The sequence below is a fragment of the Quercus suber genome, unplaced genomic scaffold, assembly GCF_002906115.3.
Source record: "Quercus suber isolate HL8 unplaced genomic scaffold, Cork oak 2.0 scaffold_574, whole genome shotgun sequence".
NCBI lineage: Eukaryota > Viridiplantae > Streptophyta > Magnoliopsida > Fagales > Fagaceae > Quercus > Quercus suber.
This window is the reverse complement of record NW_027070019.1, coordinates 86,956-159,044: the sequence shown is the minus strand read 5'-3', so window position 1 is coordinate 159,044 and position 72,089 is coordinate 86,956. Positions and strand designations below refer to the sequence as shown.

At 32.8% G+C, this 72,089-nt stretch overlaps 6 protein-coding genes across 9 annotated transcripts; 2 read left to right on the top strand and 4 right to left on the bottom strand.

The window, feature by feature from the left end:
* Positions 1-11,061: 11,061 nt before the first annotated feature.
* On the top strand, positions 11,062-13,457 carry LOC112027979 (pentatricopeptide repeat-containing protein At1g08070, chloroplastic). Its single transcript, XM_024060612.2, is given in 3 exon segments — positions 11,062-12,702; positions 12,705-12,857; positions 12,860-13,457. Coding segments are annotated over 3 exon segments (2,223 nt in total). The 5' UTR covers positions 11,062-11,150; the 3' UTR covers positions 13,378-13,457.
* On the bottom strand, positions 13,421-14,954 carry LOC112027987 (early nodulin-93). The gene is made up of 4 exons (XM_024060619.2): positions 14,756-14,954; positions 14,106-14,167; positions 13,806-13,881; positions 13,421-13,703 (listed from the first exon to the last, which is right to left on the bottom strand). The coding sequence occupies exons 1-4, from the start codon at positions 14,844-14,846 to the stop codon at positions 13,609-13,611; spliced, it is 324 nt and encodes a 107-aa protein (XP_023916387.1). The 5' UTR covers positions 14,847-14,954; the 3' UTR covers positions 13,421-13,608.
* Positions 14,955-37,296: 22,342 nt separating this feature from the next.
* On the bottom strand, positions 37,297-39,489 carry LOC112027986 (protein kinase PINOID 2). The gene is made up of 2 exons (XM_024060618.2): positions 38,765-39,489; positions 37,297-38,264 (listed from the first exon to the last, which is right to left on the bottom strand). The coding sequence occupies exons 1-2, from the start codon at positions 39,331-39,333 to the stop codon at positions 37,415-37,417; spliced, it is 1,419 nt and encodes a 472-aa protein (XP_023916386.1). The 5' UTR covers positions 39,334-39,489; the 3' UTR covers positions 37,297-37,414.
* An 11,304-nt stretch (positions 39,490-50,793) lies between these two features.
* LOC112027996 (G-type lectin S-receptor-like serine/threonine-protein kinase At1g11330) lies at positions 50,794-55,068 on the bottom strand. Of its 3 annotated transcripts, none has more exons than XM_065764652.1 (7): positions 53,508-55,068; positions 52,998-53,114; positions 52,684-52,907; positions 52,075-52,282; positions 51,759-51,996; positions 51,466-51,616; positions 50,794-51,332 (listed from the first exon to the last, which is right to left on the bottom strand). In XM_065764652.1, the coding sequence occupies exons 1-7, from the start codon at positions 54,679-54,681 to the stop codon at positions 51,039-51,041; spliced, it is 2,406 nt and encodes an 801-aa protein (XP_065620724.1). In that variant the 5' UTR covers positions 54,682-55,068; the 3' UTR covers positions 50,794-51,038. The 3 variants fall into 3 exon arrangements, with proteins under 3 accessions (XP_065620724.1, XP_065620725.1, XP_065620726.1); XM_065764653.1 differs by having other exon boundaries at positions 53,007-53,114; XM_065764654.1 differs by lacking the exon at positions 52,998-53,114.
* A 1,597-nt stretch (positions 55,069-56,665) lies between these two features.
* Positions 56,666-60,233, bottom strand: LOC112027978 (G-type lectin S-receptor-like serine/threonine-protein kinase CES101). Its single transcript, XM_065764651.1, is given in 8 exon segments — positions 56,666-57,169; positions 57,261-57,411; positions 57,529-57,766; positions 57,853-58,060; positions 58,379-58,590; positions 58,622-58,780; positions 59,073-60,044; positions 60,047-60,233. Coding segments are annotated over 8 exon segments (2,409 nt in total). The 5' UTR covers positions 60,222-60,233; the 3' UTR covers positions 56,666-56,875.
* A 4,571-nt stretch (positions 60,234-64,804) lies between these two features.
* LOC112019933 (protein BUNDLE SHEATH DEFECTIVE 2, chloroplastic-like) lies at positions 64,805-69,605 on the top strand. Of its 2 annotated transcripts, none has more exons than XM_065764650.1 (4): positions 64,805-65,096; positions 65,215-65,363; positions 65,825-65,898; positions 66,369-69,142. In XM_065764650.1, exons 1-3 carry the CDS (start codon positions 64,971-64,973, stop codon positions 65,865-65,867), a joined length of 318 nt encoding a protein of 105 aa, XP_065620722.1. In that variant the 5' UTR covers positions 64,805-64,970; the 3' UTR covers positions 65,868-65,898; positions 66,369-69,142. The 2 variants fall into 2 exon arrangements, with proteins under 2 accessions (XP_065620722.1, XP_065620721.1); XM_065764649.1 differs by lacking the exon at positions 66,369-69,142 and adding an exon at positions 69,150-69,605 and having other exon boundaries at positions 64,806-65,096.
* The last annotated feature ends 2,484 nt before the right edge of the window (positions 69,606-72,089 follow it).

Genomic DNA, 72,089 nt, shown 5'->3' with positions numbered 1-72,089 from the left:
TATTTATTCTCATATAATTTCAATTTTGCCAAGCGTTTCAATTTCCTTTGCTCTTTATGTAAAAGGATCAACTTTTCTATTTGATAGACTTTATTTCCTTTTTTTAGGGGTAGGGTAGGGTGGGGGGGGGGGGGGGGGGGGGGATTAGGCAAATGGATTTTTTCATTATTTTCAACCAAGTAAATTCTATAGGATTAACAAATAAATAAGAAAAGTAAATTCTATAGAGATCCTATGTAAAACATCTTATTTATATCCTCAATTAAAATACTGGCAAATCTACATATCAGACATAATTTTAATATTAAAAAAACCTATTTATTGTCGGACATTATCAAATTCTATGTTTACCAAAAAAAAAAAAAACCCAAATTTTTTATTACCTTAATTTCCATTTCCAAAACTAAATCAACACCATGACAAAGCCACTTCAATTAAGGTTTCTTCCAAGCTAGGATGCTGGATGCCTCACAAGCAACGCAAAGGTCGGTGCACTTTTCCTTCACATTTGACAAACCAATCATAGTGAACTACGCTATTTTAATGAATAGTAATATTAAAATTCAAGGTTCAAGAGATAGCTTAATGATAATGATATTTTTGTAGTACCACATTCTGTAGTTCAAATCATACCTTTCCCCCCTACTTTCCACCTATATCTAAAAAGAAATTCTAATTCTGTTGTTTTTATTGGAGGCAGGGGTGAGAACGAGAGGGGGTTTATAAATATTTATTCTCATATAATTTCGATTTTGCCAAGCGTTTCAATTTCCTTTGCTCTTTATGTAAAAGGATTAACTTTTCTATTTGATAGACTTTATTTCCTTTTTTTTAGGGGGGGGGGGTGGTGCGGGGGGGGGATTAGTTGGCAAATAGATTTTTTCATTATTTTCAACCAAGTAAATTCTACATGGTTAACAAATAAATAAGAAAAGTAAATTCTATAGAGATCCTGTGTAAAACATCTTATTTATACCCTCAATTAAAATATTGGCAAATCATACTATCAGACATAATTTTAATATTAAAAAACCTATTTACTATCAGACATGATCAAATTCTATGTTTACCTAAAAAATAACCCAAGTTTTTATTACCTTAATTTCCATTTCCAAAACTAAATCAACACCATGACAGAGCATTGAGGCACTTCTACGAAGGTTTCTTCCAAGCTAGGATGCTGGATGCCTCACAAGCAACACGAAGTTTGGTGCAATTTTCCTTCACATTTGACAAACCAATCATGGTGAACTATGCTATTTTAATGAATAGTAATATTAAAATTCGAGGTTCAAGAGATAGTTTAATGATAATGGCATTTTTTGTGGTACCAAATGCCTATAGTTGAATCATACCTTCCCTCTACTTTCCACCTATATCTCAAAAAGAAATTCTAATTCTATTGGTTTTTATTGGGGGCAGGGGGTGAAAAGAGAGGGGGTTTATAATATATTTATTCTCATATAATTTCAATTTTGCCAAGCATTTCAATTTCCTTTGCTCTTTATGTAAAAGGATCAACTTTTCTATTTGATAGACTTTATTTCCTTTTTTTAGGGGGTGAGCGGTAGGGGGGGGGGGGATGGGAGGATTTATTCTCACATAATTTCAATTTTGCATAGTGTTTCTATATATATCCTTTACTCTTTATGTAAAAGGTTTAGATTTTTTGTTTGATAGACAAACTTTTTTCTTTCCTCTTTATGTTAAAGATTCGGAAAGAGTTTTGTAATTTAACTAGTTGACATCTCTTGAAGTTTTCAACAAAAGCATCCAGGAATCAAATTTCGTCACTCCAACTATCAAATTAACAAAAGAAAAAAAATTGAGTTTTTTGTTTGATAGACTATAATGACTTCAATATATATATAAATATATATTATTCGAACTTTTAATAATGAGTAAACTTGTGCACTTATAGTATCATCTTGCGTAATTTATACGATGTTTCTTAAACCCAACAAGCTTATTCTAACCCAAGTAGCATTATTTAATTTATAAATAGTAGCATACGTGGGGAGCTTAATTAGGGAGAAATTATTCAATATGCTTGGTGGATTACACCTTCCTCTCACATAAATATGGGTCTCATGCATGAGATTCATATATGAGGTTTACCATTATGTGAGAGGTGGATGTAATACACTGGGTATACCGAATAATTACACGAGCTTAGGGGCTATCAAATGTGCTTATTTCATGTGGGTGTCTTTGTTTTGTTTTGTTTTTTAATCTAGAATTTGATAATTATAATAATGATTTTTTAAAATAATTTAATTTAATTTAATTTTTATTTTTATATTTGGAAAAATATAATGTTTCAATATATTATTAGAGGTATANTGTATATATATATATATATTAGCAAAGTAAATTTATAACTGGAATAAAAATCACGGGGGACCGATGCTGGGCAGGAGATCAACCTGGTGGTGGTGGGCTAGGTGTTTATGTGAAAAGGCCTTACTTGGATTGCAACGTGTGATAAACTAGTTTCATATGCAAGAGTTGTATTTCCTTTAACTTAGTTATAAATGGGATTAGCATTAACTCTTGATCATGAAAATCATGAAATAGCTTTTAGTCTTTTCCAAGATATCTGGTAAAATGGGAATGATATAAAGGGGATTAACTTGACCCAATTGAATAAACACAAATCAAAGTTAGCTCGCTTCCCATAAAATATTAAAGTTATTACAAATTTTACAACAAAATATTCATAAATTAATATGAAAATTAATTTGATAGGTGGATTTCAAAAACATATGTTAAATTTATGTTTTTTTGTGTGTGACAAGTGTTCATTTGTAAGCCTTAATTATGTAATAAAATTTGTAATATTTCTAACATCACTCTATTAGATATATATTAAGAATATCAATATATATATATATTGATGTAAGAAATACTGCTTTTTTTTTTTGGATAAACGTACAAAATATTTGTTGATCATTCCACTAGATTTTGACACCACAATTGACTGAATTACATCAAATATGAAAAAGCATACTAATATTGAATTATTATTAGTACAATAATAATTAAATATTTAAGGTTCAAATCTTCCTTTCCATTGTTATAACTAATTATAAAATAAAAATAAATCCCTCTAAGGTTATAAAATCTTATAATTATTGGACTATAGCAACATAATATGATAGGCTTTATTGGACTTGGGCCTATATATATAGCCAACAAGAATAATTTTTTTTTTTTTTTTGTCTCAATGTACTTGGATATTCTACTTACAATCCACCATTATAGCTTACTATATATTCATTTTTTTAATATTATAAAGTAACTAAAGTTTAAAAAGAAAAAAAAAAGTTTGACACCTGATATACTATAATTGAAAGAGTGTAAAGTAACCACCGCACACCCTTAGTGGATGGTCACTCACAAGTATAAATGCTTGTGAAATGTGAGGGGTAAAGTCGGGTTTAAGTCTTCAAGAGAAAATTTCATATACACATATATACTTAGATTAGATTAGAGTAGAATTTTTATCTTATATAAAAAAAAAAAAGAAAAAAAAGAGTATAAAGTAGAAATTTTATGGGAGAATAAAGTTTTTTTGTTCCTTAAGAAGCTATAGCAACCAACAATTGAACCATTGATTCTTGAAAGTAAACTTGAAGAAGAAATTATAAAACTATCCTTATGATCAGTTAATAAAAAAATTTGTTGGTGAATTTTAATATTAATTGATAAATAAAATAATTTTTTATTATAATTATGCTATTCGAATAAAGTAGGCTGGTAAATGAAAAAGCGTGGGAGTTTTAATATGAAGAGATAGTGGCTTGCATTCTAGCACCCGATCTTCAATTTTAAAAACTCCCTCACCATGACAATAGTCTGTGATATAGATATAATTACATATTTTCACCTACGAAGCCAATAATGGGCTAACCACACTCCAAGAATTACACCCCAACAGTTACAAATGTTAGTTATCATTACCCATGACAACAAGAAATTTTTATTAATGAAATTTCAAATTAATGCAATAATTTGTGTTAAGCAAAAATTTATGTTAGAAAATAAGGAAAATTGCCAAAAAAAATTAGAAAAATTACAAATAAAATCCAACAAACTCTAGGACACCTCCCAAAAAAAAAAAAAAAAAAAAGACCTTATTATGATTTTTAAATTGAAAGTCACATCAAAACAAAAAATTAACATAAGTAGCAAAATTTACTAAACCAAACTCAAACAAATTAAAAATGAATTTTCCCAAAAGTAGCATAGGTAATTGTCATAAGGCATGAGTTTTTATCCTCCCGACGATTCCCTTTAAGTCACCAAATTTTATGCAATTCCGTGTTAGCTTATACTACTTTATCTTACAAACTTTTTGCATATTAATTTCTGATGATCTTTTTGTTTAAGGAAAGTCTGTGTTGTCCATTCTACATCAAATACAATAATGCATATTTGAGGATGTTTGGATAAAGAAAGTGTAAGTGGGATTTTGGCATTCCACAAAAAAGTTTTTTTTGGTGGAGTTTTGGTTAAGCTATTAGTGTAGAACTAACTTAAGTCATCAAATGATTCAGTCAAATTGTTGTTCATTAGAAGAGACAAGTCAAACAATAATTTTGCTTCACCAATTTATAAGTTATGTTAGATGTACAGTGCTTGAATCTCTTTAAAGGGAGTGAGATTTCCATCTTGTCTTTGTTAAGCTATCAATGATTGGTGTATGGTGTACAAATGATTAGTAATTTCTCTGTCATTTGCGCATCATTAACACGCATATTTCAAGCGAATGATTTCAAATGGTCAGGCTGCATCACTTACCACTAAAATGCTGCCCTACTTTCATGTGGGTGCAGATAAAAAATTAAAGATGTAGCATATTTGCACGCCATAGAGCTATCGAAGAATATACTTGATATGATATAAAGCATAAACACCGACTAGACAGCAAAAACTTCACCGGCTCCACCCCCACCTCAAAGTATCGAACTAAATTGGGATGCGGCAACTGGAAAGAACAATTCTTGTTTAGCGGTCATTGATAGGAAATAGGAATCATGTGGGACAAGGTTTAGAAAGATTGTCAACAAGGGTTCTCCTGAAATAGCACAGGCACAAGCAAACAATCCACTGCACTCTTTAGCATAGCATCTATAACTAGATATTGGTCCTTAAGTGTTATTTAATGGAGATGTATAGTGTTAGTCTTTAATCCTATCAAAATTGATTAGATTTATTGCTCCTGGAACATAGAATCACTACAAAAACGTGTATTTTAGTTGTCTTTTTTTAAGCTGCGTTTACAAAAATATTACTATAGAGTGTGTTTGAGTCGCGTTTCACACAAACGCAGCTACAGTACCAGAAGTGTAGCAGTTAAAAACTTGAGCTTTCAACAAATATGGCTGCACACAAGTCAAGTCAATGGGCAATTAGAAGATGTTTTCTAGCAGTTAATAACTTGTTTGCTTAATGCATTGACTAGTGTTACGATGGCTTCATTTTTCATAAATTTTTTCACGAGTGTTTGTTAGAAGTTGTCTCAAATGTTAATTTTTGACCTTTTATGGGTTTATTGGAATGAAATGAAAGTCTATTCTTTATTAAACAAGTAATAGTACTCATTGACGATGAAATATTTATTGTCCACAAGGATAAGCTTGGAACTTCAGTCCATAGGTCCTCTCATGAAGGAAAAGACTTTGGATTAGTTTGAAAGAGCCCTATAAAGATTTTGTAATTTGTGATTGCTTTTTGAGTGTGTAAACATTTTGTAATCTTTGATACATAGTGAATTCATTCACATGGACATAGGTTATTGCCAAACCACGTAACTTTTTGTTGTTCTCCTATGTGTGGTTGTGTCTATTTTTAGATTCTTTATTTTATTATTTTCTTTGGGGATCTTTCTCAAGCTTGTAATCTTTTTTACAATCAAACTATTATCATATCCTAGGTTCACTACTTAGATATGGTTGGATTTGTTCTTTAGAGCCAAAATTCATTACCTAGGCGTTTGGATTTGTTCTTCAAAGCCAAGATTCACCACCTTGGTGTTTGAATTTGTTGTTTAGAGGTAAGGTTTGCTACTTAGATGTTTAAATTTGTTCTCTTTTGATATTCTGTTGATTGGTTCATGGATCTTGTAACGGGGAAAAAAATGTCAAAAAAAAAAAAAAAAAATACTAGGAGAAGATTAATAGACAAACTTGTGGCACCATCTTTTAATGCATTTGGTTTCTATTGGCACATTTGAAGGTAGCTTAGGGTGATTTGCACTTTGTTTTTGGTTGGGATCTTAATTGGTTTCAACATTTGACACACCTGTAGAGGTTGGCTCAACTTATGACTCTTGCTTTGTGGAATTTGAATCAAGGTGGAGATCTATTGGAAATTTTTTCAAATTCCTAATTTGACTTAGTTTGGATGTTGTTGGTCCGAAAGGACTGTCTATTCTATATGAAACATAAAATAGTACTCCTTGCTGATGAAGGAGTGTATTTGTTGTCCAACCAGGAACAAGTTTTAAAATCTTATAAATATATAATATCATCTAAGGTTTTTTGGCTTTGGCCCAAAATTCCTATTACATGGGAGAAACTTTAGATTAGTTTGAAAGAGTTCTATAGAAATATTTTTTCCTAAACTTTTTTTTTTTTTTCAAGTTAATTCGATAGTTACAATAGCAGATGGAGAATTTAAACCTTGGATGTTTTGGAAATACTAAAAGGTGTTAGCCGATTGAGCTACAAGAGTATCGTAAAGAGCATCATAAGACTTATAACTTTTGGCTATCTAGAGGATTTATCAAAAAATATTTATGACCACATCTTTTTGTATCATAACTTTGTGAAAATTTTGATGTAATAAACTGCATGTGAGTGGTGGAAAAAATAATGGGTCATATGAAAATGACAAGCAGTCAGTTATAGTTTGTCACATTAGATAGTGGTGAGCAGGGATGGACCTAGAATTTCAAGTTAAAGGGCCGGAGTATAAGTAAAATAAAATAAAACTTCAAATGGGCATCCATATATAGTATGAACAAATTATCAACTAAGATAAATACACAAATCATTATTTTTAATACATTAAGTTGTAATCATCTGCCAATAAAGAAAAAAAATTGTTTCTTAATATTGGCTAAGATAATTTTTATTTTTTATTTTGTTTTGTTAAGTTTTTGGGAAAGATTAATTTATACGATGTTTCTTAAACCCAACAAGCTTATTCTAACCCAAGTAGCATTATTTAATTTATAAATAGTAGCATACGTGGGGAGCTTAATTAGGGAGAAATTATTCAATATGCTTGGTGGATTACACCTTCCTCTCACATAAATATGGGTCTCATGCATGAGATTCATATATGAGGTTTACCATTATGTGAGAGGTGGATGTAATACACTGGGTATACCGAATAATTACACGAGCTTAGGGGCTATCAAATGTGCTTATTTCATGTGGGTGTCTTTGTTTTGTTTTGTTTTTTAATCTAGAATTTGATAATTATAATAATGTTTTTTTAAAATAATTTAATTTAATTTAATTTTTATTTTTATATTTGGAAAAATATAATGTTTCAATATATTATTAGAGGTATACATAAGAACTTCCACAACAAATCCTTATGGAATTTAACCTCTTGATGGAATTTATGCTTCTAATTAGGTTATTTTTCCTCCATTTATTTATAAATGGTTTAGTAATTCAGTTCTAATTTGAAATTCTGGGAATGATAGTTACGCTTCGTTTGTTTCAACATTAACATTTTTTTTTTTTTTTTAAAATGAATCAGTTTCCAAAAAATAGTTTCTAGAAAATTATTTTATTTTCTTATATTTGGTAGTGACCTTAAAATGAGTTAGAAAATTATCTCTTAACTTCTGTTATTTAGCTTGGTAAGAGATAGAATTGTTTTCTAAAAAATAGTGGAAAACAACTTTATCTCACATCAAGCTAAATAAGAAAAGTTAATATATAATTTTCTTTTGACTCATTTTTTCTAATACTACTAAATATAAGTAAACATGAAAAACTATTTTCACATAAAATTTTCTATCAAATCATTGGGGTAAGAGATAATTTTCTTTTGACCTATGGTTTGATTTATTGTGATGGAAATATTATCAATACATTCATTTCAACATGCTATAAATATTGGGTTGGGCTGAACCCAAGAAATAGCATGTCCACAGGGGGTTTTGGTCCAGTCCATAACGAAGAGTTATGACTTTTTTTTTTGTGAAAATTGTTAGAGGTCAAATGGTTAAAAAATTAAATAAACAAAGAACAAGGACTTAGAGGCATGGATTAATGTTATTCTTAGACAATCCAACTAATTAGATTCTATAAATAACAATTTTAGAGAGATCCATAAGATTTCTTGTGTTTTTAAGAGAAATTAACGTATCTCAATAATAAGAGTTTAAACTTTAAACAATATATATAGACCAAAAATGAAGTCTTATCACTGTTTGAAAACAGTTAGAAACAATCTCCCAAACATTCACAAACATTTTAAATATCAAGTGGCTTAACTCTTGGCAAGAAATTCTACAGAGGACACAATTATGCATAATCTCCCATGAAACTTTGTTGACAACCAAGTTTCTAATGAGAACACTAAGACCGCTAGACAAAAAATTTCTTTAAACTCTCATTAGAAACTTGGTCATTAAAATTACTAATGAAAACGTAAAAAATGCATTTTCCACTTGCTTTTCTATTGTTTCTTTCACTCTATCCCTTCTAAAACAAATAACACTCTTACACTTCCAAAGTTGGATCAAACTTGTATTATAACCTACTAGTGTATAACCCCATATATATGCATGGGTACAATTAAAAACAATTACAATTACATGGTTCAAATTATAATTTTTTTTTTAAATGTTGAAATTATACATGGAGCTTACATATTTTTTTTTTTAAAACCATAGATTTCTAAAATATGTAATGGTTTTTCATTATATATATATATATATATATAATTTATAATTTAATTTGATTTAGATTCTTTGATTTTTGCTCCTAATAATTCACTTGTCATAAAAATTAAAAAATTAGATGGACACATGGTGTAAAATTGGACTCTAATTGAAATCAAATTTAGAATCTAATTGGATTTGGATTCTTCGATTTTTACACTCAACTAGCTTGTACTCCCATGCATATACATGGATACACTTAAAAATATACAATAAGATGCATACAAATTATTCTTATATATATATATATATATAATTTAAATACTATTGATAGTCATTTTTATATTTTGTTAACTCTTTAAAAAAAATTATAAGGATATTATTAGGTATAAAATGTAAATTGTCCTTTTTTTATTATAAAATTATTGTGAAGCACCTTTTCTTTTTATGATTCATTTATTTTAAACTCTTTGATTTTTGTACTTAATAACTCCATTTGATGAATATTATGATATGGTCTCACATTTGATTCTAAAATTAAGAAATAAAACTCTTTAAGGATAAATAATTTAGGACACATGACACAAAATTGGAACTCTAATTTGGAATTCTAATTTGAGTTTTTCTCAGTTTCACCTATTATTATATATAGATTAAAAACAATTATAATTATATGGTTCAAATTATACATTTTTTTTTAAATGTTGAAATTATACATGGAGCTTACATATATATTTTTTTAAACCATAGATTTCTAAAATATGTAATAGTTTTTCATTATATATATATATATATATATGATTTATAATTTAATTTGATTTAGACTCTTTGATTTTTGCTCATAATAATTCACTTGTCATAAAAATTAAAAAATTAGATGGACACATGGTGTAAAATTGGACTCTAATTGAAATCCAATTTAGAATCTAATTGGATTTGGATTCTTCTATTTTTATACTCAACTAGCTTGTAACCCCATGTATATACATGGATATACTTAAAGATATACAATAAGATGCATAAAATAATTCTTATATATACAATATAAATACTATTGGTAGTCCTTTTTATAGTTTGTTAACTTTTTAAAAAAATTTATAAGGATATTATTAGGTATAAAATGTAAATTGTCATTTTTTTTTATTATAATTGTAAAGCACCTTTTTTTTACGATTAATTTATTTTAGATTTTTTGTACTTAATAACTCCCTTGAATGAATATTTATGATATGGTCTCATATTTGATTCTAAAATTAAGAAATAAAACTCTTTAAGAATAAATAATTTAGAACACATGACGCAAAATTAGAATTTTAATTTGAAATTTTAATTTGAGTTTCTCTTAGCTTCACCTATTATTATATATATAGATTAGCATGTAACACATGCATACACATGGATGCATTAATAATTAAACACAATTTTTATCATAAAATATAAATAATTAGTTAAATTATTAAAAAAATATCATGTAACACATGCATACATATTGATACATTTAAAATTAAACACAAATTTTATTATAAAAACATAAATAATTGGTTAATTTTTCTTAAAAGTAAACGTAATTAGTCATATATTAAAATTCTTACCTAAATTTAATGCCACTTATGATTTTTTTCCTAATTTTTAATAAGATAGAACGCGTGGATGATTTCATTAGTATATGTAATTTGTTTATTTGTTTATTTTTATTTATTTATTTTATAGTTTATTAATATTAGACTCTTAGTATTTTGTACTCCTTAACTTACTTGACACAAAGATTAAAAAATTTAAGTGAATACACGACACAAAATTAGCCCATAATTGAATTCTAATTTAAAATCTAATTAAATTTTTTTCTAAACTTTGACTTTAATTATATATTAGTATGGAACTCAATGCATATGCATGAATATAATTAAAAACAATCATAATTACATGGTTCAAATTATACATTTTTTAACTTACACATTTTTCAAACCGTAAATTTGATAGTTCAATTAAAAACAATCATAAGTAATGGTTTCTCATATATATATATATATATATATCACTCAATAACATAAAATACTGGGTAACTCTTTAATATACACTTCATAACTTAGCAAGAATTGTGAATTTTGCATCAAAAACTGACATTGCTTCGCTAAAAGTACCAAGTTAAACAAACCCAACAATATCTAACAATCAGGTGTCGATTTATGCAAAAGAAATTGAATTTTCACTTCCCAAACATAAAATCATAAAAAAAAAAATGGTGCTCCCTGTCTCACCATCTTCTTCACTATCACTACCCATTTTATCTTCTTCCACTCATCATATCCTCCCGGCTTCTGATCCTCCATACAAACTCCTCCAATCCCACCCATCTCTTCATTTCCTTTCCAAATGCAAAAGCCTCCAAGACCTCAAACAAGTCCACTCTCAAATCATCAAGACTGGTCTTCACAACACCCACTTCGCGCTAAGCAAGCTCATCGAGTTTTGCGCCATCTCACCCTATGGAGACCTCGCTTACGCGTTGTTACTCTTTGAATCCATTGAAGAACCCAACCGCTTCATTTGGAACAACATTATACGTGGCTGCTCGTTGAGTTCGAACCCGATAGTAGCTTTGGAGTTATTCGTACGTATGATTCTGTGTGGGACTGAGCCGAATTCTTATACTTTTCCTTTTCTTTTCAAGTCTTGTGCGAAAATAGGGGCTACCCATGAAGGGAAACAGATCCATGCACACGTTGTGAAGCTTGGGCTTGAGAATGATGCCTTTGTGCACACTTCGCTTATAAATATGTATGCGCAAAATGGTGAACTGGGTAATGCACGTTTGGTGTTTGATAAAAGTACTCTGAGAGATGCAGTGTCGTTTACAGCCTTGATTACTGGGTATGTTTCAAGGGGTTTTATGGATGATGCTCGTCGGCTTTTCAATGAAATTCCTGTGAGAGATGTGGTATCTTGGAACGCTATGATTGCGGGCTATGCACAATGTGGTCGATTTGAAGAGGCATTGGCATTGTTTGAGGAGATGAGGAAAGCGAATGTACAACCCGATGAGAGTACCATGGTGACTGTACTTTCAGCTTGTGCTCAGTCAGGGTCGGTTGAATTGGGCAATTGGGTGCAGTCTTGGATTGAGAACAGAGTACTTGGTTCGAATCTTCGGCTTGTTAATGCACTTATTGATATGTATTCGAAGTGTGGTGATTTGGAAACAGCTCGAGGGTTATTTGATGGGTTGCACCAAAGGGATGTGATTTCTTGGAATGTTATGATAGGTGGTTATACGAAAATGAGTTGCTATAAAGAAGCATTGACGCTCTTTCAGTTAATGCTAAGATCGAATGTTGAGCCCAATGATGTGACCCTTTTAGGTGTTCTTTCAGCTTGTGCTTACTTGGGTGCTCTTGACCTTGGTAAATGGATTCATGCGTATATAGATAAGAACTTTCAACATATGACTAATAACTCTCTTTGGACAAGTCTAATTGACATGTATGCGAAGTGTGGAAATATAGATGCAGCAGAACAAGTCTTTAATAATATGAATCTTAAAAGCTTGGCTTCCTGGAATGCAATGATATCTGGGTTAGCCATGCATGGGCACCCAGATAAGGCTATTAGGCTTTCTGAAGAAATGGCCAATGAAGGAATCAAACCAGATGATATCACATTTGTTGGTTTATTATCTGCTTGTACACATGCCGGTTTGCCAGAACTTGGACGCCAATATTTTAGTTCAATGATTCATGATTTCAACATTTCACCAAAACTGCACCACTATGGATGCATGATAGATCTTCTAGGCGAGCTGGGATGTTTGATGAAGCAGAGACCCTAATGAAGAATATGGAAATGAAGCCTGATGGGGCCATCTGGAGTTCTCTGCTAGGAGCTTGTAGAGTTCATGGACGTGTCGAACTTGGTGAATATGTCGCTGAGCATCTCTTTGAATTGGAGCCGATAACCCTGGGGCTTATGTGCTTTTGTCAAACATATATGCAGGAGCTGGTAGATGGGATGATGTAGCTAGGATTAGAAACAGGCTAACTAATATGGGAATGAAGAAAGTTCCTGGATGTACCTCAATTGAGGTGGATGGAGTTGTTCATGAGTTTGTTGTTAGTGACAAAGTACATCCCTTGAGAAAAGATGTCTACAAAATGTTGGACGAAATAGATAGGCTTTTGGAGGTGGCTGGGTTTGTGCCTGATACGTCCGAGGTGCTTCGTGACATTGATGAGGAGTGGAAGGAAGGAGCCTTGAGTCATCATAGTGAGAAGTTGGCCATTGCTTTTGGTTTAATCAGTACAAAACCAGGGACAACAATAAGAATTGTTAAGAATCTTCGTGTATGTGGAAATTGTCATTCGGCTACAAAGCTAATATCTAAGATCTTCAATAGGGAGATTATTGCGAGAGATAAGAACCGTTTCCACCATTTTAAAGACGGTTTTTGCTCATGTAGAGATTATTGGTAAAATGATGTAATTTGAATGAAATAACATATGTAAATAACATCAATTTGATTTAATATGGAAGATAATTTGCATTCATGTAAGCTGATCTTTGAACATACTGCTCTTGTGCTCTTAGAATGGAAACGTAAACCCATCTTTATTTATCTATCAAGATCAGATGGTGTTTTTACATAATAATTGGTTTTAAAGCCCAATAACATATATAACTAAAGCCATGCTAGTGATTCCATATTATGCTTCATTGTTAGAGATTTGCTTAAAGGAGTTCCTCCTTGCAGTTGCCAAAACGGTCTTGTCAGCCACAATGAAATATGCCGCTCCTGCCACTGCCATCATTAACAATTTCCATCAACAAAGTGGTATTAATAAACAATGATAATAATTACGAACAGTAACACAATAATATGATGATCATGAATGATTGTAACCTGTGCTGATTATGAGCGCTTGTGCAGTGTGATTGAGATTAGCCCTTGCCCAAGGCAGCATCCTCACACTAGCCATCTGCATATAAAGCAAAATGTGAGTAAAGAAAAGGCTACAAAAGAGGAAATCATTGAGGGGTTACTAGTTATAATTTATCATTATGGATCATTGAGGGGTTACTAGAAATTAAGAAATAGATTGCTAGAAGGACAGTTTCATCAATGGCTAGTACTAGTAAAATAATGGAAAAAAAAAGATGTAAATATTTTCAGATTGAGACAATTGTGAGAAAAATGACTTACAGTTGGAATGGCAGTGGCAATAGTAGCAACAACTGCCGCCTTAGCTCCTGCTATCACACCCTCTGAATATTCATTGGAAAAGAAAACAGGATTAGAATCAGCTTATACTCTAAAATAAAAATTTGAGAAGTGATAAAAGGTGCATTATCATATCATCTAGTAGTGTGCATAATCATTGCACCATTCCATATGGCTCTCAAAACATCAAACTCATCCTTCAGATCAGTCAAATTATCCGTCTAATAATTTCGTGCAATACTCAGCTAAAGTGTCTAGAAAAAAACAATGATCTAGGATATATGAGAATGGTCCCCCACCACAAAAAGTAACTCATCTTTATCCATTGAAAGCATGAAAAGGTCCTAGAGTGGTATTTGGAACTATGGGAGCTATGAAGTACTAAATCTTAATCACATAATTAAGACCACTTCACAGTGATATCTTTGGAATTTGGATTCAATCAATGAAAGATTTACTCCACTTGAATCTCACGATGCATAGAATTATGAGATCACTCACATGACACATTCAAATCAATTTTATCCTATACATAAATAATCTGCCATACAATAAGAGATACCCAAAAAAATAAAACATATATCAAATTTGCGTAAGGCCGCAGAGCTACAACAAAAGTAAAGCAAAGATACCATGAGAACAGCGCTTGGCCATGGCCAGCTTGTTGTCAAGGGAAGCCACGTTATTCCTCTCAAGAGGTGATTCAGCCACCATTTTTGCCATTTTAAGAGAGTAAATGAAAAATATACTATAATGAATGAAGTTAGTAGAGAGAAAACTGAGGGAGTTATGAAGGTTTTGGATGAAAGTTTCTGTGAGAATGGCTTTGGTATTTATAAAGAGTTTGGGAGTAGTTGTTGCTAAAAGACTCAGATTTTCAAGTGTTGGTAGTGTTTGATGGTTTCATTTGAGGACTCATGAAACAGTCACTTGTTTTGGCTCTTCAATGTGGTTTCTGGTATGTCGGTTGATTCTTCTATCTTTATTCCCAAAACTGCCCCGGGTTTTGTGAGTTTATTTTAAATACAATTGCCAAGCATGTTATAAAAGAAGATTAATCATATTGAGTCATGTTATTTCCATGCTATTTTGAAGAATGATGGTAGAGATATTATAAATTTTATTACATAAATTTTGTAACTTGATGTGTAATTTACTACTAAAAAAATTAATTCAAACTTTTGTTTATTATTTTTTGAAATAGTACCAATCTTTTTTTCTTTGTCTTTTTTTATTCAGAAATAGTACCAATCTTATTCATTGTTATATGAGGCTATTATTGAAAAATTGGTAAAAACATTAGCCTTTTCTTACTCTGAAATTAGGGTATTAGTTTTTATACGGCCTTTGGATTATGCTAAAGAAGTCTTAAACTAGCACTCATTCATTTTTATAATTTACTTAAAATTTTGTTTTAATCATATACTTAAAGGTTGGGCTTGGTGTGATAACAAATGCCTTTAACCAAAAGTAACAGGCCATGGGACTAAGTTTGAGAATCAGTTTCTTCAAGTAAAATTGGGGATAAAATTGCCTATCATACTATAATCTCTCCCAAACTTCACCAAAGTGGGAATTTTGTGTACTAAGTATGACTTTTTTTTTTCTCAAAAAAAAAGTACGAATTTTTTTAACATTATGGCTAATCTTTAGAAATGAACAAGAACTACACATGGGGTTGTACCTTTTGTGTCTTACAATGGTGTGTTTGGATACCGCTTATTTGCTAAAAACTAAAAACTTATTACTGAAAATACTGTAGCAAAATAATTTTTAAATGTGTAAATAGTATCGTGGGACCCAAAAATGCATTGGTATGCTCGTTTTTGTGTTTTTGGCTAGTTTGTGAACAATGTCGTGGGACCCAGCCAAAAACGCAAACGCTAAAAACGCTCCTCTGCCGCTATCCAAACTCACACCAAGTGTCTAATTATTGAAAGTTTTTTGGTAGGTTATTTTTTTCAAAGGTATACTCATTTAATAAGCCAAAATGAATATAAGGACACTACATTGTGAAAATTTTGAGAACATGGTCATAATATTCAAAATCCTATTAGCCAATTCAACTCAATTAGAAAGCTTAACTTTATTTTAATGGTTGAGTAACAAAATTCGTATCAGGATTTTCAGAGAAATTATCAAATGTATAGACATCTGATTTTTAGAGCTAAGAATTGCACTCTTCTTTTCTTTTCTAACAAAAGAAAGGGGCACAACTCTATTGGATGAAAAAAGGCTCTAATTTTTTTTTTTGTTTGGTTAGTACCTATATTTCAATTTGATTGATTTATTGTTTACTACAGAATAAATAAAAATGAACTTTATACCCTTGTTAATTAATTTATGGAGGTGTGTGATTTTAAGAAATATAAGGAGGGTGTTGCAGTAATTTCATCAAATGCAGACAAATGAAGGTTAAGCATAAAACAGCGGGCACTGATGAATCTGCTCACATTATCCACTCGTGTTTTTATAACCGACTCTCCCAAATCTAATAAGATTGGCATTTGATTTGATTTCTTTAATTTCATTGTCACTTTTTAAAGTCCTTTTTCCTTTTCTTGGGTAAGTAACTTTTTTTAAAGTCACACTTTTTATGGAGATTGCAAAAAAAAAGCCAATGGTTTAGGCCAAAGCTGCCTTAAAACCATGGGTAGCCCCACATGGTACTTTGGCAAAGGTTCAATGAGATTGCAGCACACGTTCTAAACCAAGGGCTCAGATTTTTCTATCCTTGTTTGTTAATCTGCCATTAAAGACAGTAGTACAAAGTTACAAACTTGGATGGGTTTCTTTAAATTTCTTCTCTTTCTTTTCAAAAGTTCACGGTTTCTCCCAAAGTTGTTGGCCTGTGCACAGTGATGGTGGTTTGACTGTGTTTGTGTTGAACTCCCTGACTCGTTAGTGTTCCATTGGTCACTTTCATGGGTTGCTTTGATTTTGGCTTTGGGTTTGGTTGCTTTCAAAGGCTAATATTATTGCTTCTGATTTCGATTATGGGCCATTTCAAGGCAGTAAAATAAAAACTACTGGCACAGATTCTGCGAATTTTTCTGCACAAGTTAAAATGCTATAGTTACTGCTATTTTACGTCACACGCAGCACAATTCAACATCACACCATTAATTATGCATTATAATAGTTTGAAGAGCGATTACATCAGTCGGTGCAAAAGATTTCATCTATTTTACACAAAAAAATCAACTTTTTCTATTTTACATTATCATTTTTACAAAACACTCACATTAGTTTATTTATTATACACACTTTTTTATTAAAATAATATTTTTCTTCATTTTTTTAAATTATTTTCCACCTACTCCCACTAACCCTCCTTTATCCTCTGAATACACCACTTCTTCTTCACACAATCATTTATCTCTATCTCTGCCTCTCTGTTTTTTTTTTTTTTTTTGGTGAACCACTCAAGATCAAACCAACCCAAGATAAAAAACCCACCCAACCCAAAACCCACTGATCAAACAATGAGAAATCAGTGAGTTGACCGGTGACGATTTGATCAGGCTTCGTGTAGCAGTGGTTTGATCTTGATCAGCGAGTTGATCGGCAACAATGGTTTGATCTTGATCAAATGAGAAAAACGGAGAGTGAGGGGAGAGTGATCGGCGGCGATTTGATTAGGCGGCGTGTGGTTTGATGTTGATTGGCAGTAGTGGTGTGATGTTGATTGGCGGCAGTGGTGTGATGTTGATCATGGAGAGTGAGGCAAGAGGGAGAGTGAGGTGAGAGCAATAGAGACAGAGAGAGAAAAAATTACTAAAATATTTATGCAAGTACTACAGTAACCGTGCATATATGCACGGTTACTGTAGCAATTGTGCATAAATACACAATTTGGCACCCACTGATGTGGGGTGTTTTTTGTGCCAAAATGTGCAAAATGCCTACCTTTTTGTATTTTACAAGACTTTCCACCATCTGATGTAATTGCTCTATTAGAGTAATTACATCAGCTGGGCCATAATTGTGCAAAACAAAAAAAGTAGGCAATTTTACACAATTTGAGCAAAAAAACACTCACACCAGCTTGTGCATAATTGTGCATTTATGCACAATTGCTATAGTAACTATGCATATATGCACAGTTACTGTAGCACTTCCATTTGTTATTTTATTTGTTTCTCTCTCTCTCTCTCTCTCTCTCTCTCTATTCTTTGGTGTTCTTTGTGCTTGATAAACTTGACAGAACTAGTGATGAAAAATGTGTAAAGTTTAGCTTTGCTGCAAAATAAAAAATCCCTAGATTCAATTAGATCGCAATGAAAAAGAAAGGAAAACCATAGGAATAGAGAGAGTGAGAGAGAGAGGAAAGAGAAACATACGGATCGAGATGGAAGTTTCATCCTCCTCATCAATGGTGATGGTGATCTCCTTAAGCTTAACGATCGAAGTATGGGTCTGAGAGAGAGAGGCAGTTTCTTGCCGATTGGAGCTTAACAATCGCCGGTGGTTGGGGCTTCCACTTCTTCTCTGTGCTTATGCTCGAGTTCAGTGCTTGCCATAGCCTTTGGTTTCTTGCTTTGATGTTGTAGAGAATGGGTCTGAGAGAGAGAGAGAGAGAGAGAGAGAGAGAGAGAGAGAGAGAGAGAGAGAGATTCTCCGCCTTTTTTTTTTTTTTTTTCGAGAATCTTTTTCCTTCATCTTCTCTGTCAACCCATCACAACCACCATCATCATCACTACCCGATCGGTGAACCACTCAAGATCAAACCAACCCAAGATAAAAAACCCACCCAACCCAAAACCCACTGATCAAACAATGAGAAATCAGTGAGTTGACCGGTGACGATTTGATCAGGCTTCGTGTAGCAATGGTTTGATCTTGATCAGCGAGTTGATCGGCGGCAATGGTTTGATCTTGATCAAATAAGAAAAACGGAGAGTGAGGGGAGAGTGATCGGCGGCGATTTGATTAGGCGGCGTGTGGTTTGATGTTGATTGGCGGTTGTGGTGTGATGTTGATTGGCGGCAGTGGTGTGATGTTGATCATGGAGAGTGAGGCAAGAGGGAGAGTGAGGTGAGAGCAACAGAGACACAGAGAGAAAAAATTACTAAAATATTTATGCAAGTGCTACAGTAACCATGCATATATGCATGGTTACTGTAGCAATTGTGCATAAATGCACAATTTGGCACCCACTGATGTGGGGTGTTTTTTGTGCCAAAATGTGCAAAATGCCTACCTTTTTGTATTTTACAAGACTTTCCACCATCTGATGTAATTGCTCTAATAGAGCAATTACATCAGCTGGGTCATAATTGTGCAAAATGAAAAAAGTAGGCAATTTTACACAATTTGAGCAAAAAAACACTCACACCAGCTTGTGCATAATTGTGCATTTATGCACAGTTACTGTAACACTTCCATTTGTTATTTTATTTGTTTCTCTCTCTCTCTCTCTCTCTCTCTCTCTCTCTCTCTCTCTCATCTTTGGTGTTCTTTGTGCTTGATAAACTTAACAGAACCAGTGATGAAAAATGTGTAAAGTTTAGCTTTGCTGCAAAATAAAAAAATCCCTAGATTCAATTAGATCGCAATGAAAAAGAAAGGAAAACCATAGGAATAGAGAGAGTGAGAGAGAGAGAGGAAAGAGAAACATATGGATCGAGATGGAAGTTTCATCCTCCTCATCAGTGGTGATGGCGATCTCCTTGAGCTTAACGATCGAAGTATGGGTCTGAGAGAGAGAGGCAGTTTCTTGCCGATCGGAGCTTAACAATCGCCGGTGGTTGGGGCTTCCACTTCTTCTCTATGTTTATGCTCGAGTTCAATGCTTGCCATAGCCTTTGGTTTCTTGCTTTGATGTTGTAGAGAATGGGTCTGAGAGAGAGAGAGAGAGAGAGGCAGTGAGGGAGAGAGTAATAAAAAATTATAAAATAATGAATATTTTATTAAATAATTGTGTATAATAGATAAACTGATGTGAGTGTTTTGTAAAAGTGATGGTGTAAAATAGAAAAAGTAGGTTTTAAGTATAAAATAGACGGAATCTTATGCACAAGCTGATGTAATTGCTCTAAAAATTTAAAAATTTATATTATACCTGTTTTGGTAACAGAAATTGTATAAAATTTATGTTGTCAGTTGTCAACCTACAGATTAAGTAGATTAATTATGTTAACGAGTACTGTTAGGATAGTGGTTAATAATTCAGTTAAAGAAAGTTTTTATAAAAAAAATTAATGTTTTGACAACTTTTTTCATTCTCCATAAAAGTGATGTCAAAATTTCCCTAAAATAGATTGTTAACTAATACCTTAAGGGTACTCGTTAGTATTTCCCTAAGTAGATTAACACAATATATTTTATAAATAAATATTACAACTAGCCAAATGATGATTTTCGAGGAGGGATTTCAATTTTTTTTTTTAAAAGTTATTAAAAAACAAAATTGGTTACTTGAAATCATCTAATTTCATTTGTCAATCATTTTTTTTTTTTTTTGGATGAGCATTTGTCAATCATTTAGTAGAGTATAAAAATTGTTCATCATATATTGCTCTATGTATAAAATTTATGTAGTCAGTTGTCATCCTACAAATTAGGTAGATTAACACAATATATTTTATAAATTACATGATATTATACATTTAAAAAAAAAAAATTATATTCTACCTGTTTTGATAAACATAAATTGTATAAAAATTTATGTAGTCAGTTGCCATCCTATAAATTTAGTGGATTATCACAATATATTTTATAAATAAACTTTATAAGTGGCCAAATGATGATTTTGAGGAGGGATTTCAAATATGTTTTTATTAAAAAAAAAAATAATTTTGTTTCTTGAAATCATCTAATTTCATTTGTCAATCATTTAATAGAGTATATAAAATTTTCATTTGTATATTGCTCTATGTATTTTAATAACAAAAAGTTAGTTTATACTTCTTAACGTAATTTTTGTTGATACGATTTTTTAAAAAATAAATTTTTTCTTATAATACTAGTTTTGTTTGTATCTATTTTTTTAAAAGAAGAACATACTCAAATTAAATTATTATGAAATTTATTGAAAAGATAATAATTTTTTTAAAAATTTTATTATGATGTTGTTAACATCTTGAAAATTTAAAAGAATTATGATTAATTTCAAATGATTGGAATGTTTGAGATAAATACTTTTAAAATGGTCTAGAAGTAGTTTCAAATTAAAGGATACTTTGTACAAAATTAGAGTGAATTTATATTTGGAACACTTGACATAATATTATTAGGGTTTATTACCTTTTTTTTAAGTTTTTTTTTTAAATTATTTAGTATAAATGTGATAATGGATTACCTCTAGTCAAATTTTCCATACATATATACGATATGTTGAGTATTCAATTTAATCATCAAAACATTTTATTAGTAAATAATCTGTCTGATAGTATGCATGATTATAGGTATTTGGTGGTATTAGAATAACCTAACTTGTGTTCGAAAAGGCATGCAAAAATGTCCTTTCGGGGGTTTGAAGAATGATACTTTGACGTTTGACTCCTTTACAAAAAGATATTCTCTAAATTGAATATCTAATTTACAATTAGAGTGAACCATAATTGCTACAGAGAGACAAATAGGCATGCTGAATGCTGATGCCAGAAAAGGGGAAAACCAACTTACTGATTTTATTTATTTATTTCCAAGTCCACCTGTGTACATTTTGGATGTTTTCCAATCGGATCATAATAATGGGTTGAATTCAACCAGCATACTAATTATATCTCTCTCTCTCTCAAAAAAAAAAAAAAAAGCATACTAATTATATATATATATATATGTACGTGTGTATGTATGTATAAAGGGCGTAATGCTAATTATGACACAGAAAAATATTTTTTAACAACTTCAATACATTTTTCCAAAATAGTGTATGAGTGATTTTCTTTTCCTAAATAAAGAATGAGATAAGTAGATGGGATATTATTAATAAATAAAAATTAAAAAAAAAATGAAGGAAAAGAAGAAGAGATTTATAAGTCTTGATATTGAATAGGTGAACTTTTTCAAAGTTATGATATTGATCCTAAATTTGATTTTAAACTTGGACAAATAATTTGTAAAGACCATAAATTTTGGACATCTAATGCCATATTTATCAACTGATGTTGCTCTAGGATATCAATAGTGACAATTGATGGAGAACATAATTGACGGTTGAGTGAACCATTATTCGAGAATGCGATTGCTTGCTAGGATATGAATCTCAAAATGGATACTCAAGATGATGATGTTTTTACCCCTATATGGAGAGAGTTTTACAATTTGGAGTTGCCACTTAGTTATTTAGTTATTTAAGGATAAAATCAAGAAAACAACAATTTCATAATACATCTTTATTCAAATGAAATTCAAAATTACTTTGCCGTTTATGAAAATAAAGGATAATGAAAATTATATGAATTTTTCTCCTAGTTACAAACTGCAAAATAAAACAATTTACAATACTTTGTGTAAAGTTGTGATTTACAACTATATTTTATGTTGGTTTTATTCCAAAACAAAATGTGTTGTATTTGCTTTAATTTATTTTCTTATTTTTTTTGTGGGATTTTATTGTATTGGGTTTAGTATGAAGTTGGTGAACACTCAAGCTAAAATGAAGAATCCGTGGATTTCGTGAGAAGCTCGCGAGAAGCTAACCCGCGAAAAAGCCATGTGAGGAGCACATGACTGGAAGCTGAAGAGTCATGCCAAGCTGTCGTTTTTGTGAGTATCTCGAGGGTAAGGCCTTCCCGCGAGATAGTCGCGAAACATTCTACCTAGAGGATTTTAAAGAGTGACTTTCTTACTCTTCACCCATACTATATATACCTTCATTACCTACAAATGTATGAGAGGCTATTCAGAGAGAGAAACCCTGGATAGGTTCTCTACAACACACACACGCACCCATCTTTTTGAGAGAGAGCTGCTCATCCTTTGTGAAAAATCATTGTAGCCTCTTCTCCAACGCTCTCTCATTATCATACCTTGAGAGGAGATTTGTACCCAAACACAACCCACACCTATTCAGAGTGTTGAGAGTGTTTTGGACCTGATGGGAAGTATTGGAAGAAGCCGAAGATGGCAGATGCAACATGGAGCTTGTTGCGGGATTTGGAGAGTTAGACAAGATACGGTTCCGAGAAGCCTTATTAGAGTAGGAGCTTGGAGGGCTTAGGTACATCGGGTAGATTAGGCTTGGAGGGTCTCTTGCTAACTCATGTATCCCAACTGATTGTCTAGTAGATAGATTTCTGCTTGGAGGACGGCGAAGAGGTTTTTCGCTACTTTCTTGTGTTTGCATCTTTCTTGCCTACTTTTTTACATTCTATTTTACTGTTGTGTTGCTTTGATTATGGATTAGAGTAGCTTGTTTGTTTATCCGCTCGCTTTTACATTATTCTGCACTTAGTATTAAGTTTGTGTAAAATCAATCGAGTTGTAACTTTATTTTGGGGGTTTAAACAACTCTTGTGTTTTCGACACACTCACGAGCTTTCACTTTGTCTTCTAGGTACATTCTACAAACAAAATTTCACAAAAAGATACTAATGTAGAAACTAAGTTCTAAGATAAGAGGCTAAGTCATGAGATGAGAAGGTGTTAAGCACCCATCTCACTCGATCTAAAGGTTGGTCTACTAGGATTTAATAGTCATTTAATTTTATGATCAAACAAACGGCAAAATCCATTTCATTTTAAAATCACAAAAAAACATATAATAATAATAATTATAATGCTTTATCGACTATACCCCTATTTAGACTTATCACCTTGAACTTTCAAAATATATGACTACCACGCAAAATTATAACATGTATTTCATTTTGCATTCTATTGGCAATTGGGCTATTAACTAAGAAGGAAAAACATGTCATATGCAATTCACTTGACCTCTGTAAATGTGGCACCACATGAAATACTAAATTGCTCTTCATCAATCCCTTAAAATAAGAGTTACGTGGCACCACAATGGTTAAATTTGTTAAACAATTCTATTTTAAGGGAGCAACTATAGCAAAATCCTAAAAAGATAAAGTTTGGTTACAGACTAGTTTGTAGGAAATGGTTACAACTCTACTAAATATATTTATATTAGTTGTGAAATTTAACAAATCCACCATTGGATTACATTTTCTTATATCCTCTATGCTTCTAAAAACATTTTCTCATCAATAAAATGTTTAACCTTTAATAGTCTAAAATTATACATAAAAAATAAGTGACACAAAATTTAATATGTATGTTAAAAACATAAAGAATATGAGATCTAACAGTTAGAATTTCATAATATATAACCATGTTAATCTTTTTAGTGGGGGTTCTAGTCAAACTTTGTCTATCCTAAAATGTGTAATGGGTATGGAGGTTGTTGACTTGTTGTGAAGTGGTTTTTTTTTTTTTTTTTTGGGTTTCTTCCCTAAGGTGCTCCCTTACCCTATTTAAATCTTAATCAATTATTTATATATATATATATTTTTTTTTTTTTTAATAAATGCATATTATTTATTATTCATTATGCATTTTTACACATTTTGTACTAAATTAAATCAATGGGATTTTAGTACATAATTTCTTATAAATAATTATTTTTTAGAACAATCTTAATTATTTTTTTTGAGAGAGAACACAATCTTAATAATCATTCATAATCACACTATCCCTTTAATATCATAAGGAGAAATAATAAAAATACTCTTTTAAGGGTGAGAATATATTATTATTATTATTTTTTTTTTTTTTTTTAAACCGCTTACAGAAGATTAATATAGCCTTTTAGAATTCCTAAGAATAAGTGAAACATAAAAGATTTCTAAAAATCATTCTTCTTTTTCTTAAAAATACTGCTAAACCATGGTTGACATGCTTATATTCCCTATTCAAATTGTTGAATATCATTCTCAAATCTTTGAATAGCTAGAGGGTATGTTTAAATTCTCTTAATAGAGTGAGATTGTACCTAAAGTATGTGATTATTTTTTTCCTTCGAAAAACAAAATAACCAATATACAAATGTTAATTTTAAAGTTACCCTTTACCCTCTGGTTTATAATTGAAGGCATTTTCTCAGATTTATTCTAGCACTTAACTGGTCACCCACTTCAGCCACTCGTGGTTTCAATTATAACATCTATTTTACTTCTTTTTTTTTTTTCCTGTCCAGTGAATTGTTTTTTCCCAGAGCAAATCTGACCTTGAAATTTGATTTTAATTCTTTATTCTAATAAAGTTCTTTTTGTTTAGAAAAAAAAGAAGAAGAAAGAAATATGGGTTGCCTTTCATGTGCTTTCTGGCAAAGTTACTTAGATTGGACCACGCGCTCCAAAATAAGGCTCAGGTTCGTGTTTGATGGGTTTTGTTTTGATGGGTCTCTCTCTTAAGTGGCAGCTCATGGTTTCTTCAGAAGTGGGTGGCTAGCTAGGTGGTTTGGATTTTACTGTGCGTGCGTACGTGTTGCATCCAAGTGCCTGCTGGTCAGTCACTCTCAACCGCCACATGTTGCTCAACGTTGCATGCTGTTTGTTTTATATAATGATGATGAAATTGCATAAAAGTTAAGATCAAGCTCTATTTACATTGTTATCATTGTACGTATATAGTGTGAATCTCATAACCATGTAGAATTCACATATTGTAAGGAAGGAATACCTATATTTTTGATGTACGATATACCTTCTTATTCTTTCATGAGCAGGACATGATTGTCATAATTTAATTGATAAATGAAAAATTAACAAGAACTAGTTCACCTTTTAACATGCCCTTAATTACAAAGACATGAGAATATATACTAAACAAGGGATTTTCTAGGGGGTTATAGGATTTATTAAGGTTTGAGAGCTTTTATGTAGATGTAATTGGTATGGACAAGGATCAAATCACTCATTTAGGCCCCTATAGGAATTATTAAGGAAAAGTTGTGCCTAAAATCTCTTAAAAATTTTAGTTTTTTTAATAGTTGGAAGGCAACAAGTTAGGTTGTTGATGTGTAAAGAAATGACTTTAGTATTTGGTAACTTCCACAACTTCTTCATTCCTAAAATGGTCTTATAAAGATGCAATTGGGATAGTACAATCATATGATTATTTTATTATTTTAAATACGATCTATGACATCCGTTCTATAATATTTTTCTCTAAGACATATTAGTTTTTATCAGTAGTTGGAAGGTAACACAGTAGGTTGTTGATGCGAAAAAAATGCCTTGCTTTGGTATTTGGTAACTCCCACAACTTGTCATTCCTAGAAGGTCTTATATAAAATGCAATTGGGATAGTATAATCATAGGATTTAAAAAAAAAAAAAATTAAATGCAATAGAATTTCAATTTTTTATGTTCACTCCATAATGATTATTCAATATGTGTGTGTGTTTGTGTGTGTCAAATTTAGAAGTAAAAGGTAATTGTTGGTGCAAACATAATAATAATGGAAACAACACAAAGAAAAACTGAATAATATGCTGAATATTATTAATTTGAAGAGATGAACGCAATACTATTTGGACTGAGGTGCAACACTCTCTCTCTCTTTAAAGAGATTCAAGCCCTTGGTTAGCTAATATTTGTAATTGGTGTAGACCTTCTCTGACTTGTCTTTCCCAGGATACAACAGCCCAATAAATGTTGTATGGCTAAAACAGCTTCTGTACAAAGTGTTCAAGCCCAACGCTCCACCAGAAGAACACCTTTCTTTGGCCCCAAATCTCTCAAATATTTAGTAATATTATTGAATTCACTCTCTCACATAATACTCTTTAATTTTAACTATTTCTCTTCATTCACTCTTGATATGAAATTAGTCCATAGCATAGCCATATATATAGTCTTCCAACCCTTCACATAACCTACATGTTATTTATTAATTTATAAAAATTCTCTTAATTTATTTAATCTAACTGAAATACAAGTAACTCTTTCTTTAACAAATTTTATTATAACTCATCTCTTTATTCATCTTCAGTTATTTTGAGTTTCAACATATTTACTTTAAAATGTACTAACATTCTCCCACTCATTTTAATATTAAATTCGGAAAATGAGAGATTACCGGGCAAAAAGGGATTATTATGCATCATGAAGGTGTGCTCTGCATTGAACATTCACTTAGTGAAACAACAATCTCTACTCTAGAGTTAGTAATGGTCTCCGACTTGAACTATGACTGTTTAAGGGAAATAAAGTATTACTGCTCACATATAATGATCTAGGTGTTGACATGAGCTTTACTAGCTAGCACGTTAAGGCCCTATGCTGATTCCAGTTTTCCATGAGCACCTTTGAGAATAAGCCCAACTCTCTTAGGGAGCGGCCCCACTCCCTCGCTCACATAGGTGAAATCTGTATAGGGCACTCTGTAACTTTGACACCCCACTCATAAGAGCTACAAATGTTCATTAAGAGTTTTTAANTGGGTATCCTAATACATGGCTCATGATTGTATGGGCTTCAATCCCATCCCTCTTGATGTATTCCAAACCCTTTCACTTGTTAAGGCCTCAGTTAATGGATCTGCAAGATTATCACAAGATTTAACATATTCTATATTAATGATGCCATTACTCAAATAAGATCTCATAGTACTATGTTTTCTTCTTATGGGTTTGGATTTGTCGTTATAAAAATGGTTACGTACTCTACCAATTGCAGCAGTGCTATCACAATAAATTAAAATAGGTGGTATTGGTTTTTTCCAAAGAGGAATTTCATGCAACAAATCTCTCAACCAGTTTTCTTCCTCACTTGTTGAAGCTAAAGCTATAAGCTCAGCCTCCATAGTAGAGTTAGCAATAATGGTTTGTTTTTTTTATTTCCAACATATTGCACCACCACCTAAAGTAAAAATGTAACTAGTGGTAAACAGAGAATCACCTGACAAAGTATTTCAGTCGGCATCACTAAAACCTTCAAGTACAGCAGGATATTTTTTATAGAACAAACTATGTAATTTGGTACCAGATAAATATTTCATAACTCGCTTAGTGGCTTGCCAATGATCTCCACTAGGCTTGCTAGCAAATTTGCTAAGTACTCTTACTGCATAGGCAATGTCAAGTCTAGTACAATCAGTCGCAAATCGCAAACTACCGATTATGCTAGCATATTCCTTTTGATTAACAATATCATTGTCATTATTAACAGGAAACAAATGAATACTAGAATCAAAAGGAGTAGCTACACTTTTATGATCATGAAAATTATGTTATTTTCAATAAATTCTCAACATAATATGATTGATCAAGAAATATTTCATCACATGTTTTTGTAATTTTCATGCCCAAAATAAAATTAGCCTCTCTAAGATCTTTCATATCAAAATGGCTTCTAAGTATATTTTTTGTTTCATTTATAACATGCAAATTAGAGCCAAATATTAGTAAGTCATTCAAATAGAGGCTAATAATGACATGTGAGTTTTCCCAAGTTTTATAATAGATACACTTGTCAGATTCATTTGACTTATATCAATTTTCAATCATGCCGGAATCAAATTTTTCATGCCATTGTTTAGGAGCTTGCTTTAAGCCATATGGGGATTTAGTTAGGGTCCGTTTGGATACAATTGAAAACTAAAAACTGAAAATACTGTAGCAAAATAATTTTTAAATGTGTAAATAGTACCGTGAGACCCATTTTGAATGAAAAAGTTGCTGAAAAGTGAGATTTATGGATCTCGTGAATAGTGCACGGGACCCATTGATGTGTTGAAAAAGTGGCTGAAAAGTCAAATATTACGGTTCATTGTTCATGAACAGTGCATGAACAATAGCTGTAACAGTGAAATTTGTCTCTTGAAACGCATGCAAAAAAAAAAAAAAGATAAAACGCTGGAAACGCAAATGTGGGTAGAAATAATTTCTACCCAAACGCACACTTAGCTTACACACCTTACTTTCTTGAGCATGCTCTACAAATCTTTGGGTTGGTCCATATAAATTTCCTCATCTAGGTCCCAATCAAAAAAGTCGTTTTTACATCTATTTGTGAATTTTCAAATCATATATGGCTACAATAGCAATTTAGCAATCTAATGGATGTAATTCTAGTATAGGAGAAAAAGTGTCGAAAAAATCAACATCAACATTTTGCTTAAAACCTTTTGCAATAAGTCCAGCTTTAAATTTGTCTATTGTGCCATCAGGTTAAGCTTTTCTTAAGGACTCATTTACAACCTATTGTTTTACAACCAAGTGGAAAATCTACTAACTTCTATGTTTTATTAGAAATAAGTGAATCCATTTCATCATTCACAGCCTCTTTCCAAAATACACAATCAAGTGATAACAAAGCTTCTTTCAAAGTAAGAGGATTTTCATCAACATTAAAAACATTATAGTCTGGGCCAAAATCTTTTTCAACTCTAGCTCTTTTACTCCTTCTAAGTTCAATGTCAAGATTTTCTTGATTTTGTGAATGAGTAGAAGAACTAGGCTAAGATAACACATTTTCTATAACTTCTTTGCCCCCACTATTTTTAGATTTAAAAGGAAATTTTTCCTCATGAAAGATAGTATCACCTGATTCAAAAATCACGTTATTTTCAATATTCAAAAATCTATAGGTTGTATTGTTTATTGCATATCCAAGAAAAGCACAGGTGGTAGCTCTAACACCCAATTTAGGTATTTTGGGATCCGTTAACCTTACAAAGGCCAAGCAACCCAAAATTTAGTCTTTTTGTGTACATTTTTTTAAAACATGACAGGCTATTAAAATTGCTTCCCCCACAGATTTAGAGGAGCACCTAACTCAATAAGCATGGCATTTGTTAAATTAATCAAAGTTCTATTTTTTTCTTTCAGCCACACCATTAGATGCAAGTGAGTATGGAGGAGTAGTTTCATGGAATATTCCCAAGGGCTGAACAAATGAGTTGAACTCAATGATTCATACTCCCGACTCTTATCATTTCTAATATCTTTTTATTTTTCTACCGAATTGGTTCTCAACTTCTCTAAGAAAATTTTTAAATTTCTCAAAAGCATCACTTTTACTTTTTTAATAGATAAACATATGCATATTTCAAGAAATATCAATAAAGGTGTTGAAATACCTGTTTCCTCCTTGAGTTAATTTTCCTTCAAATTCACAAAGATCGGCGTGAATTAGTTCTAACAATTCAGTATTTCTTTCAACATTTTTATGAGGTCGTTTTTGTAATTTTAGCTTGATTGCATGCTTCACATTTTTCAAAGTCTTTTGTTAGTCATGGGATTAATCCTTGTTACTCATAATTCTCACATATCTATTGTTTATATGACACAAGCGAGCATGCCAAAAATTCATAGAAGACAACATATAAACAGAACTAGCAAATGACATATTATTTTCAATATTTAGTTTGAACATTCCATCACAAGCATACCCTTTGCCCACAAATAATCATTTCTTAGAGATTAGTATGTGTTTGGATTCCACGTCCACAGCTGCGTTTCGCATTTCACGCGTTTTCTCCTTTTTTTTTTTTTTTTTTTTGGGTTCAGCCCGCAATTGTTAACAAGTCAATTGTGAACAGTGCTTCCTGCACTGTTCACGGTCCACAAATTACACTTTTCAGCAACTTTTTCATTAAAAATGGGTCCCACAGCACTATTCACACATTAAAAAATTATTTCGCTACAGTTTTAGTTTTCAATTTCAGTAAAAAAGTTTTATCCAAACGGACCTTATATATTGATTAGATTCCATTGTTTGTTTGAAGCCAGCCTTATTCAGCAAATAGCTTGACATTAGATTTTTCCTCATGGATGGAGTGTATAGCACATCTTTCAAAGTGAGCACACGTCCAGAGGTAAATTTCAGCTCAACCTCACCACTGCCAAGTACCTTGGTTTTACTAGAGTCACCAAGCATAATTGTTTTTTCTTCTTCAAAAGGAGTGTATATTTTGAACCATTTTTTATCATAGCAGACATGCCTATTGGCACCAGAGTCTGCCCACCACCCTTCAACATATTGGATCATGTATATGTTTGTAATCATAGCCACTAAAGGCTCTTCGGTAACATTAGCCTGTGGGACAGATCCATGTTTCCAAAATTTGCAAAATCAGCAATATACCCACTTTTACCATAGACAAAACATGCATTAACTTGTTGGTTATTGGAAGGGAGTCCTTGGTTCTTTTCCTTTGACTAGGGTTGCCCCTATTGTGAGGCCTATCATAATTTTTCATATTTTTCTTTCTTGGCCTCAATTGGGCATTTTTAGGAAAATGATCTTTGGGCTAGTTATTGCTTGCAGAAATTAAATTTACCTTGGTGGTAGAATGTCCATTACCCTCTTGTGTTATAAGTGCATCTTGTCCTCTAGCTTCCTCCTCTACACGGATGCGAGTGATCAAGGATTCTAGGGATGTCTCCTTTTGCTTATGGCACATTGATTTTTGGAACTCTTTCCATAATGGTGGTAGCTTGTCAATGATACCAGCCACAAAAAGGTTGTCCTCAATCTTTATGCCTTTGAATCTAACTTCTACTACAATCATTTGAAAGTCCTGAACCTGTTCCACAACAGATTTGCTATCCACCATTTGACAGCGAAAGAAACGACTAGCTGCATATTTCTTTGCACTAGCCTCTTTGGTGTCGTATTTGCTTTGTAAAGCTTTCCAAAATTTCTTTGCAGAAGTGTATGTAGTATTATAATAATCATAGAAATGATCCGCAGTGCAATTTAAAAGATAATGATGACATTTATACTCATCTTGTTCATACTTATCTATTTTTTCTTGATGATCATAAAGTTCATCTTTGGTCATGTTGTCAGTAGAGACCTTGTTTGGATTCTTCTTAGTGAGGACGTAGGCTACCTTAAAAAGGCTTAGATAGAAAAAGACCTTGGCTTTCCATCTTTTGAAATGGGCTCCCTTAAAATGGAAGGGCTTGTTGAGATCTCCGACATTGTCATTTGGCTTCTTAGTTGTTGGCTCCATTTTGAATCTCCTTAAAATTGTTGGTGCAAACACAATAATAATGGAAACAATACAAAGAGAAACTGAATAATATACTAAATATTATTAATTTAAAGAGATGAACACAACACTATTTGGACTAAGGCATGACAGTCGCTCTTTTTAAGAAGATTCAAGCTCTTGATTGGCTAATCTTTGTAACTGGTGCAGACATTCTCTAACTTGTCTCTCCCAGGATACAACAGCTGTTGTATGGCTAGAATAGCTTCTGCACAAAGTGTTCAAGCCCAAAGCTCCACTTGAGGAACACATTTTTTTGGCCTGAAATCTCTCAAGTATTTAGGAATATTATTGAATTCACTCTCTTACATAATACTCTTTGCTTTTAACTATTTCTCTTCATTCACTCTTGCTGTGAAATTAGTCCATAGCATAGCCATATATATAGTCTTCCAACCCTTCACATAACCTACATGTTATTTATTAATTTAGAAAACTTCTCTTAATTTATTTAATCTAACTTACATATAAGTCCTCAAAAAAAAAAAAAAAAAAAAACTTACATACAAGTAACTCTTTCTTTAACAAATTTTATTATAACTCATCTCTTTATTCATCTTCAGTTATTTTGAGTTTCAGCATATTTAATTTAAAATGTACTAACACTAATGAGTTGGGATGAGAAGAATAGCGTGTTGATAAATGTGTTAAAAAAAAAAAAAACCTTAAAATGATACTAGCATTTTGCATTCAGCTTGTTTGATGTAATTTTTTTTTTTTTAATTTCTTTTAAAACTACATTTTTGTTTTTGTAACATATGACTATATATAAAAAGATGATAAGAGACTTGGTCGAATCGCATTGAGAGCTACACAAACAAAGGAATTAAAAGAAATTTGATGTTTGCAATAATTTGATAGAAAAAAAATATATGATCACAAGGAGTATAATAGCTGATTTTATGACTTATAGACTTTGCCACATTCATAAATCACCAAAAATTAATAAAATATACAAAAATCTCAATATCAATTATAAAATTGGGTTTAGTCCATTCTTGTTAGCTCCTAGACAACCGTGAAGCGAGCCGCTAGTATTGTTCTTGAAAAATCCAATTAGAGTCTAAGCAGTTAGACATGGTACGTACAAAGATACTATAAAAAATCAGAAGGCAAGAACCACAAAAACTATAAAAGCAAATGGATTGTAAATCAAGGAAAGATCATTTCACTTCAAGCCTTTGTGGCTTATGCTGGAGTTGGTTAGCAATAATCATGGTCATTAGCAAGAATCAAGGGAAATCTGCTTTGTTAGAATTAAATTGGTATTTCTTGTCCACTAAAGAAGATTTTCCTTACACACCCTCTTGTTAGGTGGGAGGATGTGCCCCTAAGCCATAAGGCTTGGAGACGCTGAGGAACTCTCATTCGGGTAGCCAAACCCTTGGGGGGAAGGGTTGCCTAGTTTTAGGTAGATTTTCTATTAAAAAAAATAAAAGAAGAAGAAGAAGAAGAAGAAGAAGAGGAGGAAGATATTCCTTAACCACCAAAAAACTTTAGAGGTAAATATTACAATCTTAAAGTTGGGAGGTGTTTAGATTTTACATCATAAAATTTTAAAATTTGGAACTTCATCTCCGTAGTTTGGGAGCGTTTGGATTTTACACCCTAATATTTTAGAATTTGAAATTTACCTCTTAAAGTTAAGGATTGTTTGAATTTTACACTATAAATTTTGAAACTTTAGAGTTATAGGGTATAAAATTTAAACTCTTCTAAATTTTAGGGAATAAAATTCAAACACTCCTAAACTTTAGGAAATAAAATTCAAACACTCTCAAAATTTAGAAGGTAAAATTTAAGTTTTAAAACGTTAAGGTATAAAATCCGAACACCCTTAAACTTCGTGATAAAATCCAAACTCCACCCTTACAAATATACAATTTTGTAGTATTCCAAGACAAATTTTGTTATCATTGAGTGTTTTTGTGTTTGTTGACATATACTATTGTTGAATCACATGATGAATTATTGATCTTTTTCTCTTATGTTTTCTTGTGTATATATATTTTTAATTTTTTTTCCTCTCAAGTTTTCATCGTACAAGAGTTTTCCACTGTCAACACGCTTCGCTACCTTTGTCTTTAGTTACTCTTTAATTCATGGGGTTGCTATGCCTATGAACACCTTTGTTTCTTCAGTTGGGCCTCTTCCCAAAATTTTACTTTGGTCATTTTCTTAATGCATCATGAGACATGGGCACCATGTCTTTGCAATTTTCCATATTTCCTTGTTTGGTGAAACCTCGGCCAGTGGACCTGCAAGAATTCAAAATGATTCATGCATACATAGCCCTGTCCCTATCTCAATTACGAAATAGGGAAGAGACAAAAATAGTGCAAGAATCAAGAATTAAAGAGAACTACTTGATTCGAAGGATCTAAGCACTGAAAGTAAAGAAAACAAGTAAAAGATTGAACTAGAGAGTTTCAAAAAAAATACCAGATGAAGCTCTCAACTAGTCCGAGCTCTGATACCATAATAGAATTCAAGCACATACACCCTCAACAATGGTGGAACTCATGAAGAACCAGAAAAAGGAAGAAGAGGGAAAATATGTATGTGAAAGATTCAGTGTATTGATAAAAAAAGGAACTCAGTACTTTATATACAATGAGAATCACCCGGTGAAGCTAACTGACTAATCTAACTAACTAACAAGCTTACCAATACAGAGCTAACATGTGTCTATCATTATCTAACTAATTACATCAAGACTGTACTACTTGTAGCTCTATAATTATCTATACAAAACGACTTGTAGCTGAAGCTCTGTTCTGTACCTGAAGCTCTGTTCTGTCATGCTCTAATAGGCCTCTTCCCAAAATTTTACTTTGGTCATTTTCTTAATGCATCATGAGACATGGGCACCATGTCTTTGCAATTTTCCATATTTCCTTGTTTGGTGAAACCTCGGCCAGTGGACCTGCAAGAATTCAAAATGATTCATGCATACATAGCCCTGTCCCTATCTCAATTCGTAAAAGGAAGAGAAGCTCGCGTGCTACTTGCCACTGCAAGCTGAGTGACCACTGAGAGTCTCACTGTTTGCGGTCCAAATTTCCATCAATGGTTAAGCAAAATGGCAACCTGAGAAAAAGCGAGTTCAACGTTTTGGACCTTTACTTCCCCCATTGATTGAATAGTCCACAAACCCATCAATTCTCATTTTTTGGCATATTCATTGACTCCGATTTTAATCAAGAAAAAGTACGTACTATTTTTTCTTTTTTTGCTTATTTTGAGTAAAGAAGTACGATACTATTTATTATATTTTTGGTTCAAGTCTCATCCATAGCAGTGACTTTTTTATTATGGGTAATAATGATGCTCAAGTATTATTTTCAAACTCAGTGATTTCAGTGTATGATTTTGAAGATGCGTACTATTGCCATCATTTCAACATGGCAGTAATTTGAATTTTCGTGGTAAACCTTACCAACAAAGTTATGGCCTATAGGGATTAACGTATCAAGATATGAAAGTGGGCCTCCTTTAAGAAATTGTAACAATTAATTGGGAGTATTATATTAGCAAAAAGAAATTAACACAAGAAACAACAACTGGGAGTGTGAGTGTATGACACTAACAAGTTCAGTGGTAATTGATAAGCATGAACAATACACGTGCGTGATTTCAGGTGTAGTTTAACAAATAAGAATAATTTGAAATAGTTTAGAGGAAAAAGTTGGACTCCAACAAGTTCTTATTCCAACCTATTATGTGGTAATTAAAGAAATTATTAATGTGTAGTTTAAATTATATGATTGTTTTTAATGAATCTTATAGCTTATTTAAATAATATACATAAATGTTTTTATAAAATGCCAAATAATGTGCGATAATAACATACTTTGTGATCTTCTAATCTATGGTTCGAAATCTACCTCCCTCTCTTTTATTGTTGATCTTTCGAATTTACAATATAGGGTAAAATATCATTTTCGTCCCTAAACTATCACAAAAGTTCGTTTTTCGTCCCTAAACTTTCAAAAGTTCTATTTTCGTCCCTAAACTATTACAAAAGTTCATTTTTCGTCCCTAAACGTTCAAAAGTTCTATTTTCGTCCCTAAACTTTTCCAAACGTATTGATTTTCGTCCCTCCATCTGACGGAGTGCTGACGTGGCTTGACAGAGTGCTGATGTGGGAGGGACGAAAATCAATATATTTGGAAAAGTTTAAGGACGAAAATAGAACTTTTGAAAGTTTAGAGATGAAAAACGAACTTTTGTGATAATTTAGGGACGAAAATAGAACTTTTGAAAGTTTAGGGACGAAAAAAGAACTTTTATAATAGTTTAGGGATGAAAATGATATTTTACCCTACAATATATATATATATATATATGTGTGTGTGTGTGTGTGTGTATGTGAGAATACTTTTTGAAAAATTTTCACTAAAAATATTAGGAAGTGTATTATGTGTATGTACTTACATTGTACATTACTTTTGTATCAAGAGAAATTATCTAATTTTTTAAGCGTCAAAACTTTCTATTATTCTTCTTTGTTCATTCTTATATTTCATCATTCTCTGTTGTGGATCAATAATTTACCCATTTTTAAATGATGTGTATCGAAGTGGTCCAAACATGCATGATATCTATCTTTTCTTCTTGTACCACACAATTCCCGATTTCTTTCTTTACCTTTTCTAAGCCCCAGAGCCACCTAAATTAACAAGCTCATGACTTTCAACAACATCAAATATATGTCTCAAAATCCACTGAATTAACCAGTTCGGAGTAATAGGATAAAGCACAGACCACAAATGAGTATTAACAACTTAATTCTAATGGCCATAAAACAAGAGGGGGGGAAAAGAAAGAGGGAGCAAGAAAACATTATGGTTTTCTTCTTCTTTACTTTGTTCATAGAAAGGAATGTGAATGCGTGGATATGAAAATGCCCATATGAGAAAGTAGACAATCTTTTCAAACTTGGAAAAAAAAAAGAAAAAGTTCAGTTTTCCTTTTGTAATATTTTTTTCCGTGATAAAGACGAGTAATTATTGTGATCACATGAGTTCATTAGAGTTCTCATGAGAATCACATTGGGACAATTATGGGATCCCCTTCCTTTTACACAAAAGCAAAAATATTAATAATATACACGAGATAGAGGGACCATACAATACCTAAAAACAAGTAATACTTTATAAATATATTAATAAAATAAATGTAAATTCAAAGCATAGTGACTCGGTCTTACATCAATTGTTTTAATCCTTATCATTAGTAGGGAAAACAGAGGATAACAACTCTTTCTTTGGTGCCATACATGATATTTGCTTCCTGTTTTACCTAATTTTATTTACATCTAAAGTTAGAAGTAGTCAAAATGATGAGGGATTTGATATGGTTGATCCCTCTCTTTCTTGCTTAACTTTGGTAACAAAGCTCTACTCCTAAACTTGTGTAGATCACTAGGGACTTCAGGTGGTCTGACTGACCTAATCAAAGCCCAATTCACACCCTTGAAAAACTCATGCCTCTTGATCTCAACAGAACCCTTTAAGCTTCCAATTCTCTTCTTTGGATTCTTCACTAACAGCTTGCTAATAAGGTCTTGAACTTTCACCATCTCTTCAAATTCTTTGCTGCTACTAACACCAATCCTTGGGAAAGCTAGTGGCTGTCTAAGGATGTTGATGAGGGTTTTCTCATTGTTTTCACCTTTGAAAGGTGTTCTCCCAAATAACATTTCATACAAGAACACCCCCAAAGTCCACCAATCCACTGCACTCCCATGGCCTTGACCTGATATCACCTCGGGTGCTAAGTACTCGTGTGTTCCAACAAAGGACTTGGAACGAGCATTTATTGGCTCAGCCACTAGTTCTGGATCAAGTTCTAGGACACCAACTTGATTTGTTATTGTTGTAACATTATTAGCTTTCTTTTTCTTGGTGGAAGCTGAGAAACATGAAAGCACAGGTTGCATGGGGGCAACACAAGAAGGTGTCAAACACTTTACATCCTTGTCATTGGGATCCAAAGTACGGTTTGCCCTTAGGAGCTTGGGAACAACATCACATTTGAGTGAAAGATCGAAATCCGAAAGCATAATGTGGCCATCTTCTCTGACCAGCACATTTTCTGGCTTAAGGTCTCTGTAAACTATACCCATCATGTGGAGATACTCTAGTGCAAGGAGTGTCTCAGCAGCATAAAACCTATGATAACATTTTCATTACTCATTAGTAATAAACTTCCACACATAAAACTAAGCATACACAATAAATAAAGGAATATATAAAAAGCAAGTAATGTCACACCAATAAAAGTACTCAATATCATCTTTATTGGAAATGACTCCATTTTATGTCTAAAGTGAATTTAGTATTACCACATTTAAATAGCGCCTTTCTAAAAAAAAAAAATTTAAATCACGCGTCATTATAAAATAAAATTTTAATTGTAAAATTAATTTTCTCCGTTTCAAATAAAATAGAGAGTTTCCTACTCTTTATGGCTAGCTCATTATTTCTTTGTATCATTTGAGGTGGAAATTAACATGGACTTCTGGTAAAACATGTACGTATTTAATTACCTTATTTGTTGTTAACTTATTTACTTACAAAACCTACTTTAAGCTACTTTTTGTCTTACCAATTTCTTTATTAAACAAAATTTGACAACTACACAAACAATTCTGAAGATCCAAGAGACTTACTTAGCAGATGAAATGCAAAATCGCTTTCCTGGCTGGCGTTGTCGAGCAGCATACAAATCTCCACCAGGGCAAAACTCCATGACCAAGCAAGAGTAATGAGAAGCCTCAAACTCAGCATACAAAGTTGGCAAGAAAGGGTGATCAAGCATACCCAAAATCTCCTTCTCCATCTCAGCCCTCTGTAGCTTCTTCCTTATAGCAAGTGCTTCTTTGTCCACCACTTTCATGGCGTAAAAACACTGTGGCAACCCCACCACAGGGTTCCTAATCTGGCAAAGGTACACGTTCCCTATGTCACCACTTCCAAGCCTACGTAGAAGCCGAAAATGGTCAAGCCCAACTCGGCCTTTTGAGCTCTGGAGCCTCCTCATGGCTTCCCATGCGGCTTGGTTAGCCTTGTGGGGTTTGTGAGAGCTTAAAACAGAAGTGTCAGTGGAGGAGCATACAGAGACTGAGCTCCTTCGGCTACCAAAGCTGAGGTTACTCATCCAACTACGGCTTGAGTCTGGCACGGTTATTGAGGAGCAACTACTATCATAGTCTGATTCATCTCTGGCTATGGTGGCCATTGTTGTTGTTGCTGTGGAACATGTAATATTGTGTATGTGTGAGTGTGAGAGGTTTGCTCCCTGGCTTGCTTTCTCTGGCTTTTTATATACACAGTCACAGAGCCTTTGTGGGTTTTAGCGCATGAATTATGTAATGTGGTTTACAGGAAGTCTACAAAGTGATACTTTTGTTAATATAATACAATTTGGGAAATAACTTTATCTAATAAACAAAAGGGTGTTTTGTTATGTTTTTATGTGGCTAGTTAAATGCCACTACTTTCACTATATATCTCAACATTGCCATTATTACTAATTTCATAATAATGAACAACCCAAAAAAAGAAAATTCACAAAAGAAATTGGTGGCAAATTAAAGCTTTGTTGGAGTGAGCTACATTTGTTAGTGTGTATATCATACTTTTGGGTACAAACTGTGACCAAATTTTATGTTTAATTGTTTCTTTTGTCCCGGTGTGTTGTGTGGCTGAACCTAGTAGAATCTGCTGAGCTAAAGAGTAATGTAAAACAGAAAAGAAAAGAAAAGAAAAGAGCTTTGATGTTGTGTGAGGCATGCTGAAACTGACACAACCACTAATTTTTGTTCGTTCAAAGTTGGCTTCCAAAAAGGAATGTCCATGCATGTTACACTACACTATACAAAAAAGCATTGTAACTTGTATCTTCATTCTTTTATCTTATCTTAAAATTGATTTTATGGCATTCATCACTCTGTTAAAATATACTTTTGAACTTAGATGCAATATCAACCTTTCGGAGGGAGACCATTTTCCCATTGGACCAATTGAACACTAGATATACTTATCCTATCATATCTTTTAGTAATTTTTTTATTTATTACCATGAAAGAAAATTATTAAGTTTTTATAAGGAGTTGAAATTTTTATACCTTTTAACCACAGTAAATAATGTGTGTAATTAAGAATAATTCTACCGTTATAAATTATTTTTTAATATTTTTACAAATCATTTATATAACAAATTTTACTGGTTGATATTTAGATTCGCTACTAATTTGTAAAGCTGTTTGTAATTTTAGCAATTTTTTACAAATAATTACTAATAATGGTGTGTTTTGACTTTGATCACTCCTCAAAGAAAAAGAAAAACATTCTAAACTGACTTTGTGTACGCGTAAAATTCCGTGGCGTTATTGTTATTTTGAAGCAGCAATTGTGTGTTTTCTCAAAGTGGACGGTCAAAAGCTTTTGTTCTTTTGTGCTAAAAAGGTTTTGTACACCGAATTTCAAGATTCGTTTTCCAAGGCAACAACAAGGGCGCGGTAAGAAACGACTTCGTTTGGGAGCATCCCAAAAAACTAACCGACGTCATTCATTTTCACCGGTCGCGTCAAACACATTGCCTCATCATCTCACTCAATGATTTGATTTGATTTTCCATTCGGTTTTTGGAATCGTAGTTTCTGGGAAAAGTTAGGGGTATTTTGGTAATTTCATCCTTGAAGCTGCATGGACTAGTTTAATCGGTATTGTACAGGTAATAGAAAGCTAGCCAGAGAGAGGAGAGAGTGCTGAGTGCACGAAACACCCGTGCCCCAAATTCAATATTTCCACCTTAGTAGAAATATTAGGTGACTTCATCTTCATATTTATATATCTGTTTGCATAAATATATGATGATTCATATGTAACTTTATTACATTCTTGTCATGCATGTGATTGTGAACCCATAAGGGGATCTGTATTGGGTCCATATATACCAGCTCCTTTACACGTGCCACTTTTTAAAAAAATAATTGCCATAATAACTTGGTGATATATGCCATAATAACTTCTATATTGGTAATAATTTGGTTTTCAATTTTACTCTTCTTCCAATCTCATTTAAGCATTACACAAGTTCTAGGAAATCTTTTTGAATTTTTGCTATATGAAAAAGGAGATTTATGTTGTGAACTCATCTGTCTTATATCACGTGACTATAATGAATAATATCGCTTGTACTACTAAGGTTTTGATGAAACTATCATTGTGAGCACAACAAATTTGTTGAAGCACTACTATTCGAATTACTCAACTCCTGCTAATTATCATGTAAAGCGATACGAGAACTTTTACTACCACACTAACCTCATAATGATACAAGCTCTAGGAAATCACAACAATGTTGTTGGATAATCTTTACTGCATAATTGAAATGAAACTCATGTAGGATCTGCACATTTTAGCATTTCAAAGTACCATCAAGGGGAAAATTACCAAGAATAGCAATGATTAAATGGAGCCATTTTAAAAGTTGAGAAGAGTAGGATTAGGACAGACAAATCATCGTGTTTTGGGGGTAATGATAGGCTCGCGTTGTAAAGGGACTTATTCTGAAGTACTTACTTACCAAAGCAAAAGACTATTCAGTTCCCAATTATTTTTTCTTTTCCTTTTTGTTATTTTAATAGTAATAATAATTGTATATAACTCATATGCTAATATTAGTAATTTAGTATGTTGTACGTGACTGAACCACTTGTGCTTCCTGCTAATGAGAAGTTGCTTCTTTGGTGCATTAAGAAACAGAATTAGGAATTCATATGTGGCGGTCAAAGTTTTAACTATAAAAAATTAAGTCATAACAAATATACTAAAATTCAACCCTGAATTAATATATAAAAATAAAACCAATATCCATTCATTGTTAACAAAATATAAATAAATAAATAAACACCAAAAAAGAAGAAAAAGTATTCAATAATGATTTTCAATTGTAAAGTCATCTTATATCAGTGACGAACTTGATCTCATCTCTCAACATAGCAAGCATTCATGTATAACTATAAGACAGATATGATGAATGCCTTGCAAAATAATTTCACAGTGGTAAGTACAACATTAATCCATATTCCACCGTCACTAAATTTTTGGATAAACACTTTAGTTGTTGATGAATAAATTGCATGGCATCAAGTCCTCTCCAGAACTTCATGAAAAGAGTTATGATAAATTGATAATTTCTTAAATAATGGTGCATAAAAACTTTTTTTAATAATAATTATAAAAGCACAATCTTTGCATCCCTAACTTTTGTCTAATTCTTAAATCTTTCAACAATGAATGAATCCTACCTAAAAATCTTAAATGACTTACTAAAGAGAAAAGCATGGCAGATACAAAGTTGTACCTTTATCATTCAAATATTCAAGCCACGGAGGAAATAGTGTGAACCACCAACATTTCAAAGTTATATTTATAACAGTATCTCATTATATTGCCAATATTCTTCTAACTTAAAGACCTTAGTAATCCTAATGGAGAAAAAAACACTCATGCAGTCCGTTAGGTGGAGCCAAAAAAACATGGTAGCACCCAAATTTCAAAACCCCACTTTTTCCTATTTTCACTTTCAAATGACAAATAATCAAAATATTATTATTATACCAAACACAAATATGGGTCACATGGCTCTCTTTTATTTATTTATTTATTTTTCTAACATCTTACAATTTTGGAGTTTTGTTTTCAATTTTTGAGGACTTTATATAATACTTTATATAATATATATATATATATATTTTTTTTTTTGAGTCCAAACTTGAAACTTCAACTCACATATATTTAAATACATTAAATTAAATTTCAAGGGGGCCATCGCCCTCTTAGTCTTAGAATAGTTCCATTCTTGAGGTGATCATGCTTTTTATTTTTTTTCGCTAGTGATATCATTATACTATGCATCATCTCTTCATCAACCTCGTTATAGAGGCATCATATTCCCCACCTTTTTGCTTTATATCGGACAACAAAGATCAACCTATAAATCTGGTTCTATATACTTCTTGTCACATACCCCATTCCGTGATGCCCTTTTTTTGGCCCAATAATAATCACATTTTTCATTTTTTGTACCATCTTCTATTTCAAAAGCTAAGGAAAAATCCAAACGAAAATTGAGCACATTTTTTTCACTCAAAAAAATGTAAGATGTAAATATATAGGTTAATATGATGGGGATGTTGGGGAAGGTCACAACACATCTTGTCCTACATTTGGTGGGATTTGGACCTCTACAGAAACCCTTTGAAAATTTGCTTTGTACGTTTCACTTAAGACAATTAAACTTTTATCCTTTCGTCCTTCCTCTCCTTTTTTTTCCCCCACATTTCTCTGTAGGATCTTATCATATTCACTTTTGGTTACAATTTCAGGCAACACTACTAGCAAAAATTGCAGTGTTGCAGGGTAGCAAATATTTGGGAAAACTCAAAGCTCCATAACTTCCCCCATACATTCTTCTCCCCTACCATTAAGATCATAAAATTACACCAACCATTTTTCTAATGGTTGAAAGTTGAAAGAAAGAAAGAAAGTTTCTCGTTATTTTGGCCAAGTTTTTGTTATTGTATTGAAGTTGAATTGCTTAATGCAATATTGCTTCATTAATATTTCAGTTTAGGAACTCATAGTTAAGAATTAATGGACCATATGATCAAGAATGGTCTACTATCAAAAAAAAAAAAAAGAATGGTCAGTGTTGGGGCCGTTTTTGTCGACTTACTCTGTATCATGCTTTGATACGTCTACTATCAAAAAAAAAAAAAAGAATGGTCAGTGTTGGGGCCGTTTTTGTCGACTTACTCTGTATCATGCTTTGATACGCTAATAGTTAGACCCGGGTTATTTTGATGTGTGCGGAACGCCACCGTTTGATTCCTAAAAGAAAGAAAGAAAGAAAGAAAGAAAGTTTTTCATTATTTTGGCCAAGTTTTTGGCATTGTATTGAAATTAATGCGATGCTTCAATAATATTAAATATTTTGGTTTAGGAATTCATAGTCAAGAATGGGCCAAATGATCATGAATGGTCAGTGTCGGGGTCTTTTTATCGCCTTGTTATGTGTCATTCTTCAACAGGCTAATAGTTAGACCTGGGTTATTTGACATAGGTGAAAAGTCACAAGATGCAAATTAGGTTTATACTTCAAGAAAATTTATATCTTTAAATCCACGATGAGAGAGTCTGAAATCCACCAAAAAGTAACAGAAAAAAAATTCTAAAATTTTATTAATATCAAAACTGAATTTACCTTGAAAACTATAATGCATTTTGAAAGCTCAAATTAGTGTGAAAACATTAAAACTTGTTCAGACCCCAATTTTAAAATTATGGCTAGATTGCTTTTACTCTAACTTAACAAAATACGGAACAAGAGTAAATATACACAATAAATCGGTAATACTATTCTAAGTCATATCCAACCACAATGAACAATAAATGAAAAGTTTAAAGAGTAGGGAAGGGAGATGCAAACACAAGATAACACCAAGATGTGTTATCGAAGAGGAAACTGAAAAACTCAGCGAAAAACCTCTCTGCCCCAAGTCAAAATTGATCCACTAGTGAATAAAGTTGTAGTACACGAATAATACAAGACTCTCCAAGCCTAGTCTACCCCATGTACTTGTGCCCACCAAGTTCTCGCTACTAACGGACTTTTCGGAGTCATGTCTTCACTAGTTTTTCGGATTTTGCAATTTATCCAAATTGCATCCGCCATTTAATGGCTCCTTCTAATGCTTCCCAAAGGCACCAAAACTTGGCTCAACTCTTAGATTTGGTGTGGTAAGTGTTTAGGCTAAGAACCTTTTAAGGATGTAGTGAAGGAGAGGTAGGAGTAGAGGAAAACCAAGAGAAAATGTGTAGATGATTGTGGGTATAACAATCTCTAACTCTCAAGTGTTTTTGCTAGAGTTTTCTCTTTAAAAAGCACTCCTTACATTTCGTGGGTAATGAGGGTATTTTATAGTGTGAGTAAATAATTTGATAAAACACTTTTTCTTTTTGCCAAACAAAGAGTTTTGCAGGTACCTCGCGAGATGGCATTTCTTGCAAAGTATTCGCGAATTTGAAAGCCTAACATGACTCTTCAGCTTCTAGTCATGTGCTTCACACATGAACTTTCGCAGATTACTCTTTTCGTGAACTTCTTGCAAACTAGTTGCAAACTCCATTGATCTTCTTTTGATGCTTGACACTCATCCCTTACAATTAAACCCACATAAATATAGGGAATGATTGAAGAAAATACAATCAAATTTGGCACAAAATTAAAGCCAACAAATGCTAGATAGAAATCACAACTTTACACATTTAAATAAATAAAAATAATAAAAAATAAAAAAAGTCCTATGGTTGCTAGGAGACACTTAGAAAACCCTAAAACACTCTTAGGGTAGCAAGGAAAAACTCCCTAAAACCCTAGGCATGAAATTAGACTATAAATTTGAAAAATTATCAAAAATAAAAATTGAAATAATTGCAAAGTCAAATCATAAGGTCTCTAGGAGATAGGCTAGAACAGATAGAACATTATTCTAACATTTAAATTGAAAGTTATAAAGGAAATAAAATGACTAAAAAGGCAAAAACAAAGATTTAAGGGCCTAAATGAATGAATTTGCCCAAAAAAGGCATCGACCACGACCAAAAGTGATGAGTTTTGCTCCCACTATTGTTTCCCTTCATGTCACCAATTTTCAATCAATTTCATCACTAGCGCTAAACCTAAATTGGAGGAGGAGAAGCTGTATTTAGGGAGGGTGTGTCGGTAGGTGTAAAGGTTTTTGACATTTCCAACTTTTTTTTTTTTTTTTTTGGGTTATAAGCCAAAGAAAGAAAGAAAGAAAAATCAAAAGAGAGACTCTCTCCTACTTTTGGGATTTTTTTCGTGTTGAATTCTAGCGATCTTTCTATTTAAGGAAAGTCTAAGACATTTGTTTGACATCATATTTGGGAGTAATCGAGCCTAATACTAATGCTAATGGGTTGCTTGTTAGATGCTATTTTTGTGTTTTTCTTAGGCAATAAAATGAAGTAACAAATGAGGGGAGTAGAAAAGTTAATGAGAAAAGATTATTCTCACGCGTTAAGTAGTTTAGGAGATGAATCATATAAGTAGATGTGAAGAAGTACATAGACTATTGTTAGCAAGGCCAAATATAAATAAATAAATATATATATATATATATATATTCAACAATAAACCCATAATAAGGTATTTAGTACCAATTGAGCTAATTAGAATCTACATATATATAAAACTATTTAGTAATAAATAAGGAGAGTAGTAGGTTTGGTCCATGCGTTTAGGCTTCTCTTACTTATTTTTGTTATGGGTTTTTTGATAGGCCCATAATTTGTTTTTAAAAAAGAATGTCCTCAACAATAGGTAATAGTACAATTACAAGCATTCAGTGGAGTTTTTATAAACCATTAGTGGTTATGGGACACATTTTCTCCGATAGCCCTATTATGAGCAAATATATTTAATATTTAAATTTTTTTAAGAAAATGGAGTGTTTCAGAATTTGTAAATGATTGGTTTTTTTTTTTTTTTTTTTTAAATGAAATGTAAATGATTGGTTTTGTATTTTGCTAGTTCTTCACACACTTTTAAGAGATGGACAATTTACTTGATGCAAAATTCATGTCAATGAAATTGGGCCCATTCTAAATCATAGTTAGTCTAAGTTTTCAATTAAGAGTGTCTATTTTATTTATTTATTTATTTTTTTTAATGATGCTGGTTGCTTAGAATGGTTACTTAGTTGGATTGAAATGAGAGGGAAATGAAATTTATGAACATATTGGAACAATGACAGTGGCAACCTGACAAACCCACAGTTCCCACACTACAATGTGTATAAAACTGTCAAAATAAAGAAAGAAAGAAACGTCACATGGTTACTTAACATAAGTCTGTTTATATAGAAAAGCATGAATTTCAGTGAGTCGACCAAATTCAAATCAGATATGGATGCATATACTGAGGAACTGAACTTGATCTTTATATGTTTCTGATGTAGTTATTGTCTGGAACAAGTCATCATGGGCAGCTTCATCTAAGGGGGTCCAAGACATTTATTTTGTATTTATGCTATGCATTGGTTTGAATGCTAGTTTTTTTAATTAATTAGCAAATTCATATCCAAATTGGTCCCACATCACTCTGAATCAGATACCTCCAACAAGGTTTTCTTTTTTCTATATATAACCAAAAAAAAAAAAAAAAAATTTGAATGCTAGTTTTTTTAATTAATTAGCAAATTCATATCCAAATTGGTCCCACATCACTCTGAATCAGATACCTCCAACAAGGTTTTCTTTTTTCTATATATAACCAAAAAAAAAAAAAAACAAAATCATATCTCCAGCAAAGTTAGACACTAAACAAAATGTGGTTGTGCTTTGGAACCGATAGCTAAAAAAATCAAATAATATAAAAATAATAATAATTCTAGATCGAGCAAGAAAAAAAAAATTCCTAGATCGAGCATAGAGGAAGTTATTAAAGCACACCCATCCATTTTAAAAGTAATAAAATTTTTATTCAAATTAAAATTCTACTACGTACGTACTAGAGATTTTGGAAATTTAAAAGAAATTTCATTATTAAAAAAATCTACCACAATTTTTTTAAACAAAAAAAGTTGGGTCAAATATGCTATGATTGCATTATGTGGCTCAATGTAAGTATTAAAAGTTGCACAGCATAATTTTTTTTATGTGGACAACCTTTCCTTTCTTCTTTAAGGGGAAAGAAGTAGAAAGACCCCAATACGGGAGGTTGCACGGGTGTTTTTACTTCTTTATTTTTTCTTTAAGGGGAAAGAAGTAGAATGACCCCGATTTATTCAAGATTTTCTCCCTTATGTCGTGTGGTGCACTATAAATTCATTAGAATAATTAACATAGTTGCTCTAAGTGAAACTCATTGTCAAAATTTCAAAAGTTCAACAATACTGCTCTGTTTAAAATCGTACGTCCATGAGTTTTTAGAAATTTAAAAGAAATTTTATTATTTATTTTATAATATTTTAATTATCTATCATAATTTTTTTTAATAATAAAGTTGAGTCATACACATTGTGCTTGTAATATGTTTTTTTTTTTTTGAGAAAGGTGCTTGTAATATGTGACTCAATGTAAGTACTAAAAAATGGACAACCTAATTTTATTATAAGTACTTAAAATTTATTAACGTACTTTATTTCTTTATTTTAAGTGAAACTCTTTCCCCAAAGGTTTAATAAATTTAAGATAAACCAAACAACACTTTTGTTCATCCAACAATTGGGAAAATTTCAATTTTACATGTATGCATATATTAAATGGTTTCTTTTGATTTCTCCCCTTACACTTATTAATTGTGTCAATTTCATTCCTTGAATTTCAAAATCAAATCAATTTTATCCATAATCAAGTCAATTTATAAGAATAAAATTGATTTGATCTTGAAAATTGAAGAATAAAATTGACATAGTTAATAATTGATAGACCTTGATTTTGATAGTTAAAAGATAAAATCTAAACAATTAAATGTATAGGGACGAAAACTAAAACTTTGACAAATATAGAGGTACCAAATTAATAGTTTGACAATTAAAATACCACTCTAATTAAAACTCAATCATAAAAAGTTTAAAGAAATTTAATAGGAGTTTCATCTTTTATTCTATAATCAATTGTAATATTTTGTTTTTAAAAAAAAGTTGGTCATATGCTATGTGCATTTGTCATATAACTTAAAATAATTATATTCTTTTTTGTTATCTATTTTATTATTTATTTTTAATTATATTACTGAAATATTTTCTTTAATCATATATAATTCTTAATCATCCATATGGAATTAGCCACGTGAAAGAACAAATGACATTTATGCTTTATCTCAAAATGACTAATTTAGTTACAATTGTGAATCTTTGTAGTTGTTAATAAAGGCTAAATCCAATCAACGTGCCCAATGTATGTAGGACTTTGCACATATTCACACAAAACACAATAATAAATAATGAATATCCAATCAATCAATCAATTTGGCAATTACAATAAATAATGGTGTTAAAATATGTTAGTTGAAACTACTTATAGCTTGCTATCTTTTATTATTATTAAAAGAATCAAATACTATATCCTCTTCTATAAATTATCTAATATAATCTTTTATTTATTAATACTTTTTTTTTTTTGAGAAACAGCTTGGCACTGCATTAATCAAATTGCTGGTATCAATATCTAGAGGAACGGATTCCATTCAGATTAAAAGCAAAAAAGAAAATCTTACTCTCCTAATGAAGGCATATGCTACAATATTATCTTGCCTATTGAAAGAAGGAAAAACAACAAAAGTTTACAAAAGATAGCATGTCATTTACCAAATGACCAAAAACAGAATGAAATGTATCACCACAAGGAAAAGCATTGATGACGATTTCGGTGAAAAACATATCACATGTGCAACTACATGATGATTTATTAATACTTAATAGTTAAATATGTATCACTATTTTTTTAATCAAAATCTCCTAGCATGGATTAAGGACTAATTATAAAATTATAACGGGATATTTGACAGGTCCTTTTTTTTTTACCCCCATATTATTCCCATTCAGGCTTCAAGCCAGCCTTTAATTCAACCTGGTAGACATTCGGCGATTGTCAAAAGGTACCCCAGCTGAAGTTCCTCAGCTCATTGTTGCAAACTCTGTTTCATTGTCTTTTTTGGTCAATCACAAGCCCATTGGACCTAAACCTACCCAATAATAATAAAGGTGGATTTGGGTTTTTGCTTGGGTGTGTTTTCCCTTTACTTTTCCTTTGGGTACAGTTAGCTAGCCCTCTCCACATTGCTAACCCAGAAACATGGTTCTGCGTAACTGCTGAGTGGACATAGAAGCTAAGAAAATAATCTGAATCATCTAACATATTTCATTCTAGCGGAAATCCATCTCATCTTGAAACATTTATGGCTAATATTAATGCTGTAGTTGATGGTCAGATGGACTAGCCAAAATGACCAATTACCACTATTTAGTTAAATATGTACGTATCTACCACTTTTTTAAAACTCGAGTTTCATAAAACCGAGTTATATGGAAAATAGCCACTAATTTTTTATGCAAATTAAGCTCCAAGAACTTGAGTTCCATAAAAAATTGCACAGCAAACTTGAAGGCTATTTATTCGAAGAACTCAAATTTCTGAAACTTGAGTTATACGACAAACTCGAGTTTCAAAAAAGTAATAGATTGTTAAATATTTCGCAAAAACTCAAGTTTCATAAAAAATATCACAGCAAACTTGAAGGTTATTTTTTCAAAGAACTCAAGTTTCTGGAACTTGAGTTACACAACAAACTCAAATTTCAAAAAGATAGTAGATTGATAAATATTTTACAAACAATGTATATTACCAAATATTTTGCTAAATAGTGGTATATGGTCATTTTGGCCCAGATGGACTGCCTGTTGAGTAAATTATGAACACATGCAATCGGACTCATAGCATTGCACTGACCCAAAGCCTAGTAAAATTCAGCCAATGCTCTCATATCTTAGGCTCAATTTCAGATTACCTCTTTAATTTTTAAAATATTCTTTTGTGGGATAATAATTAATAATCAAAGAAGAGCAACTTCATATAATATCTATTACCATATACACATTAGTCATGAGAAAATGTTATGTAGCCCCGTTATTGTTATACAAAGTATAATCTGAAAGAAATGGAAGTGTGAATTAAAGAAAGTTTTAGAAAAAATATATTATTGTTGAGTGTAAACAGACTCTACCAAAGTTCAATCAACCAATTTTGAGAATCCAATTCATATTTCATACTCAGACTCTAACAATTTCATTTCAGAGACCCTTGATCTCAAAGAATTAACAATTCAGGAAAGTTATTACTTGTTAACTATCATCGAGCTTCTATGTCTGAAAATGTAGCATCATTCAAAGTGTACTGTGGACTAGGCAAATTTGAGTAACTTGTATGAGTGGAAAATGCTGGTTCTTTGGGAGCAGGCAAATTTGTAATATCATTGCTTAGCATAGAAATCATATCTGACATGGTAGGTCTATCTCCTGGATGCGCTTGCACACACAAGAGACCAATCTGAATGCATAGCATAAATTGGCTTATCGAACATGAGTTAGATAATGTTGGATCCATCAACTCCGAGCCTTTTCCTTCTTTCCACAAATCCCAAGCCTTCAAACATTTCAAGTTGTTAGAAAGAGGAGAAAGGTGGGTTAATTTAGCTAAATACTAATAAAAAAGGGTATATAAAAGAATTAAACCATAAACTGAGTGTTCAGAATGTAGTTTATATGTAGTTACTTACATATCCTAGTAGGTTCAAAGACCTATTTGAATGGCAAAAGGTTACATTTTTCCTGCCACTAATGATCTCCAGTATAATGACTCCAAAGCTAAACACATCAGATTTTGTAGAGAAATGACCATGCACAACATACTCAGGAGACATATAACCACTGTTTCAAAAAGTGACACAAGTGATTAGTGATAAAAATGAAATGTATGCACATGTGCAAGTAAGTAGCTATGCCTAGGCATGAACAAGAATATGTTAATGAATGCACTTAGCTCATGCTTAAAGAACAAGCAATCACTTACTATGTCCCGACAACCCTATTTGTTTTTGCCCGAACTTCATCCTCTCCAAAAATCCTTGCCATGCCAAAGTCTGATATTTTGGGATTCATATGAGGATCCAACAATATATTGCTGGTCTTTAAATCACGATGAATAATCCTAAATCTCGAGTACTTGTGAAGATAAAGAAGCCCTTGAGCTATCCCTTCAATGATAAAAACACGATTCTTCCAATCCAATAATATTTTCTTTGTAGGATCTGGTTCAAATTTTAAATTTAATCTCACACTCAGACAAAAATGCACAAAGATGGAAATAAAACAAGGCCATCACATACCAAAAAGGAAGGAATCCAAGCTGTTGTTGGCCATGTACTCATAGATCAAAATTTTTTCTTCTTTTTCAATGCAACAACCCAAAAGTCTAACAAGATTCCTGTGTTGGAGCTTTGAGATCAACTGAACCTCATTTTTGAACTCCTCCAATCCTTGTCCTGACTTTTTAGAAAGTCTTTTCACAGCAATTTCATGCCCTAGCAACGCACCCTGCAGAACCTCAATTTGCTGCTAGTTATTTTCTTTATAATAAAAAAAAAATGGTAAATTTTTTATTTGTACTCTACATATGAGATATAGCAATGTAAACTACAGCAACTAGTGACTAGAATGAGTTTCATGTCCATGTATCTAATTAGTAATTGCATAGGTCCTGCCATAGACTAGTCATTCACACTGATGCTTACAAACATTTTTTGGTGGTTGCCAATGCTTATGAAACTTTAGCCTTATGCTTTTATACAAAATTTTGCTAAAAGTAAACAAGCTATGTATCAAGTCTTTATTAAATACTTCATTTACAAAATGAAAGTTTCTATTGTCATTTACATTCTTCACTGAGAAAACAAAGAAAAGAAATCACTCTTGAAAGTCATTCTATATGGAATTACCTTGTAAACAGGCCCAAAACCACCCTCACCAAGCTTGTTTTCGTCAGAGAAGTTATTTGTAGCTGTTGCCATGCAAGAAAAACTGAGTAGTGGCAGTTCATGATCCTTCTTTCGATTATATCTGTCTTCAGGTTTATCTTCGTCAAATTCTGCTACATTAGAGCCAATTTGAAAAAGGAACCGTTCTAGACTTCTTCTCATGCTGTCTTCGTTCCCCTTCCCTCCTGCTTTGTGAGGGAGAAAAGTGAAAAGTTAAATTTGCTTGAAGTACAATAATATAAATATATGAAAACTTTATAGCATGAATAGGGTACCTCTACAACCTTGCTTTCTCCATTGTATGTAACAAATTAAGGCAACTATAATAGGTACTAGTAAAGAAACAACTGTAATTATGACTAGCAACCTCAGCCTCCTGCTGTTCTGTTCACCTGAAAATAATTTCAAGAGTCTCATTTTTCTGCACATTGACATTTAGATTCTACAAACGCTAAGCATTTTCAGCATCAATTTGGTTGGTGTAATATTCTAGCGTTAAGACTGTCAGATGAATGAGATGTTAAATCAAACATGTCACCAAAATTGAAAATCCTGCACCAATTAATGATACCTTTAAATCAAATCCATGTTGTAACATGGTATCTAGATGTTATAGATTATTGAGTAACAAGGCAAGCTGATAGGCCCAGTGAAATTAATCATGCAGCAGCCTGCAGGTAGCTTCCCTTTTTGCTCATAAAAATCTATAACATTTTGATTTCCATCAAAATGCATGTTCAAAATATTTCAAGTACAATAAGGCTTACTAGATTCTAAAGCAGTACCTGTATCACCAGGTTTGGGTAAAATATCCCCACGAAAATATATTATGGACTTCCCTACACCAATGATTCCCAAAAGAGCTCTTTTATCCCCATAATAAAATTCACATCCTGTACCATCATCACGAAAAGAAGCAAACGCAGTACAAGAACAATTTCCCCTGCACAATATCTCACAGTCACTAGGACCCAAATGAGCTGAATCACTTATAACAGTTGAATTTGGCAAGGACCCTTTGATTTCAGAGAATTTATCTCCATCTTGGCACAAGGACGGCCTCACTATGTAACAATCAGTGGCATCGCTTACTGTAGTATTTTCACAAATTGAACGATTCACCATTGAAATCTTTTGTCCCAACATTTTGTACTCCTGAATTTGCCCAGTTGAGGACATCACAAACCATGAAGAAGTATAATTCTCTCTAGTATTAAAAGTAATGTAAACCTCATCTGGTTTTGACACAAAGCTAAAATTGTAGTCCTCTGACGAACTCTCAATCATAAATTTCAACCTCTGGCCATCCCAAAATGCAATTTGCCGTGAAACCCCATTCCTATGCCAAACCTTTACTTGTGTTCCATTATTTGAATCAAGACCAAGAGCAAAAGAGCCTGTGGCAGGAACAGACAGACTTTGCCATGAGACAAGAAACTGTTCTCTCAAATGTTGTGTGCCTAAGTTGAACCATCCAAGTCTCATTCCGGGCAACAATGTGTCAGATGGATAATCAAAACTCTGCCAAACAATGTTATCTCCATCTCCAAGACGAAGGTTACCAGAATCAAGAAGTGTTGAGCTTGTGTTTGTAGTTGTGGCAAGCATTCCAGAGTTGACAATTATGGGAATTTGCCTTCTGTCAACCATCACTAAATTCCCATCATATCTTATAGAGAGGACTCCAGAAGAGTCTAAAATGGGATTTTCACGGTTTGCAACCCAGACTGGCTTCTTGTTTGGGTCGTTCTTGAACCAAATTCCCAAGTAGTGGTTGCTTGAGGAGGAGCTGCTGGAGCTGAAGAAGCCTAATTCAAAGACTCCATTTGAAGAAACTAAGGTCTTAGCCTCTCTGAGGTCCTCTCCTGGTTTAAGGGTGTCTTTTGCTTGAGATAGAGATAACAGAAAGCAACAGTGGAAAACTGATATGATTAACAAAGAAGTTGCACTTTTGGCCATTGAACTTTGAAGGAAGGGTTCAAGGCTGAGAAACGCAGAGCTCTCTCTCTGTCTGTCTATATTTCTATATATATAAAATATATAGCAAGCTTAGACTAATGGAAAGTCAATGGAAGAGAGGGATATCATACTAGTGAAGGAGAATCTCAATATTGGCAGGAAGAGACTTGAGAGAGAGGCAGAGAAGGAATGGCATCGTTGGCGGCTATTCCTTTATCATATATGATATATCTCTACTCTAGCTCCTCTCGCATTTTACTACTAGTAGTTTGTCACAATTTGGTTCAGAGAGAGATGCTATGGAATGGACTTTCATGGATGTCAATTCTATTTTTAGGACAAAACAAGTTTCTTATACTTTGATTCTTTACTTTGGAATCTGTAGTCGTTGGTTACAGACGCATGATATTAAAACTCTGGAAGTATAAGTCTGGCCTCTAAAACTCCAAAGTCCAAAGAGTGTAGCAATCCTCTTGGTCAAAATGTATATGGTTGTTAAATTAAATTAAATTATAATATTATTCAAAACGCAAATTCAACAAATTTGACATACGGAACATTCAATAGTGACCTCTATTATATTGGGTCCCTAACTTGTGCTAAAATTAATATTTATTAGTCAAAATAGAAATTATTGATTACTAATAAACTATCTCATTCAACTAAAAAAATCCATGAATTTGGTATTAAAAGATCCATGGTGCAACATAAAAAAGGTCGAATGGAACGACTTGCATCACTCATGTCATTCTCATTCGTGACTCTGACTCAATCAAACACAGTTTGAGGAGCCAATGGGAGATGCCGTCGGCAAAAATAAAATAAAATGGAGCAATGTGTACAGTAGCATTTATTGATGGGTCCCTAAGAACATATTTGCCGACGTGGAGGGCCCTTTCCCGCGGTTTTGTTATGAAAAGTCGTTAGTCGTTATGAAATTGATCTTTTAGACCCAAAAATAAAAAAATTAGGCGAAACATTTTCGTCCTTACATTTTCAGGCGATTCTCATTTTAGACCCTACATCTTCCGGTCCGGTTTTTAAAATTATGGTTGAGAGTTAACGGCCTAAATTAAACAACTTTTAGCTTTTTGTCTCAAATTTTTTAAAAAGAAAAAAAAAAAAAGTAATATTAAAAAAAAAAAATCTATTGTCACATGTTTAGTATAAAAGGCTACAAAAGATTACAGTATATATTTTGATAAGCACTACCTAAAATTACACTAAGAATATTAACTAAAAATTCTGACTGTTGGCAGAAATTTCAGTCTTTGGCTATTCTCAGTGATACAGACTAACTATAAATGACCTCCAAAAACATAGTCAATAGTCAATTGCATAAAATTTAAGGCACTAGAAAGAAGTCTAGAACTACAAGTGGACCACTACAGGCGAAGACATCCTTCTGTGATGGCCCTTCAGAGAAAAATAAAAAGTTCTTAATCTATTAAAGGTGTTGCTGCAGCATATTATTTTTGTATGAATTAAATGTTCAATAATAATCCATTAAAAAATTGTTCAATAATTTCGAGAGTTGATCAGTTGGGGTTGGTGCATGTTGCCCTCACTTTCATGAAAGCTATGATTGATTTGGTTGGCCAAGGTTGACTGCAGTCTTATAATCCTTGCGCTGTTAAGTTTCTTAACAGAACATGTCATTTTTGTAGTGAAAAGTCTGAAATAGAAAATATACCTTTATCTGATGTTTGGCATTATAGGCTGATGAAATAACCCACCTGAATTATGTCCTTGTGGTCTAGGGCAATGAACTCCTTAAAAAGTTTGTAAAGTCTAAATGCTATTAATCTAAAATCTGGCGCATTAACAAGCTATCATTCTTGGATTTGATGTAGGGTCCAATCAGGATTATAATTATTTTGCTAGAATTGCCATATAAGTAATAATAAAATCTTAACCATAAGGAATTTTCACAAGTAAATCTTCATTGAGGTTTACTTAAAAGATGGATTGTCTGAAAATACAATGTTCTGCAGTGATGTAGAAAGAGTTGATATTGATATAATAAAGAATTCTATAAAATACATGGGAAATCTTCATGATAACAAAAGGAATAATATGACTCCACAAATAGCTGTACAAGTTATTGACTTTTGTTTTTTGTATTTTTTTGCTTTCCTTATCCTTTACTACTTCTTTACTTATGGTTGGGTTGTGCTACAGAATAGAAGAGCAATTATCTAGCCTCCATTGATGAAAATGTCATAAAATTTTGAGAAGCTTTTTGCATTCCTGTTGGTAAATCAACATTTAGAAGGGTAGAGAAGGCAGGTTGTTTTGGAGTAGGCAAAGTCACTCCATTGCTGAGCATCGAAACAATATCTGACATGGTTGGCCTATCTTCTGCCTTTTCCTGAACACATAAGAGGCCCACCTGAATGCATAGCATAAGCTCATTCAATGGACACGAATCAGTCAATGTTGGATCCATCAACTCTACGCATCGCCCATCTTTCCATAGATCCCAAGCCTTAAAAGGTTCCATATGTAACTTCAAAATCAGTACTCAGAAGGCATGTGATAAAAAATATTCAGGAACAAAGTCTAATATGATCACTTACATATCCTAGCAAGTTCAAAGAGCTATCTGATTGACAGAAAGTTGTGCTTTTCCTGCCACTCACAATCTCTAATAGAATGACTCCAAAGCTGAATACATCAGATTTTATAGAGAAAAGGCCATGCACTGCATACTCAGGAGACATATAACCACTGCTTACAAAGCACAATAAATTAGTTAACTGTCTAAGGAGGATACATATGAATGTAGGCATGATGTTATCTAATTGTGTTCCCTTATTTCATGTTTATTAAATTGACAGGACTTACTATGTTCCAACAACCCTTTTTGTTTTTGCTCGATCATCATTCTCAAAAAAAATTCTTGCCATGCCAAAATCTGATATTTTGGGATTCAAGTAAGCATCCAACAATATATTGCTGGTTTTCAGATCTCGGTGAATGATTCTTAAGCTTGAGTACCTGTGAAGGTAGAGAAGCCCTTGAGCAATCCCTTCAATGATGTCAACGCGCTTTTTCCAATCTAGTGACATTTGTCTTGTTGGATCTGCATTACTTGTATATTCAACCATCTAAATGCATTAACAAACTAAAGAAAAAGAAACAGATATGGTTCTAGATGAGTTTACAAACCAAAAATGAAATAATCCAAGCTTTTGTTGGCCATGTATTCATATATTAATATCTTTTCTTCTCGTTCAAGGCAACAACCCAAAACCTTAACAAGATTCCTGTGTTGGAGCTTAGAAATCAATTTCACCTCATTTTTGAATTCTTCTAATCCTTGTCTAGAACTTTTAGATAGTCTTTTGACTGCAATTTCATGTCCTCGTAACTCACCCTGAAACAGAAGTTAGATGCTAGTTATTTCTTAGAAAACTGACAATTTTATCAGATAGATGAGTAGCCTATAAAGCTAGGCCTATTTATTCAGCTTGTAGGTTTCATGATATAGATGTTACTAACCATTTTATTCTCAGGAAATGCTACTAAAATCATAACCCACTGGAAAAAAAGACATTCATTTCTATGAGATATAGTAGTCATTAAGAAAATGTGAATGAGATCATCTGGTATATCAGCTGCATTTATAATTTTATCTTCTTTTGTGTGATCAAAGCAATCTTATTATTTGTTTGGCATAAAAATCAACTCATACCTTATAAACAGGCCCAAAACCACCTTCTCCAAGCTTATTGGCAGCTGAGAAATTGTCAGTGGCAGCTGCTATACAAGAAAAGCTGAGGAGAGGCAATTCATGATCCTTCTTCCTGCCGAGTTCAATATAATTTGTAGCATTTTCATTATTAGTTAACTGCAATAGTAGCAACTCCACACTGTCTCTTATGCGGCATTGTCTCCCATTTGCGCCTGTTAATATGAACAAGTAATTACACGCAACATCATGCGGCTAAATAAACTGCATTGGCCAATGTAGAGAAAGTACCTAAATAGTCACACTTTCTCCATCGTAAATAACACAGAAATAGCATCAAAATGATCAATATCAAGGAGACAACTGGAGCTACGACCAACACCAGCTTCCTCTTCCTTTGAAGATCTGAGAAACAAAAAGAATCCCTATCAACTTATGCATTGACAATACAAATTTGCCTGCATCTTATAAACTAAGATCAGTCAACACTCTCATTATGAATAATACCCAGTTCTGAGAAAGGCTGAAAAATAAATGATAGGCAATTTGGAACCAATTAGAGTGGACAAGAGCCATGAACAGTAGAAAGTTATTCTACATTTAATGAGATAATAGTCAATTAACCACACTAGATTTATTAACCGATTACAATTAGCCTCTAATAATCTCAATTTTAGACTAATTATAGAAAGCTTACCAGATTCAGGAGCATCACGTCGCACATAAACAGTGTTGTTTCCTCTCTCTATCATGTTTAGAAGATCACTTTTATCTCCGTAATAAAGTTCACAACCGGTTCCATCATCATGGAGAGAAGCATAAGCAGTACATGAACAATTGCTGCTGCAAATTAGCTCACAGTCACTCAGACCCGTATGAATGGACCAATTTACCACCATTGAATTTGGCATCAACCCTCTTATCTCTGAGAAATTACCTCCCTCCTCACACTTTGATGGCATCGTTACCAAACAGTCAGTTGATTTGCTCACCTGTGTGTCATCACATAGTGAATGATTCACAACTGAAATGTCCTGCCCATCCATCTTGAACACATTAATATACCCATTTGAAGCTAAAACAAACCATGAAAAGTAACTTCCCTTATTATTGAAAGTAAGATAAACCTCCTTGCTATTTGAGAAAAAGCTGAAATTGTAACCATCCAATGGATTCTGGAAAAAGAATCTGAATGTATGACCATCCCAGAAACCAATCTGCTGAGAAGAATCATCTCTGCGCCATACATTGAATGTGGACCATGTAATTGAATCCAGGCCTAGAGAAAAAGGACCATCACCTGGGACAGATGGGCTTAACCATGAAACTAGAAATGCTTTCATAACATGATCTGTGCCTATGTCAAACCACCCCAATTTCATTCCTGGTAGAAATGTGTCAGTTGGATAATGAAAACTCTGCCATATAATCTTTTCTCCTTCCATAAGAATCAGATTTCCAGAATCAAGAATCTTTGCACTTGTGTTGCTACTTGTTGCAAGTTGTCCATAATTCACAATTCTGGGAATTGGCCCTCTACCACTGATCACTAAGTTGCCATCATACCTTATGCTGAGAACCCCCGGGGAACCCAAGAGGGGAGCATCTGTATTTGAAACCCAAATAGCTTTCTTGTTCTTGTCATTCTTGAACCAAATTCCAAGATATTATTGCTGGACTCACTAGAGCCAAAGAAGCCTAACTCAAACATCCCACTAGCAGAAACTAAGGTTTCAGTGCCATACAAGTTCTCCCCAGGCCTAAGAGTGTCTAGTGCATGAGATAAGCAGACAAAGAAACAGAAGAAGATACCAAGAGAAACAAAAAATGCTTTGGATATTCTCATCTTAGAAGTACAAAAGATAGGCAGCAAATGTAAGATGGGGACCAAAATGTTCACAGCCTAAGTTACCATTCACGAGCTTTCTTGGAGCACTGGTTTGAGAAATGGAAGTCAAATAAAAACTCAGTAATGTGGTCAAATGCTGCGCTTAAATCATTAAAATATTATGGAAGCAACCTGAATTGCAGTGCTAATTCTAGAGATGCAAAATTTCTCACAACATTTTATACAACTTATTAAAGTGATTAGTTGTAAATACTAAATAGAGTAACATTGACTTCTTATAGGCTTATCATTCACACCACTTTTATCATGCACCAAATAACCAAGCACTAAGTAAGATCAGTAATCGTGAAATTTTTTGGAACACTAGATTTATTGCTATTGTTAGAATACAATACGCTATACCATCAATAGATTTTTTTTTTTTTTTTTTTTTTTGAGAAACATCAATAGACTCGACTATGGTATCATAAGTAGAGTAGACCATGGTTTGGTAGAAACCCATGGTTTTAATCTTACTATACTAATCCTAATGTAATCTTATATATACTTTACATTGCATTCATTGTAACACATAGTTTAGTATAGTAAAGATGCAGCCACTAAGATTTTCTTTGGCAAAACAGCACATGTACTCCAACCCCTACTCAAGACTTGATCTGCACTTCTTAGTAGGAAGGAGTTCTTTTAGGCTAACCCTCAAATGACACCATAAGTTGCCTCCCTTGATGTGGTCTACTTGTGCTTTTGTACCAAAGCTCTTTTTGCGTTTTTCACATGCATCAAGCGCTTCACAGTATTCTTCCTTATCCTAATGTAATCTTATATATACTTTACATTGCATTCATTGTAACACATAGTTTAGTATAGTAAAGATGCAGCCACTAAGATTTTCTTTGGCAAAACAGCACATGTACTCCAACCCCTACTCAAGACTTGATCTGCACTTCTTAGTAGGAAGGAGTTCTTTTAGGCTAACCCTCAAATGACACCATAAGTTGCCTCCCTTGATGTGGTCTACTTGTGCTTTTGTACCAAAGCTCTTTTTGCGTTTTTCACATGCATCAAGCGCTTCACAGTATTCTTCCTCTTCAAGGGTGATCTTTTTCAGACATTTCTTGGTGGGTGTCGATTCATTTGTTGGGGCATTGAAGACTTTCATTCCAAACTCAAGTTTTCGATACACCTTCACCTTAAGTTTGAGAAGAATGTTAAAATACAAAAGTTAATCAAATAGCTTGTAAACCAACTTGAGCTTATTTGCCAAGGAAATTATCCAAATGAGAAGCTGGTACTCCAAATAATATCAAATAAATCAATCTTTTTTATTTTTGGAAGAAAATAAATCAGTCTTGAATTGTCAATGCCTAATACCCTTTACATCCATGTTTAGAGCTCGCGTTCCAAAAAAAATTAAATTTTTAATACTCATCTCAATGCTTAACTCATTTACCCCATATTAAGAGAACGACACAGCTACAGAAATTAACAGAACTGTCATGTCAAAATTAAGAAAAGTCCCTTAGACCCTTCTAGGTGAGGACTGTCCAATTTATGAATTCATTGTAATAACTTTAGACAGGAGTTGTTGCTCTGGTCGCCCTTAATTCTTTATTATAGGTTTTAATTTGAACGTGTACGCAAGGGTTTTGATTTTTGAGGGTGGTCCATATTGGCAGCTTCTACGATTGCACTAACATTCGTGACAATATTTTCTTCCCATGTTTCTTTATTTTTTTTCCCCTTTTTTTATAAGTTGTTTTATATTGGATGTAGGGCTATATTGTGTGATAGACAAGAACTTGTGTATGTATCTCTATCTTTAATTTGAGTTTGGGGATCAATTTATGTATATTTTTTAATTATCTTTAGAACTTAGAATATTAATTAAATATATTATTTCTTAATAACTAAACTAAGTTTTTTAAACAATTTATAATTTATCATCAGAACAGGAAATTATGAATTTAAAAGCTTTTGTGAGACAAGACAACAGATAATTTGCCAATTATAGACAAATTTTTTTTTTTTTTTTTTAAAAAAGGAAGACAAAACAATTTGAGTTCAAGGCATTCTCTGCCTGATAGGGAGAAACACCCTTTGAGGAATAGAAGAGATGACTAATGGCCCATCAATATTATGAGTCAATCGCCAACTCCTAGTCAAGTTGTGAACAAAAAAAATTTGAGTTCCTTTTTACATGAACAGCAGAGACCAACATACTTGTACTCGGGAACCAAGGGGGCCACACTCCAGATCTTTTTTTTCTCTTCAAATTTATTTTTATATAATAATTAAATCATATAAATTGTTAACTTCAATAGATTGAATGTTGGCAAAAAAAGAGGTTGAGTCTTGAAAGTCACAAAATGTTGTATTTCAAGTTTAAGACAAAGACCCAAGATCGATTAGAGGAAAGAGTAGTTTTTGGAATCTTGACACTTACTCGTCACATCTTTAATTAATTGAGAATTGCACATATAGGTTTTTTATCTTATGCATTTTACATTGTGTTTGTTGTACAAGTAGATTTTTGTAACCCTAATTAGAGTGCCTATGAAAAGGCTCATTTATGCCAGACTTTTATAGGTTTTATAGGATCGAGAGGTTGTTGTAAATAAATTCAAAATAGAAGATGTTCAAGGAGTTGGAGTTGCACGTGTTCACATGAGTAAGTCACTACTAAAAATAGCAATTAGGGATACAAGTATGTTTCAATTGAAAGAACTTTGATTGTATTAGTGAGTTTCTTCTTGAGGTTTGAGAATCCTTATCAACAAGCAAAGAGAATAATGAATGTATATAAATTTCTTTTCTTTTTTTATTATCAAACTTGTGTTGAAGTAACAGAAGTTGTTATTGAGACAATATTTCTTTCACATCAACACTCCAACGCTTATATATTATTATTTTTGTTATTCACGTATCACAATGATAATTGCTCTTGTTGTAACAGAGAACTATGAGTAGGCAAACTTTCACTCCTTCCTTAGAGCATCTATAGCAGTGGAGCTAAAAATTTAGCTTTTTAACTCCACCAAAAGATATTTTATTTATTTTACCTATACACATGTTGCAGTAGTGGATCTATTTTAGCTTTCAACACAATAAAATAATATAAATATCATAATAAAATAATCTATCATCTACAATAAAATAATATATCTCACTACCCAAAAAACATCCACAACACTAACCACAACCACCTCTACCATCAGCCACTGCCATAACCACACCCACAACCACCACCACCACCACTCTACTTTGGCAACCACAACACAACATAGAAAAAAAAAAAAAAAACCCACAACCACAATCACAACCCCATCACCACAAACCACCAGCCATGACAACCACAACCCATTGCCACTGCCATAACACAATCACAACCATAAACCACAAAACTCATAGCCAACATCCACAAAACCCACTGCCAAATCCAAAATCATCCATCACCACCACAACCAAAATCCACAAACCCATTGTCAAAATCATCTACCACCACTACTATAGCCAAAATCAACCACCACCACCATAGCCACCAAACCCATCTGAAAATACATATAATAATAAATAAATAAATAAATAATAATTAAAAAAAAAAAAAACTCAATCACTCAAAAGAGACTAGAGAGATGGGTCAACACAACATAGAAAAAAAAAAAAAAAAAAAAAAACCACAACCACAATCACAACCCCATCACCACAAACCATCAGCCATGACAACCACAACCACAAACCACAACCCATTGCCACTGCCACAACCACAACCACAACCATAAACCACAAAACTCATAGCCAACATCCACAAAACCCACTGCCAAAGCCAAAATCATCCATCACCACCACAACCAAAATCCATAAACCCATTGTCAAAATCATCTACCACCACTACCATAGCCAAAATCAACTACCACCACCACAGCCACCAAACCCATTTGAAAATACATATAATAATAAATAAATAATAATAATAATAATAAAAAAACTCAATCACACAAAAGAGACTAGAGAGATGGGCGGCAGTGATGGCTTGCAGCTTAGGGAGGATAGTGTCGGCGTGGGTTTGATTAGCGGAAGAGAAGTGAGTGGAGGCGTGGGTCAGAGACGTGGATCGGCGGCTTGGGCCGGAGTCGTTGAGGCTGACGGAGGCGTGTGTCAGAGGCTTAGGGCTTGGGTCGGTGACGTTGAGGCCGGCGGAGGCATGGGTCGGAGAGCGCGAAGTGACTGAGAGAGAGTGAGTGACTGAGAGAGAGAGAGAGAGAGAGAGGCGAGAGTGACTGAGAGAGAGAGAGAGAGAGAGAGAGAGAGAGGGAAATTTTTCTTATTTTAATCACTGGCCAAATAAAATAATATTTTTTTTAGCTCTCATGAGCACTATAACTGAGAAACAAAAAATTTTGCTTATAACTCCACTGCTTTACTTTTCTTTTGTGATCAGTGGTACTAAAAAATAGTAATATAACTATTTAGTACCACTGCTGTTGGCTCATTGCTATATCAGTTTTTTCAATTGACAGTCGGCCACGTCAGCAGTGTCAAAGTCAAATTGTTTGTGTCTTTTTTTTTTTTTGATAAATTGTTTGTGTCTTACTCTCTAGAGAATTATAGCCGTCAAAGGCCACGCTGGAAGTGGGACGCTTACCTGGGCCAAAAGGATGTGAAAGGAGATTGGGTTTCCTGCATAATCACCTTCATGCACTCCAACTGTTTGAAAAATTGCCTCTGAAAAAATTCGCACACACAAAAATGATACCAAAGCCAATTCGCCCGTTGGCCACCGTAGCCGCTGTCATCACCGGTGGACTAATAACTCTCAACCTCGCTTCCACAGCCACTATCAAAGCGATTCGTTTCGTCAGCGAAGCGAAACGGGTAAAACTCAAAATCCAAGCCATCTCTGGCTCCCAAACTTTTTTTTTTCTTTCTCTTTTTCTCTTTTGCTAGTCTTTTTGCTTCTGAATTTGATTTTCTTGGTGGGTTTTTTGTGCAGAGAAAGGTGGCTTTGCCTTGTGGGGTTTGCAGAGGAAAAGGGTTTTATATATGCAAACTGTGCAATGGAAATGCCACCATAGAGTGGTCGCCTATGTATGACCCTATAGCTATCAATCCTTGCCTTTGCCCCACTTGCGAAGGAAACAGGTTTCTCTCTGATTATTATTATTATTATTATTATTTATTTGTTGGAGCTCTATTTCAAGTGCTTGGTCTAAAATTTTTCTTTTGTGTTTTGTTTGGTTGCTGGGAAAACAATTTCCTTTCTGCTCTTTTATAAGTTGAACTGTAGGAAAAATGCATTAAACAGATTTGGGTAGTTTTTTTGACTTGTTTTTAGTTGCATTTTTACAGTTTTGAAGTAACCTAACAGAGGGTTTTGGAAAGAAGTACATTATGCATGTGTTGAATTTACTGAATTTTTGTTTTGTTTTTTGGAATGCTAATTTGAAGCAATTGGAAGTTCTAATCTGCCTTTTGAAACTCTTCATGATATTTGAGCATGAAAGCTCAATTTATTTGATAAACCGTGTTTTGAGGAAGAGTTTACTTTTGAGTTTCCCTATTATGCAGTGCTTATGTGTTGTTTTGATGGTTTCTCATGACAGGGTGCAACGTTGTCTTAACTGTCTAGGGAAGGGCTACGATTGAGTTGCTTAAGAGACAGTTTTGAATCTTGCAAGTGAGTTGCATTTGCTGTGTTTTAGACCTCATCTGGAGTTACTTTCAAATGCTTATATGCTCTTACTTAATATTTTACCAAGGAACTCTACCCTCAAACATATTATTATCATTGTATAATTTGTTGCATAAGATGTTGACCATGATGTATGTCAAAGTGAATCAAGTAGGAAAAGTACGTAATCTAGAATGTAACATGAATAGGAATGGTTCAATTAGGCTTCTCCATTGGAATGTAAATTTTGTAATGTTGGAATGAACATTTATCATACTGCACATGGTGAACAAAGTGATGTTATTTGCTGAGGGAAAATATGTAATGATGAGCTTAGGCAAGAAGTGAGTTTACTGAATGAAGTCCTAGTCTTCTAGAATGTTATTGACCCTTTATGTTTGAAATTGTCACATCATTAACAGAGCAGGGTACTGGATTTTCTGATAACTCATTGTCATTTGTGCTTGCAATGGTAGAAAAAGCAGGTTTTTTATGATCTGGGGGAGTTATCAATCACTCTAGAGCATATACACAGAATCTGACATTGTTGGTCTATCTGCTGCACATTCTTGCACACACAAGAGATCAATAAGTTGCCTATTGAACATGTTTCAACCAGTGCTGGATCCATTAACTGCAAGCCTCTTCCTTCTTTCCACAAATCCGATGCCTACAAGGGTGTTGATTGTCAACATTGTAATAGCAACTAAAAATTTAGGAGATGCAATCTGCTCTAAAGACAAAATAAAATAGTAGCATAAAAAGAGCCTTATTGTAGTCACTTACATATCCTGCTAGGTTTGAAGAGCGATTTAACTGGTAGAACCCACTGTTTTTCTTGCCACTTATGATCTCTAGCATCATAACTCCAAAGTTGAAACATTGGATTTTCGGGAAAAAATACCATCCATGGCATATTCAGGAGACATATAACTATTGTTTCCATCATTCACCAGAATTCTCTTAATATGTAAATGGAATGCTTTATTTTCATTTAAAAGCTGCGCCAAGTATGGAATGCATTTGTCATGTAGTATATGAGTCAGTTCACATAATTTTTTTTTTTTTTTTTTTAAAGTCGCTTACTTACTATGTCCCAATAATTTAATTCACATTTGCTCTAGATTCATTCTCTGAAGATTTTTGCTATGCCAAAATCAGATATCTTGGGATCCATATGATTTATCCAAATAGTATATTTCTGGTTTTCAAATTTCTGTGAATCATTCACAATCTAGAGTACTTATGCACATAAAGAAGCCCTTGAGCAATCCCTTGAATGATGTGTACATGTCTTCTCCAATCTAGTAAAAGCCATTATGTTGCACCTAATACAACAAATTTGTCTTAGACATGTTTATAGAAATGAAAGATAATTAGCGAAAAAATATCAAAATAGCACTATAAGAAACCAAAGAGAAATGAATCCAAGCTTTTGTTTGGCAAATACTCATAAATCATTATCCTCTTTTCTCCTTGAATGCAACAACCCAACAATCTAACAAGATTCCTATGTTCGAGATTTGTATGACTTCATTTTTAAATTGTCTAATCCCTGTCCACATCTTCTAGAAAGTCTTTTCACTTCAACCTCCTGCCCATCAACAAAGGTACCCTACAAGACAACCTTGTTATTTTTCAAAATGCCTATATTATTAAAGAAATGTATCAGCCCTTTGAAATCTAATGTCACCTTATAAACAGGCCCAAAACCACCTTGACCTAGTTTATTCACTTCAGAGAAATAATCTGTGGCAATTTCTGCTGGAAAAGCTGAACAACTGTAAATTCATGACCCTTCCTTCCATATGACTTTAGCTTTGTTGAGCCATAGTTCATTCGTAGCTGCTGTGGTACCTAATTCATGCATAAATAGCTCTGTGCACTGGCCCATGCACCCATTACTGCTTCCTTTCTTACCTGGTTACTACAAGCAGAAATTTCTTTTTAGAATGCAGCTAAAGTGTTTCAAGTTATGCTCAGATATAACTAGGATATGGTACCTTGAAAACAGAAATCTTTACGCTGCAAATAGCACAATGAGATGACTAGAATAAGAATTATCAAGGAAGCCACTGAACTACCAATAGTTAACCACAGCTGCCTCTTCCTTGGAGTCTCTAGAAAAGGTAAACAACATGGCTGATCATTAGTTCCAATGTTAGAAATTGGTTTTGCTTTACAAAAAGTTTATCCCACATTAAATTAAATGAGAATACATAAATAGATACATTACTCATTAGACATGTTAACTTCACAGATTAGTATTTAATTGTTCATAGTTCTAACTACAATGTGATTTAGCATTGTGTAGGTCAAGCTGCAAGTAGAATCAGGAATGATAGAGTTCAATTAGCGGTTGAAATGATCAGGAGTAAAAATTGGTTATTCAATTCAGATTTATATACATGCTTTTGTGTCTAGTAAAGTATTGATTAACTTAAATTTTTATTGTAACCTCTACCTTTTCCAAAACTGTGTTGTTTCAAATGTAAAAAAATTCTGCATCCGATCTATCAAGATGATCAAGCTTTTGGCCATAAGAAAATTCACACCCTGCCCATCAGATTGTGCAAATGCATAAGCTTTTCAAGAACGCTTGTTCCTGCATATCTCTTTGCAGTCACTGAGACCCAGAATAAGATTGTTAAAGGACTCCCATTCATCCATAGTTCCACTTGTAAGAGGGAATTTGTTGCCACTGCTACATTTGGATGGCATTGGCACTATACAAACCTTGGACCTTTATTCTTATTCATCATCACAGGATGATTGGGACCACAGAGCTGAAGATCCATCAAGTCCCACTATAAACATGTCAATTTGCCCAGATGGGTTCATCCCAATCCCTGAATAAAAGTAGTAATCATTCACAGATAAAGTGAAGTAGCTCTCATTTTCATTCAATATGTAGCTGAACTTAAACTTATCATTATCACCTATGCTAGCTAAAAAATTTCCCGTTCCAATTCCCACTGTGCCAATATAGAAACCCTCTTTGCCAAATCACAAGTTGCTTTGTGTTTGGATCAACACCAACATTAAATGCTCCTGAAGCTGGAACTCCTAGTATTACCCACGAGGTAAGAAACAGATTCTGATGCTGTCCTGGCTTGTGTCAAAGAGCCCCAATTTCATGCCCGGTAAAATTGTATCAGATGGAAAATCAAAACTCTGCCACACAATCTCTTCTCCTGCTCACAAAACTAGATTCTCAGAATCAAGAAGTGACTCACTTGTATTACTACTTATTGCAGGTTGTTAGAGGTCCCTTTGCCATTGGTAATAACCAGGTACCCATCACCATTGATGGATGGAACTCCAGAGCTATCCATCAACGAATTCTGTCGGTTGGCCACCCAAACTATCTTCATATCTCTGTAGTTTATGTATTGAATCCCCAAGTAGCGGTTGCTGGAAGAACCAAGACTGAAGAATCATAACTGAAAGAGCTTGCTTGAAGACTTTTAGAATTCCCAGTCTCTCTTTACCTTGCCTGCTCTAAATTTATATGCTGCATTTGTAAAGTCAATGCTGAACAACCAAGAGAAAACCAAGCAAGACAGGATAGGCAATGTATCTTTCATCTTTTTCATTTTGGGTGGCTGCAATTAAGAAATAATTCTAATCCTCGATCTTTCAATGAGTATAGGTTAGGTGCAGGGTGTTTTAATCCCACTTATATTTAAGATGAGTTTCTCTGCCTTACATTATTTAGAATGCAAATTGCTAAAGCATAACTCATTTCAACCCCATATCTTAAATGTACCATATGAGCAGGTACATTGTGATTTGCACCATCACTATATCGTGCAGTCCAAATTGAAGTCTATGAATTCTGTTAAGCGTACAGAGCTGCCTAAACAACACACACACACACACACACACACACACACACACACACATTGTGTTATAAACACCTTGAGGTTACATACGATGTCAGAGGAATTCTAGGACTACATTATTTATCACACTCTTTTCCACAACTATCCTATGTGGCATATTGTGACTGGCTGCCTATAATTTTCATATGCATTCACAATTTTTTCTCTACCTCTTACAATCTACTGCATCAGAGTTTTGGCACAAAAGTGTGTGGTCCTACATTATTATTTTTTTTTTTTTTGGGGTGATGTCAAGAGGTTACTCAAAATATTAATTGATGTGTCTTCTGGTTAGATTCGATTGCTCTACATTCTAGTTAAATTTCAAGGAATAACAAAATAGACCATGTTCTAGTTATTCTTAATTCAAGTATAAATTTCAATGAAATTTTTTAATATTTTTTACTTTTTGATAGATAGATAAGACTTGAAAATTATGGCATCTATTCCATAAAGATTTCTCTTTATAAGGCCAAGACAACAATATTGGGTTTGTTTTTGGCGTAGGCGAGATTTGAACCTATGTTTTATGTTCAATGAGAGAAGATTTTATTTTTTCTTTTCTTTTTGTTTTTTTTAGTGGAAAAAATAAATTTTATTAATTGAGCTAACTAAAACCTATATCATGTTCTAAAAAATTAACTGTTCATTTTTAGCATATTTTCATATTCACTCAAATTTCAAAACTTATTTGAAAATGTAAACGTTAAATAAATTTATTGCATTAAAATAACTAAAATTGCCATAAGAAGTAGCAAATTACATTTTCCCCTGTACTAAAATAATAAATAATTAACCATATATTATGAATGAATACTGCCAGCAGGATATTCAAGTCTTCGGCCCAGCATATTTGATATTCAAGTCTTTATCAAATGCTTTATATTGCACATACTACATTAGGTACATCAACAAGTAGAAAATAATAAAGATTGAAATATACAATCTTAAGGTGATTGTCTTAGTCAGTTTTTCAAATAGTAATCATAGAGAAAATTTAAAATCGGTTAAAAATCTTGTAACATATAAATCTTGTAACATATATATATGTTACAGTTGGATTTGCATAAATAACTTTTTGTAAATTAAAAATAATAAAATCTGAGCTAATATAGACTATATTTCAAGAAATATTAAATGTTAGCAGCAATTGAATTCAGAATCTTGAATAATAATTTTACATTTCAAAATGCCCAAAAGTAGATTTTAAAGAAAAAATATTATATTTAAAATTAATAATGTGTTGGATTGTAGCCAAATAGCTGCATGGTACATCCTAGCCTATTTTGGCCTCATGTTGGATTGTGTGGCCAAATAGTCTACAATGTGTAACGGTTAAATATTATTTTATATGAAAAATAGCGTTGCATAATAATGTATTACGTATATTACAAGTAAAATAGTTATAAATAATGAAGATTGCATGTTTGGCCATAATTAGAGGTATGAGATTTGACTTTACCAAACATGCAGCTAAGATATCTCATATATATATATATATATATAATTGGGAGTGGGGCAGTGAGGTAGATAAAAGAGCATAAAATATTTTAATGTTCATATCGTAATTTGCCGGAAGAAATGGACATTGAGCATATCTAATATTCGATGAGCTCCCTAGAAAAATGATCACAATGATCACACAAAAATCCTATAGGGAAATAACCCACTGAAACAATATTCACTCTTATCTCTTCCATTTATCTAGTTAAGAATTACTAATAGATATCTACGTAAGTACGTATTTTGTTTAAAGAATTGTATTTAATATTTGCTTCAAAATATTTATTAGACATATATTTAAATATTAAAAAAGATCCCATTTAAATTTCTTGCCTTTTAAGTTTCAAAATGCATAGAGTGGCCATGCAAAATGATCACATCATTCGCAAACCAATAAAATTCTACTAGGAAAAACTGATCGATAAAGATCGACCCCCATTATCACATTCACTCTTCGTAAAAGTAATATGTAAATTGGGGAACATACGTGTTTGTTTCTGCTATATATTCTCTAACGTTTCCAAATAGAGAAGTTACTGAAGATGTTGTTTCTCTTTTTTCTTTTTCTTTTTTATGGGAAGATGTTGTTTGACAATGGTCAATGGTACGGTGCTCCATTTTTTTATATGCTGAGACGTTGAGCCTGCTTCGTCAGTGGGAATCACTTTGCTTTGCTTCTATATATTCTTGGTTTTTGTTTTTCTATATTTTCTATCTTTTTGTCTTCATCTTTGTTTCCTTTCCTGTATTTGGTGTTTTTATTTTTCCTTTGCTTTTGTTTGTGCTTTATCACTTTTTCTGTTTCTAGCT

Bases quoted from the DNA above. Each gene is read 5' to 3' on its own strand.
- LOC112027996 (XM_065764652.1), bottom strand. From the start codon at position 54,681: ATGGCCAAAAGTGCAACTTCTTTGTTAATCATATCAGTTTTCCACTGT. The intron at 53,115-53,507 runs GTACTGCTTTAG...AATTATTTTCAG, and splicing joins ACCCAAACCTGGTGATACAG to GTGAACAGAACAGCAGGAGG. The intron at 51,617-51,758 runs GTAAGTGATTGC...TTTTTGAAACAG, and splicing joins AATAGGGTTGTCGGGACATA to TGGTTATATGTCTCCTGAGT.
- LOC112019933 (XM_065764649.1), top strand. From the start codon at position 64,971: ATGATACCAAAGCCAATTCGCCCGTTGGCCACCGTAGCCGCTGTCATC. The intron at 65,097-65,214 runs GTAAAACTCAAA...TTTTTTGTGCAG, and splicing joins TCGTCAGCGAAGCGAAACGG to AGAAAGGTGGCTTTGCCTTG. The intron at 65,364-65,824 runs GTTTCTCTCTGA...TTCTCATGACAG, and splicing joins CCCACTTGCGAAGGAAACAG to GGTGCAACGTTGTCTTAACT.
- LOC112027987 (XM_024060619.2), bottom strand. From the start codon at position 14,846: ATGGCAAAAATGGTGGCTGAATCACCTCTTGAGAGGAATAACGTGGCT. The intron at 14,168-14,755 runs GTATCTTTGCTT...ATGAATATTCAG, and splicing joins GGCCAAGCGCTGTTCTCATG to AGGGTGTGATAGCAGGAGCT. The intron at 13,882-14,105 runs GTAAGTCATTTT...CTTTATATGCAG, and splicing joins TTGCCACTGCCATTCCAACT to ATGGCTAGTGTGAGGATGCT.
- LOC112027986 (XM_024060618.2), bottom strand. From the start codon at position 39,333: ATGGCCACCATAGCCAGAGATGAATCAGACTATGATAGTAGTTGCTCC. The intron at 38,265-38,764 runs GTAAGTCTCTTG...ATGTTATCATAG, and splicing joins TTTTGCATTTCATCTGCTAA to GTTTTATGCTGCTGAGACAC.